Source organism: Notolepis coatsorum (genome assembly GCF_963971535.1).
Source record: "Notolepis coatsorum genome assembly, chromosome: 7".
Lineage (NCBI taxonomy): Eukaryota > Metazoa > Chordata > Actinopteri > Aulopiformes > Paralepididae > Notolepis > Notolepis coatsorum.
In genome coordinates this window covers 53,131,721-53,197,318 of record NC_140171.1, presented here as the reverse complement: position 1 = coordinate 53,197,318, position 65,598 = coordinate 53,131,721, and the positions used below count along the sequence as shown (strand labels likewise).

Sequence of the window (65,598 nt, the reverse complement as noted above, 5' to 3'; positions counted from 1 at the left end):
AACACGGCGTGACCCATAACCAATCGATCAGAACTAAATCGGCAGAGAAAAAGCCCATTTTAAAGCACCGCGAGAATGACGCTCGAATGAATGTGGACTGTTCCATCAGAGGGGGGAGCTTCGATGGTCATGTAAGTGGCTACAGACCGCTGCACTTAAATTATATAAACATTAGTCTACCTGGAGACTCAATGAGGTAATTGTAGATGTCGCCATAAGACGCGTCTGGCCATTTAGTGGGATCATTTATTCATTATCCTGTTCGGCTGGCCACCGAAGCTCCCCCCTCTGATAGAACAGTCCACAGACTCCACATTCATTCGAGCGTCATCGCGCGTCGTCCAGACTCCATGGGCACTCTGCGCATGTCCATGCGGAATATGTGCTTTAAAATGGGCTTTTTCTCTGCCGATTTAGTTCTGATCGATTAGTTATGGGTCACGCCGTGTTCAGGAGAGCGAGGCGCATAAACGTCTATTCGATCATGTCTCTAGCACCCCCACAGCCGTATCGGCAACCACTTCCATCACGGCTCTCGTCCACATCCATTCATTTGACCCCCGCAATCTCCTCCAATGTAACGCGGAAGTGTAGTGGTCTATACGGTCCAGCTGCAGCCCTGGAGATTGTTCCAGATTGAGCAACTTCCGCCCGGTCCCACGACATTTCTCCCGGGACAGGACAATGTGCGCTGAATGGCGGAAAGTACGGAAGTATCTCGAAGTACGTCTGACGTTGAACGTCAAAATGAACGCATGAAATAAACTAAAATGTTAAAACCCATTTAGACTGTTTCTCATTCCTGTACAGTAGAGTACAGCTCAATACATACAATTGTTAAGGGGATGCAGACCAGAGAAAGACTTTCGGCTTGTTTACATCAGGGTGAATGAATGAATGAATGACATTTCATATTGACATTTATGACATACATGACATACAGATAGACAGTACTGCTACATCTATACATTTATGACATACCAGATTTGCAAATACAGTACTGTTTGTGATACAGAAAGAGTCCAGAAGAAAAAGTATATACATTTGACGTAGAAACTGTACATCGGAGGAGGTTGGGTAGGTGGGGGGGGGGGGGACTTATCCCAATCAGAGAGCGTCTGCCAGAAATGCGGCTACCTTTGGTAATCACGCAGGAAGAAGGGGGAATACCCTTAACAATTGTGTGTATTGAGCTGTACTGTATTGTACCCATTCTGCAATCTGTTAATACAATTTTCAATCAATCAATCAATCAATCAAGACCGCGTCGCGGGCACGGCATTCCGTTCTCAGAATGGATTTGACTCGAGAGAGAGAGAGAGAGAGAGAGAGAGAGAGAGAGAGAGAGAGAGAGAGAGAGAGAGAGAGAGAGAGATCATCAGCAGGCTATATATGATATTCAGACTCTAGATCTATTTGTGCGATTGGCTCTTGACAACTAATTTTGCACGTACTGTATACAGTATGTGTGTATGCGCGCACTGCGGGAGCCGGGAGGTGGCCAGAAGCGCGCAACTAGCCAACTACTATTATTACTACTATATTAGTAGTAATAATCCGGGGGATCCGCTCTATACAATGCAGACCCACGGCTCTCGTATTATAATGAGCCCGCGAGGCGTGTTATTTATTAGAGTTAATAATATTGTATATTGTTTACAGACGTCATTCGAGATACGTCAGACGTACTTCGAGATACTTCCGTACTTTCCGCCAATCAGCGCACATTGTCCTGTCCCGGGAGAAATGTCGTGGGACCGGGCGGAAGTTGCTCAATCTGGAACAATCTCCAGGGCTGCAGCTGGAGGCTACTCAAGAAGACACTTATAGATATCTATGGAAGAAGATGCGTTATTTCTTTTCCTAGCCGCATTTCTCGGAGACGCGCTCTGATTGGCCACTGACTGACACTCTCTGATTGGCCACTGACATGTTTGCCCGAATCGCGTGACGCGCTGTGTCTTTGTCCATTTCCGCCTCTAACAGCCTGCAAACCTTGATATCTATAGATATCTATGCTGCAAACTACCTGGCGTTCTATCGCCATGGTACCAAAGCACCTCAAAGGCGCTAAAAACAAAATTACAAACATCTCAAAACAAACTGGTCAGACTACTGCTTGACCTTACTCCTAGAACCCACCTCACCCCTGCCCACTTTGACAACCTAGGATGGCTTAGAGTAGACGACAGAGTACAACAACTTGCAATGGGCCTGGTCTACAAGATACACTACACGACCAAGGTACCCATGTACATGACAAAATACTTCCCAAAGGTCAGTGAATACCACGATCACAACACCAGAGGGAGCTCCACAAATCATGTTAAACCCAGATTCGGCTCAAACAAGGGACTAAACACGTTTCGCAATTATGCCACATCAATGTGGAACGCCCTACCCAAAGCTGTAAAGGAATGTGAATCACTACCCACTTTCAAAAAACACCTAAGGGAGACTGCAACTCGAAACTGGCCCCTGTAAATGTCCGAACACAACCCCCTCCAATGTACAGTAAATTACCAAGTATGGTCTTGTCAATAATCCAATGTACAGTTTTGTTTGTACAGTTGTACAGTGTCCCCCACCCACCCCTCCTACCCAACCCCCCCCCCCCCCCCCCAACCACCTCCAATGTACAGTCCCCCCCCACCCCCACCTACCCAATCCAATGTACAGTTTCTACGTCAAATGTATATACTCTTTTTTTTCTGGACTCTTTTTGTATCACAAACAGTACTGTAATTGCAAATCTGGTATGTCATAAATGTATAGATGTAGCAGTACTGTCTATCTGTATGTCATGTATGTCATATATGTTACGATGAATTGAAAATGGGGGACCCTGATGTAAACAAGACGAAAGTCTTTCTCTGGTCTGCATCCCCTTAACAATTGTATGTATTGAGCTGTACTGTACCCATTCTGCAATCTGTTAATAAAGTTTTCAATCAATCAATCAATCAATCAATGCTCTAAGACAAACTCTAACCTTAAAGTGGAGATGAAGCAGTGAGCAATGTGATCCTAGTTTGTTTGTTGTGTACCTTGTGTAAGACAGGGTTCTATAATCAAATGTGAAATCCATCTTATTTGTCTGAAAAATATAATATAATATCCCTGTTTTCAACATGGGCGCCGCCATTTTGTTGCTGACGTCATGGCTGACGTCATACCGTGGCTTGGGTGTATACACTCTGGTTAGCTGCCTATATTGAATGGGTCGGTCAGCAAATAAAATGTTGCCTACAAAACAACGGGACCGCGGTGGTTCTGTTTGTATTGCTCCTGGCTGTTCAAACTAATTTTACCATGTGAGAGAGAGGAAAGTTGGTTAATTTCCACAAACTACCAGTGAAAAAAACAGTGTTGTTGACATGTTGGCTCGGGCTGCCTGCACCCAGACGGCGCGACCAGCCTGTTGGACAGGGAAGGAGGATCTGCAGCGAACACTTCATTGCCTCGGATTATGTTGTTGGGGTGGGATGTTTGTCCAGAAGACCACTAATCAGCTGAAGCCGGACGCGGTTCCCTCGGTCTTCGACAGACAGACCGGCGCAGGCAGTTCAGCGTCGCGGAGCATTTAGCCTGCTGGCTACCTAGCTCCACTTCAACCAGCATCGGGAGCTCCAGCAGCTTGTCGATGTGCTAATAGCCTCAGCAACCTAACGTTAGCTGGCTCCAGCAGATCGACAAGCTGCTGGAGCCAGCTAACGTTAGCTTGCTGAGGCTATTAGCACATCGACAAGCTGCTGGAGCTCCCGATGCTGGTTGAAGTGGAGCTAGGTAGCCAGCAGCTAACGGTAGCTGGCTCCAGCAGCTTGTCGATCTGCTGGAGCCAGCTAACGTTAGGTTGCTGAGGCTATTAGCACATCGACAAGCTGCTGGATCTCCCGATGCTGGTTGAAGTGGAGCTAGGTAGCCAGCAGGCTAAATGCTCCCCGACGACAACGTGGCTACTCATCCCGGGAGATAACGGCGCTGCCTGGCTGGTTAGCGTTAGTTAGCCAGCAACCAGCCAGGCAGCGCCGTTATCTCCCGGGACGAGTAGCCACGTTAGTTAGCCAACAACCAGCCAGGCAGCGCCGTTATCTCCCGGGACGAGTAGCCACGTTAGTTAGCCAGCAACCAGTCAAGCTAACGTTAGCTGGCTCCAGCAGCTTGTCGATGTCGTCGGGAGCATTTAGCCTGCTGGCTACCTAGCTCCACTTCAACCAGCGTTGGGAGCTCCAGCAGCTTGTCGATGTGCTGGTAGCATCAGCAAGCTAACGTTAGCTGGCTCCAGCAGCTTGTCGATGTGCTGGTAGCATCGGCAAGCTAACGTTGGAGCTCCCAACGCTGGTTGAAGTGGAGCTAGGTAGCCAGCAGGCTAAATGATCCCGACGCTGAACTGCCTGCGTCTGTCTGTCAAAGACAGAGGGAACCGCATCGGGCTTCAGCTGATTAGTGGTCTTCTGGACAAACATCCCACCCCAACAACATAATCCGAGGCAATGAAGTGTTCGCTGCAGATCCTCCTTCCCTGTCCAACAGGCTGGTCGCGCCGTCTGGGTGCAGGCAGCCCGAGCCAACATGTCAACAACACTGTTTTTTTCACTGGTAGTTTGTGGAAATTAACCAACTTTCCTCTCTCTCACATGGTAAAATTAGTTTGAACAGCCAGGAGCAATACAAACAGAACCACCGCGGTCCCGTTGTTTTGTAGGCAACATTTTATTTGCTGACCGACCCATTCAATATAGGCAGCTAACCAGAGTGTATACACCCAAGCCACGGTATGACGTCAGCAACAAAATGGCCGCGCCCATAATGCTAAATGCTTCAGAAATGTACACAACAAATCGTTTTTTCTTAGAAACTGCTTATTTTTATAACGTGACTTCTTCTGTGGCTTATCTAAATACTAATGTGATGCTATGAATATGTATTTATGCTCACTGCTTCATTTCCACTTTAACCAACTTCGAAAGAGTGCCTGATTGATTGATTGAAAACTTTATTAACAGATTGCAGAATGGGTACAATACAGTACGGCTCAATACACACAATTGTTAAGGGGATGCAGACCAGAGAAAGACTTTCGTCTTGTTTACATCAGGGTCCCCCATTTTCAATTCATCAGCCTAAGCCTAAGCTTAACCAGTGTAGAAACAGGCGTCGGCCAATCATGGTAAATGGTAAATGGCTGCTTTTTTATATAGCGCTTTTATCCAAAGCACTTTACAATTTGTTCCTCACATTTTACACATTCACTCACACATCCACACACCGACGGCGGAGGCGACCACGCAAGGTGCCAACCTGCTCATCGGGAGCAATTAGGGGTTAAGTGTCTTGCTCAAGGACACTTCGACACGCTGCCCGGGAGGAGCGGGAATTGAACCGGGAACCTCCGGATTGCCAGACGACTGCTCTACCTCCCGAGCCACTGTCGCCCCAATCAGAGAGCGTCTTGCCAGAAATGCGGCTAGGAAAAAAAATAACGCGAGGCAGCGCTGCTGTAGATCTCACGTACGGAAGCCCTAAGAGGCCATACACTCATACTTATTTACTCCGTTTTCCCGTTATAACGAGTTAATAATTTAATTCGTGTTCTCGTGATAACGGGATAATTTTCACGAGATCTCGAGATAACGAAGTCCGTTTTCTCGTGATAACGGATTAATTTATCTCAAGATACGACTAACGATCAAATCTGAATTAATTAATGTCACGAAGCAGGGCTTTGGAGAAGTGTCCTACGTCATCACGTTACATGCCACACGCAGGTCTTTGGAGAGCGTGTAGCTTATTGCCAGCGGAAGAGTGCAAGAATGCTTCCGCATTCGTCACCGCACGCCAGTACGGTAATGCGCCTTTCCTTTCGCCCCGCTCAGACAAATGCATGTAGTACATTGCAACACAACGCAGCATTTCCGCGTACATTGCAACGAATCACTTGGAGTTTGAAAGTGATATCAGAAGAAACTACTCAACCTCGGCTGTCTTTAACTATGAGTGAACACAACACTCTAACTTACCATGTTTAGATAATGAAGTACTCAACCTCTACTGTATTTAACTATGAGTGAACACAACACTCTAACTTACCATCTTTAGATAATGAAGTACTCAACCTCTACTGTATTTAACTATGAGTGAACACAACACTCTAACTTACCATGTTTAGATAATGAAGTACTCAACCTCTACTGTATTTAACTATGAGTGAACACAACACTCTAACTTACCATGTTTAGATAATGAAGTACTCAACCTCTACTGTATTTAACTATGAGTGAACACAGCACTCTAACGTACCATGTTTAGATAATAAAGTACTCAACCTCTACTGTCTTTAACTATGAATGAACACAACACTCTAACTTACCATCTTTAGATAATAAAGTACTCAACCTCTACTTGTCTACTGTCTGACTGAACACAACACTCTAACTGTAGGAAAATCCAGAACACTGTTTAGTCTGTGACGACGCGTCGCGATAATAATACATGTATTCCATAGTAAAGTACAGTTGACAGCTGCGTTAACGTTACAATGCGTTGTGTTCACTCATAGTTAAAGACAGCCGAGGTTGAGTAGTTTCTTGATTGATTGATTGAAAACTTTATTAACAGATTGCAGAATGGGTACAATACAGTACAGCTCAATACACACAATTGTTAAGGGGATGCAGACCAGAGAAAGACTTTCGTCGTTTACATCAGGGTCCCCCATTTTCAATTCATCAGGACATATATGACATACATGACATACAGATAGTCAGTACTGCTACATCTATACATTTATGACATACCAGATTTGCAAATACAGTACTGTTTGTGATACAGAAGGAGTCAGGAAAAGGGAGTATATACATCTGATATCACTTTCAAACTCCAAGTGATTTAGATCCAAAACATTTTCTAACACAGATTTATAATGGTTCTTCGGTGCTGCAAGGGTTCAATTTACAATCAATAATCCATTGTAGGAAAATCCAGAACACTGTTTAGTCTGTGACGACGCGTCGCGATAATAATACATGTATTCCATAGTAAAGTACAGTTGACAGCTGCGTTAACGTTACAATGCGTTGTGTTCACTCATAGTTAAAGACAGCCGAGGTTGAGTAGTTTCTTCTGATATCACTTTCAAACTCCAAGTGATTCGTTGCAATGTACGCGGAAATGCTGCGTTGTGTTGCAATGTACTACATGCATTTGTCTGAGCGGGGCGAAAGGAAAGGCGCATTACCGTACTGGCGTGCGGTGACGAATGCGGAAGCATTCTTGCTCTCTTCCGCTGGCAATAAGCTACACGCCTTTGGCTTAGTGTCCTACGTCATCTTATCTATGGCTACACGCAGGTCTTTGGATAATAATCTCCTCTCTGGTAAACAAGAATACCCTGAAGACTCTAGCAGGAGCACTCATTCAAGGGTACTACGACTATGCTTGCACCTCATGGTACCAAAGCACCTCAAAGGCACTAAAAAACAAATTACAAACATCTCAAAACAAGCTAGTCAGACTACTACTTGACCTGACTCCTAGAACCCACCTCACCCCTGCCCACTTTGACAACCTAGGATGGCTTAGAGTAGACGACAGAGTACAGCAACTTGCAATGGGCCTGGTCTACAAGATACACTACGCGACCAAGGTACCCATGTACATGTCAAAATACTTCCCAAAGGTCAGTGAATACCACGATCACAACACCAGAGGGAGCTCCACAAATCATGTAAAACCCAGATTCGGCTCAAACAAGGGACTAAACACGTTTCGCAATTATGCCACATCAATGTGGAACGCCCTGCCTAAAGCTGTAAAGGAATGTGAATCACTACCCACCTTCAAAAACACTCTCAAAAAACACCTACGTGAGACTGCAATTCGAAACTGGCCCCTACAAATGTCCTAACCTAGTTGTACAGTAAATGACCAAGTAAGGCTTTGTCAATATTCCAATGTACAGTGTAAAATGTGTGTGTGTCCCATACCCAACCCCCCCCCCCCCTCCCCACCTCCAATGTACAGCCCTCACCCAACCCACCCAACCCCACCCCACCAACCTCCTCCAATGTACAGTTTCTACGCCAAATGTATATACACTCCTTTTCTGGACACTTTTGTATCACAAACAGTACTGTATTTGCAAATCTGATATGTCATAAATGTATAGATGTAGCAGTACTGTCTATCTGTATGTCATGTATGTCATATATGTTATGATGAATTGAAAATGGGGGACCCTGATGTAAACAAGACGAAAGTCTTTCTCTGGTCTGCATCCCCTTAACAATTGTATTGAGATGTACTGTACTGTACCCATTCTGCAATCTGTTAATAAACTTTTCAATCAATCAATCAATCAAGTGTCCTACGTCATCACGTTACATGCCACACGCAGGGCTTTGGAGAAGTGTCCTACGTCATCACGTTACATGCCACACGCAGGGCTTTGGAGAAGTGTACTACGTCATCACGTTACATGCCACACGCAGGGCTTTGGAGAAGTGTCCTACGTCATCACGTTACATGCCACACGCAGGGCTTTGGAGAAGTGTCCTACGTCATCACGTTACATGCCACACGCAGGGCTTTGGAGAAGTGTCCTACGTCATCACGTTACATGCCACACGCAGCTACACGCAGGTCTTTGGAGAAGTGTCCTACGTCATCACGTTACATGCCACACGCAGGGCTTTGGAGAAGTGTCCTACGTCATCACGTTACATGCCACACGCAGGGCTTTGGAGAAGAACAGACTTCAGTCCGAAGTGAGAGGAGCAGTCAGCTGTTGAAGCTCACTGGGCGACTCGGTGGTTAAGAACAACAACAACAACACACACCTCAGCGGCCTTACATTCTATTATAAAATAAATAATAATCAAGAAACAGTCCTCTATCACGGGCTAGAAGATGGATAATAGTAAACGGACAGTGGTCGTAACAGGTTAGTACAGAGTTTACTTGCTGGACGTGATTCTCTCTCTTCCTGTATGTGGACGGACTTACTAGCAGGTCGTCAAGTGTTGAACACCGTGATGTAAACTGTTGCAACAACAACCAGGTAGCTGCGGCCGCACGAGGCACGACGGGCTCGGGTTGTTACTGGCTCCAGTACAGGATGCACGAGCCGGGTCCCTTCTCACTGGGCAGGAGGGGGTCGACATTTGTTTATTCTGGACCCATAGTTCCTCTGTAGCACATTACTACTGATGTTCCTGTCCTCTGCTCTGCGGGACCCAGGGGCTTCAGACACCCCTCTTTATCTAATACAAACATTACACATCTGAAATAAAAAATAAAAAACTTAGCCTGTATTATTTAGCTAAAAACACTCTTTAACTTTTAACATTCAAAACGTTTTTCTGCACCAGACACAAAACAAAAGGCTGATAAAAGATGTGTTAGATAGACAGCCTGGGAACGGGGGGGGGGGGCTCACAATAGAGAGCTGGCTGGCAGGCAGCTGCCGGACCCCCCCCCCCCCATCAGACAGAGTGCTCCCCGGACCCCTCACTCCCCCCCCCCCCCCCCCCCCCCATCAGAGCGCTCCCCCGGACCCCTCACTCCCCCCCCCCCCCCATCAGACAGAGCGCTCCCCCGGACCCCTCACTCTCCCCCCCCCCCCCCCCCATCAGACAGAGTGCTCCCCCGGACCCCTCACTCCCCCCCCCCCCATCAGAGCGCTCCCCCGGACCCCTCACTCCCCCCCCCCCCCATCAGACAGAGTGCTCCCCCGGACCCCTCACTCCCCCCCCCCCCCCATCAGAGCGCTCCCCCGGACCCCTCACCCCCCCCCCCCCATCAGAGCGCTCCCCCGGACCCCTCACTCCCCCCCCCCCCCCCATCAGACAGAGCGCTCCCCCGGACCCCTCACTCCCCCCCCCCCCCCCCATCAGACAGAGCGCTCCCCCGGACCCCTCACTCCCCCCCCCCCCCCCATCAGACAGAGCGCTCCCCCGGACCACTCACTCCCCCCCCCCCCCCATCAGAGCGCTCCCCCGGACCCCTCACTCCCCCCCCCCCCCCCCCCATCAGACAGAGTGCTCCCCCGGACCCCTCACTCCCCCCCCCCCATCAGAGTGCTCCCCCGGACCCCTCACTCCCCCCCCCCCCCCATCAGACAGAGCGTGTTAAACGGAGTGCGTTGCGGTGGCGATTGAATAGAACTCAATGGACTCATTGATCATCTTTAGCCTCTGGCATATTTATTTATCAGGCGGGGCGAGATGCGGTCGTAGTGCCGCTATATATATCAACACCAATCATTGACAAATAATAGACCGGAACAGGAATGGAAAGGAAACGTCAGTGACGTCACATACTGGATTTACTACATCGCCCTCTGTAGAACACAAATGAGCAAGGGCGCACATAATAATAATAATATATTTAACACCCCCACTCGAACTTAGCTTATTGTGGTACAAAACAAATATATATATATATATATATATTCTCCCTCTTTGGCCTTCAATACAAAATAAACAACAACAACAAAAAAAACATATTGGCACATCCATGCTTTTCTTTCACTCTAACTAAGTGCCAAACAAATACTGAGCAAACTTCTTCAGTTGTAGCTTAGTGGCTGGTTTTGTCATCACATCAGCAATCATGTTGTCAAGGACAATATTCCAAACATATCCTCCCACTATTCACAGTTTCTCTTATGAAGTGATATTTTATATCAATATGTTTACATCTTTGCCTGTTTACAGGATTCCTGGCTAGTGCAATAGCTCCTTGGTTATCATCATAGACCTTGGTTTGTGCATACTGACATCCATCAATACTGTAACTGAGGGGTACAATTCCCTGACTGTATTACATAAGTATGGTATCTGTTGTAGCCAATTTAATGATTTTCTGTTTTTATGTTACTGTATGAAGGCACCGTGTCATCATGAAAGTGTTGACCAATTAGCAGGCAGTGGGCTCAGGAGGCGGGGCTCATGTGTGCTCAGGTGCAATCTATATGTATGGGTTCACAGGTGTGCAGCGGCAGGGAATTTGGGTAATATTCACAGGGAAGCCACACTATCTTTTTACCGTGCTCGTTTGTTTGTTTTCAGTTACATTGAGTCAATTTTTGAGTTTATTTTGTATGCTTATATTTGTCCACACCGCAAGTAGTAATAAAACACTCTCAACAGTGACCAAGGAGAAGACATAATTTTATTATCAACAAGCATCACGCATAGGAAAGAGCTTCACCCAGTATTCCCTCACTGGCAACATTTCTTGTTAGGTTGCCCTTACACAAGTAAAAAGATAAGCTTCTAAACAAGATTGTTTTCGAAGACGGACAGATACGGAAGGAGTCAAGGAACAGCGGCCCTTTTCATTGACGTTTTCTGCCGATTCAACCACGATATCAACAACACGGAACAGCACATCAAAGAAATTACGGTGAGACGGATTCATGAATGAATGGAATAAAGTTGTGGAAGGAGTCGCCTCGCGCAGATGGATAAAGGCAAATCCTACCAAGAATTCTATATAAAACCTCCGCCTATTGCTTGACATTGTAAACATGAGTAGCGTGGGGAATCAGGAAATTAACGTTGAAATGGAGGCAGCTGTCAATCAAGATGAAACAGACAATGAACTTGGCAAAAGGCTTTCTAAGCCCACATTTAAAGCTTTGGAAACAAAGATCATGTTGTTACATAAAGAAAGGAACTTTGGACTGAAACAATTGTGTAAAATAGCTAAAGAGTTGGATCAAATGATGTGCTCAAATGAAAATATTTCCGTCATGCAAATTAAGCACAACACACTGTGGAAGTTGGTTGGTGAACCTACCCGGGTACATGAATCACTAAAACCTCTATTACCCGACGACGAAATGTTTAAACAAACAGAATGGTTTCAAGGTCACCTGCACAATGTTAATCAAATCATTGACAAAATGGAGAAATGGGTGTGTGCTAATAGGGAGCAGTGCATGCCCACACAAGTTGATGACAATGATTACGAATTCAATGATGTGCCCAATGCAACTGAGGGTGTGGTTGACACAAAGAACAATGCTGTTTCGAGTACAAATGAGGTTCTGAATAACAACGGTTCAAATAACAATGCTGTGTCCTATACAAACGAGGGTCTTGATAATGATGGTTCAAACGTCAACTTTGTGTCAAATGAAAACGAGGAGGTGAATAGTATTGGGCCAGATGACAGTGTTTCCAATACGGGTAAATCAAGGGTGTCACGTGGTAGTTCTACCCGACACTCAATGTCATCAAACATTTCCGCATCCATATTGGCACAGGCCGAGGTGGCGGCACTCGTGGTATTGGAAATGGCGTTAAAAGAAAGTCATGAAATGGAAGCTCAGGAGGTACAATTAAAAGCACAAATGGAAGCCCGGGAGGCACAAATAAGAAAAAAAAGACAATTGCTTCAAATACAAAGTCAAATTGCTGCTCAGACAGCTAAGGTAAATGTTCTCAGGAACAGAGGGTCTGACATTGAAAGCAGAGTTACAGATGGAATGAACTCTTATGCATCAAAAGAAAAGGCTGTTCTCAACCCCTCTGCTGTACAATTCATTCCATCAATGTCGGATTGTCATGTCAGCTATCCACCAATAAGAGGGAGTGAACCTGCAATGACAATTGATGCACAGCCAGTGGATTCAGCACAGCAATACAGATTTCCGCCAACAGGAGGCAGCAAACCTGCAGGACCAACTCAATCACACCAAAAGCTATATAAGCAGCCCAGCACTGTAGCCACTCGGCACAAGGAAATCAGTTCTCATGGAACCCAAACAAAACCAAGTGCCTTCACTGCAAGCATGCCACAGCGATCTCAACACCTACCTCCTGCTGTGTGTTCACCGCAGCAACCCAGTCAAAGCAGTGAGGATCAAGGCAATATCTTCACGATCATGCAGAAGCAAAATGACATTACAGCATTACTTGTGCAACAGCAAGTTTCCTTATCATTACCCCCCAGGGATATACCAATCTTTGATGGAAACCCTTTTGAATACAACACATTCATTAGAGCCTTTGAACATGGAGTGGAAGGAAAGGTTGTTAATAGTGTGGACTGCTTGTACTACCTGGAGCAGTACACTAGAGGGCAACCTAAAGAGCTGGTAAAGAGCTGTCAACATATGCCATCCGACAGGGGGTATCACAAGGCAAGAACTCTTCTGCATGAACGTTTTGGAAATGAGCAGAAAATAGCCACTGCATATATGGAGAGAGCGTTTGGATGGGTACCTATAAAATCAGAAGATATCAAGGCTTTGCAAGCATTTTCGCTGTTTCTACGCATCTGTTGTAATGCCATGGAAGACATCAGCTATATGTCTGAGATGAACATGCCATCAAACCTACGGGCAATAATTATGAAGCTACCTTACAAACTCAGGGACAGATGGAGAAACATCGCTTTTGAATACCAGGAGAGACACCATCGTCAAGCAGGTTTCAGTGAAGTTGTCACCTTCATTGAAAGACAAGTGTCTATCGCATCTGACCCACTGTACGGGGACATTCTAGACACTGTTGTCTCAATGTCAAAGTTAAAGATTGGAAACAAATCTTCACAAGGACGCCTGCAGGAGAGAGGAAGCAGTTTTGCTACTTTTGTGGCACCCGTTGAGTTTGACAAACCAATAAGAGAATCCTGCCTGCTATGTGAAGAGGGTCACAGTGTGGAAACATGTTTTAAAATGGAGAAGAAGCGGCATTGTGAGAAAATAGACTTTCTAAAAAGAAAGGGTGCCTGCTTTGGATGCTTACATGTCGGGCACATAAGTTCACAGTGCCATAGTAGGTTGTTTTGTAAAATATGTAACCTAAGACATCCTACCATTATCCATATTCATGAAAGGGAATGGCAAGAACTAAGATCACGACAAGATGGCACACGAGATGAAAACGGAATGAGTCAAGTCACCACTCCCAAAACTTGTGGCCACATAGGGGCCGAAGCACAAAATTGCGTCTTGTCTATTGTACCTGTCAAAATCAAGGCAAAGAAAGGCAATACAGTCTTAGAAACCTATGCATTCTTAGACCCCGGCAGTTCATCCACTTTCTGCTCTGAGCAACTCATGAGGAAGCTCAACTTGACAGGAAGGAGCACTAGATTCCTGATGAAAACAATGAACCAAGAAAACTTCGTCAACAGTCAAGTCATTTCAGGACTAGAGGTTGCAGCACTAAACAGTGACACCTACATTGAATTGCCTGATGTGTACACCCAACACAAGATGCCTGTGACTCGCTCTAACATCCCGCGACAGAAGGACTTATATGCTTGGCCATATTTAAACACTGTGGAAATTCCTGCTATTGACGCTGACGTGGAGTTGTTGATAGGAACTAACACTCCAGACGCAATGGAGCCATGGGAAGTGATAAACAGCAGGGGTAAAGGACCTTACGCTGTTAAAACTCTGTTGGGATGGGTTGTTAACGGACCGTTGAGAGAAGGCGGTGACGGTGGGATTGGCTGCCCCACGGTCACAGCCAACCGCATTTCCATTGCTCAGATAGAGGAATTGTTGGTTGAACAATACAACCATGATTTCAATGAGAAATCAACAGCAGACAAGCCAGAAATGTCCATAGAAGACCTCAAGTTCATGCAGATTGTCAATACTTCAGCCGAACTAAAGAATGGACATTACTGCTTGCCATTGCCTTTTAGAGAGGACAACGTTGTTATGCCCAACAACCGCCACCTTGCTGAGCAAAGAGTCCTTGGCCTAAAAAAGAAATTAAATAAAAACCCTATCTTCAAAGAAGAATATACTAACTTTCTCAATAACGTCATAAGCAACGGCTATGCAGAGAGAGTGCCAGAGCACCAGTTGGAAGGAAAAGAGGGAAAGGTGTGGTATATCCCTCACCACGGGGTACACCATCCTAAAAAGAAAGACTTACGAGTGGTTTTCGACTGTACAGCAAGCTACAAGGGAGTGTCACTCAACACCAAGCTATTCCAGGGACCCGACTTGACAAATTCCCTGCTTGGAGTTCTCACAAGGTTTCGCCTAGACTCTGTAGCAATTATGGCTGATGTAAAGGCTATGTACCATCAAGTCCACGTGGCAAAGCGGGACGTGGATTTCCTTCGCTTCCTCTGGTGGCCAGGAGGTGATCTAACACAGCCACTCACTGAGTACAGAATGACTGTCCACCTGTTTGGTGCAGTATCATCACCCAGCTGTGCTAGCTTTGCCCTCAGGAAAACGGCTGAAGACAACAAAGCAGACTTCCCAGTCCACGTAACGGATACCATCCAGCACAACTTCTATGTGGATGACTGCCTGAAATCTGTGTCCTCAGAGGCAGAAGCCATATCCTTGGTTACAGACCTTACCGCCGTATGCCAGTTGGGAGGTTTCCAATTGTTGAAGTGGATGAGCAACAGCAGATCTGTGTTGGAAACCATTGATGTTGAAAAAAGAGCCAAGAACGTAAAGGAACTGGACTTCGACAGGGACAGCCTTCCTGTCGAGAGAACCCTAGGACTGCAATGGTGTGCAGAAACTGACACCTTTAGGTTCAAAATGTCAGTTCAGGACAGACCATTCACAAGGCGAGGTCTTTTGTCTGTCGTCAGCTCAGTCTACGACCCTATTGGGTTTCTAGCACCCTTCACATTACCTGCCAAGATGTTGCTGCAAACTTTATGTAAACTGGACTACAGTTGGGATGAGCGTATTCCTCAAAAGTATCAGTTACAATGGGTGGGGTGGCTAGAGGATTTGAAAAGACTCAGCACCTTTAGTGTGCCAAGATGCTTTCAACCCAAAGATTTTGGACAGCTCACAGGTGCCAGATTACACCACTTCTCTGACGCCAGCGAGAATGGCTATGGCACAGTTTCATACTTGAGGCTGCAAAACAATAATGAGAAGGTTCACCTGTCTTTTGTTCTAGGAAAAGCACGGGTTGCTCCTTTAAAGAGTGTGACAATTCCAAGGATGGAACTGACAGCTGCTGTACTGGCAGCAAGAGTTGACAGGCTCCTGATATCAGAGTTACAACTGGAACTGGAAAACTCGACCTTCTGGACAGACAGCACAACGGTGTTAAAATACATCAGAAATGAAACAAAGCGCTTTCACACCTTTGTTGCTAATCGGATTGCTGCTAGAGAAGCTACAGATATCTCACAGTGGAGGTACGTTGACACAAAACGGAACCCAGCAGACGAGGCCTCCCGCGGGGTGAAAGTTGAACACATTCTCACCTGCAGTAGATGGATCCACGGCCCGGAGTTCCTTTCCAAAAGTGAGGAAGAGTGGCCTGTTAACATTATGGATACAAGTTCCATCAACAGTGATGACCCAGAGGTCAGAGGAGAGGCCTCAGTTAACGCTGTCATCATCAACGACGCACCACAAGCAACAAATCAGCTGATAACTTACTTCTCCTCATGCAACAGACTTAAGACCTCAGTTGCGTGGTTTCTTCAGCTAAGGAAGACGCTGCAGGTGCTGCTTCAAAGGAGAAAAGAACTACAAGCTGCTCTGTGCAGCACCGAGTTTGACATAACTCACAAGAACAAAGTGGAAGAGGACATGAAGAGTTTCAGAGCCACAATGGGTGGTCACACCTTATGTCCTGAAGACATCGACACTGCGGAAAGAGCCATCATTCAATACTGTCAAATGGACAAGTTTAGTGATGAAATCACTGCTTTAAAAGAAGGAACATCTGGAGTAAAGAAAGGCAGCCACATTTGCAGACTTGATCCAGTACTGGATCACAGACTTTTGAGAGTGGGAGGAAGACTTAGCAAAGGAGCAATGCCCGATGATATAAAACATCCAGTCATTCTTGCTAAAGGTCAACACATCACCACCCTCATCTTACGCCACATGCATGAACAGCTGGGACACTGTGGAAGGAACCACCTGCTTTCGGGACTTCGCAGACGGTACTGGATCACCAAAGCAAATGCGGCTGCCAGAAAAGTACTCAACTCCTGCGTTGTCTGTCGACGAAACAGAGGAAAGCTGGGCGAGCAAAAGATGGCAGATTTACCAAAGGAAAGGTTGCAAGCTGACTTTCCACCGTTCACAAATGTCGGCATAGACTATTTTGGACCATTTGAGGTGAAGAGAGGCCGTAGCCTCATCAAACGATACAGAGTTATTTTCACATGTATGGCCAGCCGGGCAGTCCATTTGGAAATGGCCTACTCATTGGACACCAGTTCTTGCATTAACGCCATACGCAGATTCGTTTCTAGAAGAGGCCAAGTGTCACACATTAAGTCCGACAACGGCACCAATTTTGTTGAGGCAGAACGTGAGCTGAGAGAAGCTTTAACTCACCTAAACCAAGAGAAAATATCAAACTCACTACTTCACCTTGGAGTAAAGTGGAGTTTCAACACTCCAGCTGCATCTCATCATGGAGGAGTGTGGGAAAGGGTCATTCGCATGGTCAGGAAGGTGTTGACTTCTGTTCTTCATCAACAACATTTAGACGACGAAGGATTACAAACATTCCTGTGTGAAGTAGAGGCCATATTGAACGACCGTCCCATTACGAACGCCTCAGAGGATCCAAATGACCTTGAACCTTTGACCCCGAATCACATTCTTCTGTTAAAGGGCAAACCTTCCTTACCACCAGGGCTCTTCAGCAAAATTGATTCTTATTCTAAACGTCGATGGAGGCAAGTTCAATTCCTCTCCAACCTCTTTTGGCCCAGGTGGGTTCGAGAATATGTACCACTGTTGCAGGAGAGACAACGATGGACAAAGGACAAGAGGAACTTTGCCACAGGGGACATCATCATGATTGCAGACTCTAATGCCCCTCGTGGATCCTGGCTGTTGGGCAAGGTACTGCAGACCTTTCCTGACAGACATGGACTTGTGCGATCCGTGAAAGTTCAAACCAAATATAACATTCTGGAGCGACCGATCACCAAGATCTGTCTTCTTTTGGAAGCTGATTAGATTAGTAACCATTTTTTCCCTTTGGACATAGGAGAAGTTTCCATGATCATAAAGATCTACTTTCTATTGGACACTGAGTAGACTGAAGCCACTTTTCTATTACTGGGGTTACTACCCTACTGGATTACACGAACTTTATGGACTACATGACTTTTGAACTATTGCCAAGATCTGTCTTCTTTTGGAAGCTAATTATATGATTATCTGTTTTTTCCTTCAGACTGCATGAACTTTGAGCACTACGAGTTAAATATCAACGCGGACTACGCACTTGGCTACAACCACTTGCATGCATTGAATTGTTACATGTTTATATAGTATCAATTGGGGCCCGGAGTGTTGTAGCCAATTTAATGATTTTCTGTTTTTATGTTACTGTATGAAGGCACCGTGTCATCATGAAAGTGTTGACCAATTAGCAGGCAGTGGGCTCAGGAGGCGGGGCTCATGTGTGCTCAGGTGCAATCTATATGTATGGGTTCACAGGTGTGCAGCGGCAGGGAATTTGGGTAATATTCACAGGGAAGCCACACTATCTTTTTACCGTGCTCGTTTGTTTGTTTTCAGTTACATTGAGTAAATTTTTGAGTTTATTTTGTATGCTTATATTTGTCCACACCGCAAGTAGTAATAAAACACTCTCAACAGTGACCAAGGAGAAGACATCATTTTATTATCAACAAGCATCACGCGTAGGAAAGAGCTTCACCCAGTATTCCCTCACTGGCAACATTTCTTGTTAGGTTGCCCTTACAGTATCATTAAACCACTACTGTCTTATGTACATTACTACTGGCCATACAGTACACAGGTATCTTTAGATGAACACTTCCCACAATGACTCGGTTCCACACAAAACTGGGTTTAGGAGTATTTATTAGCAGCAATGATAGTACATAATATACTTTACTTTGGATGCACTTATAAGGCAAAGGAATGTGCGTAGGCAAATCAATAACGTATGTCCATTCTCATATTACGCAGGAGATAATAATAATACAACCTGAATCTTAGGAATTATATCTATGGTACTCTAGTAAGGTAGCGGGATACTGGTAGGGTCCCTCCGGTTGTAAGCCAGCAAGGGGAGAGGAATTTGTCGGTAGTAGAGTCTGGGTCAACGATGACTAGAGAGACTCCAAGTACAGGAGACGGTGCAATAATCTCTTGATCCACAGACGAATACAGCTGTTCTCCGTAGCATGCAGCTCCACATGGAAGAAAGCTAGCCAGCCTCAGGCTTCTGAGAGGCGGGCTCGACGTTGCTCCTCACAGGGTAAATCCCACACAATTGTGGGTGTAGGCGATTCTCCGCTCCATCAATTACAGGACCAAAGCAAATATAATCCAGCCGAAAAGGGCTATGCAGTCGTCGGTAGGTTATCCAGTGTACATGATCCACACGGTCCTCGTCTAGGGCTCCTCGGGTGAAAGCGCCAGGGTAAGCAGCCCAGCCTGGATAAGCACACTAGCTGGTACGAGGAAACGTTGGTGATGCTGGTCACTGTAGAACGGTAGCCGCACGATACACTATACATAAATAGACTATTACTGAATTAATAGAATAGGTCGAACTCGACGGTACAGCGTTAAACTCTGATACTTCAGTTATTAATTCGCACGCGGTCTCAATGCTCTATTTGGGGCCAAACAGGCCATACTTCACCGCACGTTGTATCGTGGGTGAGGCTTCAACTTATTGGGTAACTTTTCTTCTGTATTCACCTGCGCCGTATTTATACGTCTAGGTGAACAAACTAGTACCAGCCCTATTCCTGTCTCGTATTCTTGCGCAGAGCCGTTCATGTCCAGGCAAGTCTTTGGCGGTGACTTTGAACCAGACCTTGGAGGTATGGCAATGGCGCCTAAGGGAACGCTGTCCAATAGGAGAGCGAAATATTATGGTCTGTACTAGGTTAAAGGGATATTCCGTGTATATGTACAAGGAATACACAAGGGATATCAAACGATATACAAATATTATGCAATATATATCAATCAATAAATATATATATTCGGTTTAATCTGATCCTTCGTAACAGCCGCCTCCTAATTAGTCCCACCTAATTAGATAAGCAGAGACAGATTAACCGCACTGTCCACTACTCAATGTCTGTTGTGAGGGTAGGGCAGTTCACAAAGTCAGGGGGTCATGGTCGTCATCAATAGTGTCGGGGAGCCTTGGCAACTCTATTAGCCTCGCCACGGGCCGGGTGTATATCCGCCCTTGGACGAGCACTTCTGCCGCTCTGACCTTTCCGTCGGCACCGGTGATCACTTTGCTTACGCGGCCGGCCGGCCACATAGCTTGGGGTAGTGACTGGTCGATAATCATGACGACTGTTCCTTCTGTCAAATTGTCTCTTTCTTTCACCCATTTCTGGCGGGTCTGTAGAGACGGTAGATAGTGGAGTAGGAAACTGTTCCAAAACTTGTCAGCCAATACTTGACTGTACCTCCACATTCTTCGGCCGTTCGCTTCTTCAGGCCTGTACACTGTCTGTGGTAGCGCGGGGTCCAGCCGCCCCATCAAGAGAGTGTTGGGGGTGACTGGGTCGACATCTGCTACATCACTTGAGACGTAACCGAGGGGCTTTGAGTTCAATACTCCCTCGATCTCCGTGAGGACTGTCGTTAGGACTTCCTCCGCCACGGTCTGGGCCCCAAGCACGGCGTACAGGGCTGTCTTTATTGAACGTACTTCTCGTTCCCAAGTTCCACCGAAGTGAGGTGCATTCGGGGGATTAACACTTTGAGTGCCGGGACACGTCTTTTCACGTCTTTGCTGGCCATGCTAAAGTTGCCGGGGGACGCTGTACAGCGTCCTTATATCAATATTTCAAAAATCTGCGATCGGATTCATAATGTCCCTCCGCTGGCCTGAGATCCACCAGCAGGACCCACTGAGCTCTCTGGCGGTTCAGGAGCGCCATCTGGTGGCCGATCGGCGCAATCGCCAAAACAGGATGTTGAATAGAGGTTGTCATGACGACCGTAGTACTTCCGGGCGCTCGCTATGTTTCATGTGACTCTGGCTTGTCACGCTACATGGTGATCGATTGCCAATAACTCGATAAACAACATGATTTGGACGTATATACCATTATACAAGCTGGAGATGGACCGGGTAAAAATATATCCCATAATGATAAAATTTCTACTCGACGATGATCGCCCAACGGCGCGCGGAGACTGGGGTGAGTTTCAGCGTGTAACGTTACCTTCTTCGATAATAACTGATATTATCAACATTTGACCCACATTAGATGATTGGTATAACGCTGCCCACGGAATTATAAACGCCCCCTCGCCCATCCGGTCAACATCAGATGACGTCTAGTAACTTCTAGAAGTACGTCTAGTTGGAATTTTTTATATCGCGCTGATTGCCATCAAACTGTATTTCATCATCAATATAATGCATTTGGGGCTATATATCACGTTCTGGAGAAAGCTGCAGAAAGAGATGAAAACATACTTATACATTAGACCATACTTTACTATGAATATGTGAATGAAAAAGTTTAACGTTGCTACACAATGAACAATACATATAGGACTTTGAATGGGCCCTAATAATGGCAATGTAGCAATAGAATTTAAAAAGTTATAGCCCTGCAAAGAAGGGGACTTTCTCCATAGACAAATAGCGCTGGCAATCTATGGTATATCATTAATTTAACCTTAGGCAACCAAAGTGTTAAACTGGAAATCAATCTGATATGGAGCGAGGTGGGTCTTAAGTTCTGGGCCCATAGCTTGGAAGCTCTCTCTCAGCTCTCTTTCTCCGCCTTTGAAGTTTGTCCCGTGATCAGACAATAATATAGACGGTTTCCCTTTCCGCGATGTGAATCTTCGGAAGGCCATAAGGAATGAGTCTGTGCTCATGGTTGGAAGGAGTTCTATGTGTATCGCTCGGGTGGTCATGCATTTGAATACAATACCCCACCGCTTCTCAGTCCCTCTTCCTTTCTTTACATACAGCGGGCCGAAACAGTCCATACCGGTGGAGTGAAAAGGCTTGTCGCCGAGTCGGAGGCGACAGGGGGGTAGGTCAGCCATCCGGGGTATACTGGGCTGTGCTCGCCATTTACGACAGTCTAGACAAGTCCGCTGGAAGCGTCGTACTGCTTCTCTCCCTTGCAGTATCCAATACCGACGTCTGATCTCCGCGAAGACTCTCTCTGCCCCGGCATGGTGCACGTCCTCGTCGTATTTCTTTATGATAAGCTCTGTGACCTTGTGTCGGCTGTTTAAGACTATCGGGTACTTGACGTCATCCGGTAAGTCTGGGGCTCTCCTCAGAAGGAGTTCTGCTTCTTCGTAGTTAGCTGCTGTAATGTCAGTAGTGGGCTGAACCTCTGGGTGGTGCCACAGGAATGTCTTTAGCTGCGCACTCTCAAGGGTGAGGCAGTCGTCTATGTTGGGGTCTGTGGGGACGAGTGTGTGTGTCAACCCACAGAACATAGATTTCTTGTTCTCTGCCTCCTCTTCACTCGCCTCCCGTGGGGTGGGTGTAGGCCACTCTTCTTCCGGGAGCTTGAGGAACTCGGGCCCGTCACTATATAGATTGTGACGGGTGAGGTCATCCAGGGACATTCCCCGGGTGATGGCGTCAGCTGGGTTGTGTTTTGTGTCCACATACCTCCAGCTTGCTGCTTCTGTTAAATCTTGGATCTCTGTGATTCTGACTCCCACGAAGACCTTGTATCTACACGAATCAGACTGGATCCATGTGAGTACGGTCATGGAGTCTGACCACAGGATTGTTCTTTGCACCGGAATGGTGAGTTCACGTTGGATTAACGTGGCGAGTTGTGCTCCTGCTAGGGCTGCGCAGAGCTCTAGACGCGGGATAGATTGTTGCTTGCGGGGGGCTATTCTTGAGCGAGCCAGGATGAAGGCAGTATGTATTTCTCCTCCCTCCTCTCGGGCACGCAAGTAGGCCACCGAACCGTAGGCTACTTCGGAGGCGTTGCTGAAGACGTGCAGGTCCATCTGGCACGTCTCCGGCCTCACTGTGGGTGGGAAGTAGCTGCGGCGTATGTTGACACCTGGGAGTGAGCTGAGTTCTGTCTCCCACTCTCTCCATGTGGAGGCAAGGTGTTCGGGTATGGGGTCGTCCCAGCCCTGGTCCTTGTCCCATAACGCTCTTACAATCATCTTTGCCCTGGTGGTGTAAGGTAGAATACATCCCAACGGGTCATATTGTCTGGCGAGTGTTCTGTATACACTCCGTCTTGTGGTTGGTAGTGCAGTCGACCTTCCCTGCTCCTTGGTCAGGGGTGTGTGTTTATAATGGAGCGAGTCTGTTTTGAAGCGCCAGACTAGTCCTAATGTCATTTCTTGGGCTTCTCCTGGGATGGTCGCCATCCAGGTCTCGCTGCTTGCTGCCTTGTCCTCGGGGGAGAGGCTGCGCAATACTTGAGGGTCGCTGCTGGCCCACTGCCGGAGATCAAAGCCGCCTTTGATCAGGGAGGCGCGGAGCTTGAGTAGGAGGGCCTCGGCTTCTTCTGGCGTCGAGACGCTTTGCAGACAGTTATCCACGTAGAAACTATTTCCTACACTTTGTCGGACCTCTTCATCAGCTGCTGGGTCCTCTGCGACGTGTTTTTGCAGTGCAAACGTAGCACAGCATGGGCTGCATGTGGTTCCGAAAGGGAGAACTTCCCATTGATAGATGGATGGTTGCTCGTCCCCGATCCTCTCTCTCCATAAGAACCGCAGCAGGGGCTTGTCCTCCTCCACTAGTCGCACCTGCAGGAACATCCCTTTGATGTCGCCGCTGATGGCCACCTTGTCTTGGCGGAAACGTAGTAACACGCCCAGTAGAGAGGGGCCGAGTGTTGGGCCGGGCAAGAGCTCTTTATTCAGATTTTGTGATCCGATCTGGTAGCTGCAGTTGAACACAATACGATCCTTGCCGTTGTGGTGGACTTTGTGGTGCGGCACGTACCATGATTCGGTCGTCTGATCGGCCTCTTTAATGTCAATTTTCTTTGTGTCCCGCTGAGATTAGCTTGTCAATCTCAGCGCGGTACACAGTCTCTTGAGCGGGGTCTCTGGCTAGGCGCCGCTCTGTGTTCAATAGATACCGCTCCGTCGCTTCTTTTGGGGCGTGGAAGGTAGGCATACCCTCTCGCCTCAGGAGTGGAGTTGCGTATCTCATCACTCCGTTGACTTTGACTCTCTTTGTCCCCCGCTCGAGGAGGGCTATAGCGTAAATGTCTTCCTTGGAACGAATGTCTTTCTTTTCGTTCTTAAAGGGCATTGTCTCTAGTGTCCATAGCCTCTCGACATGCTGTAGGAGGGTGGTGTCTTCTTCTGTCACTCTGGAGTGGAGGCAGCTAGTGGCTGCTGTTCGGTTAGGAGACCTAGAGAGGGGGCCTTGTAGTGTCCATCCTAGGCGGGTCTCGACTGCTGCAGGACAGCCTCTGGGCCCAGTGTGGACCCGGTCCATCGGGACGATGAGGTGTGCATGGACGGATCCTATCAGCAGGGTCGGGGTGGCACCGTCTATGAGCGGTATCGGTAGTTGACGCAGGTGCACGTATTTATCCATCAGCTTGGCGATGGGGTAGGTGTACTGCGACAGGCCTATGTCTTGGCTGGTGAAAGCGTTAGTGATCCTATACCGTCTCTCTGGCTACCCGCTTGCTGCGATAGTGAAGGAGACATTCTCGCCCTTTATCGTCTTTAGGTCTCTTCTTATTGTCCGAATCGTCATCGTTTCTTCGCTCCCCCGCAGCCCCAGCTGGGCCGCAGCGGACGCGAGGAGAAGGGTCTTCTCTGACCCGTCGTCAAGGACGGCGTAGGTGTCCATGACCTTGTCTTGGTAACTCAATGTTACGCGGACCACCTTCAAGAGCACCCGGGCGCCCCCGCTGCTGGCGGGGTCAATGTACATAACACTTGCCTTTGTGCTGCTTGAGGGTGCAGGCTTTCTTCTGTTACTGTCATGTAGGACGTCCAAGTGGGCTCCGTCACACCGACTACACCTCTTCTTTAAGCGCCAATCGGCTGCCATGTGACTGCGCGCACATCGGTAACAGCGTCGGTTGGACTTTATCCATTGACTCACCTCGTCGGCGGTCATCTTCTTGAACGTGTCACATTGTGACAGCCAGTGTTCCTTTTCGCAGTACGGGCACACCATCTTCCACTTCGCTTTCATCGAGGGGGTACTGTGGTTCTTGTTGCTCGGTACTGATTCTGCTTGGTGCATGACGGTCACCAGTCTGCGGCCATCGTTTGCTCTCCTAGGTCCCTCTCTGGAGCTTGGTGTGCTCCGCACGAACGTATCCAACCGTAGGCTGTTGACTTCTCTCGCCAGGAAGTCGGCTAGGTCTAGGAGGGATGGCTCGGGACCGTTAGGATCACGGTGGTCTCTTTGCCGCCTGAAGCGCTCTTGTCGGGCGGGCGGAAGCTTCTCTAAAATCCTCTCGACATTAGAGTTTGCGTGCAGTTCGTACATACCCTTTTCCTTTTGCGCCCCCAGCATCCCTACCAGGGATTGTACCTTGATAGACAGGTCATCTAGTGAGCGATTGTCTGTGGCTGGGGGTAGACGGTCAATATTCCTTATCTCTTGTATTACGTAGTCCCATATGCGTCCATATCTTTGGTCGAGTGCTGCTAGAGCCGCGGTGTATGGGGTAGTAGAGGTGGAATATGCCAGCGCTATATTGTGCGCTCGGGGCACCTTGAGGTGCTTGAGTAGGATAGCATATTTGTACGGTTCATCAGCTACATCGGACATCATTGTCTCTAAGCACATTCGTAGCTCTGTGTACTGTGCTCTGTTCTCATGTGTGAAGTCCGGGAACGTCGGTGTGCCAAGGTACGATGCCATGGATGGCTGGCACATCGGTGAGCGTTGGAGGAGAGGCCTCCTAGGCGAGTCTCCTCTTACGTGTCGTGGTGGGCTGGTACCTGCTGGGTACCAAGGCCCGCGTACCCAGGTGCTGTTCCTCGGGGCTGGTCGTGCGTCAAGCTCACCCGTGAATTGAGTCGGGGGTCTGTAGCGCAGAGCCGCGGGGGTAAAGTCTGGGCTGTACTGGACCTCCTGGTCCTGTGGAGTACTGTGATGCTGTTGGGCTTGACTCTCCTCCTCTCCCTCTTCTTCTTCCTCGGGCAGGTCATCTAGATCCTGTAGTCGTCTATTTAGCCTCTCCGCGGTATAGACCGGTTCTTCCCTGTAGCTGGGTCTCGCTTGGACCGGTCGGGGAAGGGGTTCGGAGAGGGGTATAGGCTCTCTCTGGTGGTCGGGCTCAGGGTCGCTTGATCGGGTAGGGGAGGGTGCCCTTGACCCTTGTCTTGACGAGGCCCTGGAGCCCCGTGCGGAGGGAGGGGGGGTTGCCCTGGTAATCAGCTGCTCCATTATCTGCGCTTGTAATCGGTCGCGCTCGGCTTTGCGCTTGGTGAGAGCGAGGTCGCGCTCTGCTTCTCGTTGGGCACCGGCGGCGGCGCGCTGGGCGGCGGCGCGCTGGGCTTCGGCGGCGGCGCGCTGGGCTTCGGCGCGGTCTCTTCCCATATTCTCTTCCGTCTGGAGGCGTCTAATCTCTAGGCGTATGCGGTCTTCGTCACTCCGTTGCTGCGCTTGAAGGCGTTCTCTTTCCATGGAAGAATGTTCGCGCTCGCTAAGCGTCTGTGCTTGGAGTCGATCGCGCTCGGTTGAGGCTGCCAGGCTGGCGATGAAGGCCTGCGCCAGCATCTTGTCCGCCTCGCTGGGGGAAGACGCTGGTTGAGGTGATCTGCTCCTGGTAGTACTCGTTGGAGATCCGTTCTCCTGTGGCGTATCGAGGAGATCCATCTCCCGGGTGCGCGTCCCTTCTTGTGGTGGGTCGGGTTCCATCCCTGGAGGGCTTTCTTTATCCTGGAGCTCTCCGGGGACTACTTCTTCAGACTTGGCGGGGGGTAAAGTCATGTCAGGTCCCTCCTGGTCCCCACCGTGAGCTTGGTCAGTTACGTTAGAACCCACTAGGGTCTCTACTGGCGGGGTAGCCTGGTCGGTAGGGTCAGACATAATTTTACTATCTACTTTTTCCGGTTGTAAGCCAGCAAGGGGAGAGGAATTTGTCGGTAGTAGAGTCTGGGTCAACGATGACTAGAGAGACTCCAAGTACAGGAGACGGTGCAATAATCTCTTGATCCACAGACGAATACAGCTGTTCTCCGTAGCATGCAGCTCCGCATGGAAGAAAGCTAGCCAGCCTCAGGCTTCTGAGAGGCGGGCTCGACGTTGCTCCTCACAGGGTAAATCCCACACAATTGTGGGTGTAGGCGATTCTCCGCTCCATCAATTACAGGACCAAAGCAAATATAATCCAGCCGAAAAGGGCTATGCAGGGAACGCTGTCCAATAGGAGAGCGAAATATTATGGTCTGTACTAGGTTAAAGGGATATTCCGTGTATATGTACAAGGAATACACAAGGGATATCAAACGATATACAAATATTATGCAATATATATCAATCAATAAATATATATATTCGGTTTAATCTGATCCTTCGTAACAAATACCCTTGAGTAGCTGTTGCAAATACATACACTCCTGTATGGCTGATGCTAAGGCCATGTATTCTGCCTCGCAGGTAGAAAGTGCAACTGTTGGTTGTCTTCTACTCTTCCATGAAATGAGAGAGCTTCTCTCACTTAGACTGGCACAGTACCCTGTGGTACTACATCCGTCTACAACATCTGATGCCCAGTCAGCATCACTGTGGACTATTAGGCCTAGTTCACCTGTATCATTCTTTTTAAAACATAAGCCACGGTCTGTTGTACCCTTAAGATACCTGAACACATGTTTTACAGTGTTCCAATGCTCTTCACTTGGTTCAGAAAGATGCTGGGAAAGTTTACTGACTACAAAACTTAAATCTGGTCTAGTGCATGTAGCCAAATAGATCAAACTTCCCACTGCCTCTCTATACATCCTCGGGTCTCCAAATTTTTCTGCATTTTCTGTGTATTCAAGTTTTGATTCACATGGGGTCTCTCTGGACCTACACTCTTGCATTCCAAATCTGGAGAGGATTTTGTTCACATACCTCTGTTGTAGAGCCATATGGAATCCGCGATCACGGAATCGCGGACGGAATCGCGGAATTGAGCAATAAAAATGGAATCGACTATAATTTTTTTTTTTTTTTTTTTTTTGTGGGACTTGTACAGCACTTTGTTCAACTTTGTCAGTGCTGTAAAGTTTAAACCTTTTTAAATCTTAGACAAACAAAACACTTTGCTTTCATGAAATATTGTAAGCCGTCATTTGAGGGTTTATAAAAGCAGCACAATGAACACAAATCTGTCGGTGCCGAGTCCGACCTCATCTTAAATAACAAACAGCATTGCTTGTTGTAGTTAACAAAGAGAGGCAGAGTTGATTTAGCAAAAATATTTTTTTTTATTTTTTTTTAATAATCGAATTTTATTTTCATATTCGAATCCCATGCCCATCGAACGAAGCTTCGAAGTATTTAAGACAGCCCTATTAAATGGACTGTTATATCTTATTAAATTGTGGACATTTATTCATTCCCACTTATTAGACACTATTTCTGATGGTAAAATGAGCGTACAAAGCAAAATACAGAATTCTGAAATATTAAAACGGAAAAAATGGAATTTGGAAAAAAATTTAATGGAATTTGGGAAAAAATAAAACGGATTTCATATGGCTCTACTCTGTTGTGACATTGTGACTTGACCCTCTGACTGGTTAAAATCTATCCCTAGAAAATGTTTTAATTTTCCCAGATCCTTCATTTTAAACCTCTCAGCAAGCATCATTTTGACACCTTTCACAACCTCCTCATTGTTACCAGCAATGATTAAATCATCAACAAATACAATTAGAATCACTTTTTCATTTTGTTTTTCCCTTGTGTATTGGCAGTTATCAGCAGGATTTTGTTCAAAACCATTCTCAGTGAGATATGCATGTAACAGAGCATTCCAGTTTCTGCCTGACTGCTTTAGACCGTATAGGGATTTCTGTAATTTGCATACTAGCTTTTCTCCTGTTTCTGACTCTATCTCATAACCTTCAGGTTGTTCCACATAGACCTCACGATCAATTGGTGCATGCAGGTATGCAGTTTTGACATCCAATTGATGTAAAAATAAATCTTCCTGCACTGCCTTTTGCATGACCACTCTAACCGTTGTCATGTCAACTGTAGGTGAGAATGTTTCCGCGTAGTCAATACCTTGCTTTTGGCTGTAACCTTTTGCCACAAATCTTGCTTTACATTTGTCTGATCCATCAGTATCACTCTTGAGAGCATAGACCCACCTCGCCCCCACTGCCTTTTTGCCTGGTGGCAACTGGGTGATCTTGAATGTGTCATTCTCTTTCAGTGACTGTATTTCATCATTCATTGCGTCTACCCACAGTCCACAGATGTGACTTGGTTGAGCTTATGGCATCCTGGTAATTTTGTGGTATGTCACAAACTGCTCTATAACAAGAGTCTACACATGTTACTAGTCTGTCTGCTGTATCCTCAGTCACATAATCCTGAAGGTACACTGGCTTTCTCCTAACTCTAGGTGGGTACCTTCTACCCTGACACTCAGTGCTAGGCTGTTCACATTTAGTCTCAGAAACATCACTTTGAACACTTTGACCTGATGCATTTTCCATTTCTTCATCATCATTTCCCTCATTTTCAAGGATCCTGGGGTGTAACTGTGCATCTCTGTCCTGATATTCAATGTGTGATCCATGTGTCTGTGTTTCTTTTTCTTTGGCTGTCTCATTTGTGAACTTCACTAACCTGTGTTTTCTGACCTTCTCTGTGTCTGGATAGTACACAAGATAAGCTGGGCTGTTTTTGTCATAGCCAATAAAAAGACCCTGCTCACATCTGGGATCTAACTTCCCTTTCTCTTGTGTGTAGGCAAAACATACAGATCCGAATTTCTGAAGTTTGGACATGTTTGGTTTCTTGCCTGTGAGCATCTCATATGGTGTCTTCTTTGTGCGTCTACCGTAGCACCTGTTTCTCACATAGGCTGCCGTCTGTACAGCATAACTCCACAGCTTGTCTGGCAACTTACTGTCTAACAGCATACACCTGCCCATTTCATAGAGGGTTCGCCAACCTCTCTCTGCTGTGCCATTTTGGTGAGGTGAATAGGGCGCAGATGTCTCATGCTTAATCCTATTTTTGGTTAACAGTGCTTTGAATTCCTTGCTTGTAAATTCACCTCCATTATCAGATCGTAAACATTTAACTTTTCCATAAGGGGCTGAGTCTGCCAAGTACCTCTCTGTGGCGTGTACTGCATCACTTTTGGATTTGAGAAAATACACAGTCATGGCACCTGAGTAGTCGTCTGTAAAAGACTGTGCATACTTATGACCTTCTAAGCTTGGGGTTCTCATGGGACCGGCTAAATCAGTGTGGACCATCTGTAAAGGTTCTGTAGCCTTTCTGTCCGGCTCCCTATTCCGTGTCTGGGTGAATTTACCTTTTGTACATATTTCACACAGCTGTGCTGGCCTGACTGCACTGCCTCTTATCTCCATACCTTTTACCACACCCAGTAACTTTTGTACATCCTCATAATTGCAATGACCCAATATTTCATGCCAAGTTTGCATGTCATGACATATATTGCATGTATCAAATTTTTTCTGAACAGTTGGCAAATAAAACAGATTACCACTTTCATGGAGGTCAAACCTGTTGCCCTTCTTGGCGATCATGTGGCTGTCCCCCTTTTTGAAAGTCACCGTTGCTCCTGCATTGGTTGCTCTTGCCACTGAGAAGATGTCGTGTGGATACGTCGGCATATACAGTGCATCCTGTAGCTGTGCTCTTTGTTGCCGTCCCTCGTTGTCTAGTAGGTAGATCAGCGCCGTTCCTCTGCGTTGTGCCAACCCGCTGCACTTGGTCCCATCTGCCAGCTCCATTGAGTGGGTGTCAGGCTGGAATGTGTTGTCAAAGCTCTTGAACTTGGCAATATCATTCACGATGTGGGATGTCGCTCCGGCGTCCACCATGATCCCCTTTTTCTTTACGTTGGCTGGCGGCCTCTCGTTGTTTGCATGCTTGGCCATGAAGCATTGATCGTCGTCGTCGGTGTCCACCTCTGCGACCTTTCTTGCTCCTTCTTTTACCTTTTTCCTGCACAGGGACTCTGTGTGTGTGTTGCTCTTGCAGTGACTGCACCACACTTTTCGGGTGCACCTGTTTCGGGGGTGTCCTCTTTCTCCACACCTGTAACATATCAGAGTGGCTTCCCCATCCTTCCTATATGTCTTGGTGCCTTGTTTGCTTTAACTTGTGCTAGTCTTCATCACACTGTCCGTATATGCAGTGCCAGTTGTCCTCATTTTCTCAGACTCTTCATAGACTCTCAGTCTTCTCTTGAAGTCTTTGAATGTAACATTGTCCTCATTCTGTGTTACATGGACAGTTAGTGGCCTAAATGAGTCTGGTAATCCATTCAGAATAGTGGCTACAAGCAGCCCATCACTCATGTTCTCTCCTGCATCACGAAGAGCTGAAATTATATTCTCAGCCCTTATCATGTAATCAGTCACAGTCTCATTGTCTTCCATTTGTATGGTGGTCAATGATTTGTACAGGTTTAGAATCCTGGGCTTGCTTTTTCCCGAATAATGCTCCCTCAATAATTGCAGGGCTTTCCTCCCATCATCGGCCGCATCATGTCTTATCAATGAAAGGCTCTTATCGTCTAGCGCATTCACTAATTGGGCGTAACAGTCTGCATTCCTCGCTGCGTCTGCAGCTAATGCATCTTCACCAATGGGCGCTCGCAAAATCGTGTCTTTTAGCTTCAGAATGTGTAAACGGCTAAGGAATCTCGTCTCCCACAGATCATATCTATCTTCTTTTCCATCGAATATAATCTGCTGGTGTATTGTTCCTGCTACAGCCATTTTCACGTTTCTTCAGAGTTTACTATATCCAAACGTTCGGTTGCGGCTTGTAGAAACTCCGTGACGTGTCTTCACTGTTAACGGAAATCTCCCGGTACTGTCTTCATTCCCGGTTTAGTTAGTATATTATTCTATTCACCTTGTCGCTCTAGACTGGCATTCCTGGGCCCATAACCTGTTAAACGGAGTGCGTTGCGGTGGCGATTGAATAGAACTCAATGGACTCATTGATCATCTTTAGCCTCTGGCATATTTATTTCTCAGGCGGGGCGAGATGCGGTCGTAGTGCCGCTATATATATCAACACCAATCATTGACAAATAATAGACCGGAACAGGAATGGAAAGGAAACGTCAGTGACGTCACATACTGGATTTACTACATCGCCCTCTGTAGAACACAAATGAGCAAGGGCGCACATAATAATAATATATTTAACAGAGCGCTCCCCCGGACCCCTCCCCCCCCCCCCCCATCAGACAGAGCGCTCCCCCGGACCCCTCACTCCCCCCCCCCCCCCCCCCCCCATCAGACAGAGCGCTCCCCCGGACCCCTCCCCCCCCCCATCAGACAGAGCGCTCCGCCGGACCCCTCACTCCCCCCCCCCCCATCAGACAGAGCGCTCCGCCGGACCCCTCACTCCCCCCCCCCCCCCATCAGACAGAGCGCTCCGCCGGACCCCTCACTCCCCCCCCCCCCCCCCCATCAGACAGAGCGCTCCGCCGGACCCCTCACTCCCCCCCCCCCCCCCAGACAGAGCGCTCCGCCGGACCCCTCACTCCCCCCCCATCAGACAGAGCGCTCCGCCGGACCCCTCACTCCCCCCCCCCCCCCATCAGACAGAGCGCTCCCCCGGACCCCTCACTCCCCCCCCCCCCCCCCCCCCCCATCAGACAGAGCGCTCCCCCGGACCCCTCCCCCCCCCCATCAGACAGAGCGCCCCGGCGGACCCCTCACTCCCCCCCCCCCCCCCCCCATCAGACAGAGCGCTCCGCCGGACCCCTCACCCCCCCCCCCCCCCCATCAGACAGAGCGCTCCGCCGGACCCCTCACTCCCCCCCCCCCCCACATCAGACAGAGCGCTCCCCCGGACCCCTCACTCCCCCCCCCCCCCCCCCATCAGACAGAGCGCTCCCCCGGACCCCCCCCCCCCATCAGACAGAGCGCTCCGCCGGACCCCTCACTACCCCCCCCCCCCCCCCATCAGACAGAGCGCTCCGCCGGACCCCTCACTCCCCCCCCCCCCCCCATCAGACAGAGCGCTCCGCCGGACCCCTCACTCCCCCCCCCCCCCCCCCCATCAGACAGAGCGCTCCGCCGGACCCCTCACTCCCCCCCCCCCCCCATCAGACAGAGCGCTCCGCCGGACCCCTCACTCCCCCCCCCCCCCCCATCAGACAGAGCGCTCCGCCGGACCCCTCACTCCCCCCCCCCCCCCCCCCATCAGACAGAGCGCTCCGCCGGACCCCTCACTCCCCCCCCCCCCCCCCCATCAGAGCGCTCCCCCGGACCCCTCACTCCCCCCCCCCCCCCCATCAGACAGAGCGCTCCCCCGGACCCCTCACTCCCCCCCCCCCCCCCCATCAGACAGAGCGCTCCCCCGGACCCCTCACTCCCCCCCCCCCCCCCATCAGAGCGCTCCCCCGGACCCCTCACCCCCCCCCCCCCCATCAGACAGAGCGCTCCCCCGGACCCCTCACTCCCCCCCCCCCCCATCAGAGCGCTCCCCCGGACCCCTCACCCCCCCCCCCCCCATCAGACAGAGCGCTCCCCCGGACCCCTCACTCCCCCCCCCCCCCATCAGACAGAGCGCTCCCCCGGACCCCTCACTCCCCCCCCCCCCCCATCAGACAGAGCGCTCCCCCGGACCCCTCACTCGCCCCCCCCCCCCCCATCAGACAGAGCGCTCCCCCGGACCCCTCACTCCCCCCCCCCCATCAGACAGAGCGCTCCCCCGGACCCCTCACTCTCCCCCCCCTCACCCCCCCCCCCCCCCCCAGGGGACTGGAGCCCCCCATTAATACCAAAAGGGCACGATGCAGAATGACGACTTTTCAACATCTAGGCCTAACCAGTTATACTTCAGTAAACTGACCAATATCAATTTTCATACAATTGAGAGAGTTATAGAATGTGGCGAGGCAGGTGACGCCAAAATGCAGTTAAAGAAAATAAATAAAATTGCAGTTGTGACATTCTGTGCACTGTGTCCTGTTGTCTTGGAATAGCAAATGTTTTATTTTGATACCACCCAATTCGGATATTTCCAATATCGATCAAGCCTATATTTTGCAGCATGTTGAAAAGTCAGCAAATTAAAGAACAGTGTTTTCCAGGTTTCGGACCATTTGGAGAGCACGTGGTCAACGCTAGCTGGGTAGCAGTACAGGTAAGAGAGCACGTGGTCAACGCTAGCTGGGTAGCAGTACAGGTAAGAGAGCACGTGGTCAACGCTAGTTGGGTAGCAGTACAGGTAAGAGAGCACGTGGTCAACGCTAGTTGGGTAGCAGTACAGGTAAGGGTTACCATTTGGAGAGCACGTGGTCAACGCTAGCTGGGTAGCAGTACAGGTAAGGTAGAGCACGTGGTCAACGCTAGCTGGGTAGCAGTACAGGTAAGGTAGAGCACGTGGTCAACGCTAGCTGGGTAGCAGTACAGGTAAGGGTTACCATTTGGAGAGCACGTGGTCAACGCTAGCTGGGTAGCAGTACAGGTAAGGGTTACCATTTGGAGAGCACCTGGTCAACGCTAGCTGGGTAGCAGTACAGGTAAGGTAGAGCACGTGGTCAACGCTAGCTGGGTAGCAGTACAGGTAAGGGTTATTGGAGAGCACGTGGTCAACGCTAGCTGGGTAGCAGTACAGGTAAGGGTTACCATTTGGAGAGCACGTGGTCAACGCTAGTTGGGTAGCAGTACAGGTAAGGTAGAGCACGTGGTCAACGCTAGCTGGGTAGCAGTACAGGTAAGGGTTATTGGAGAGCACGTGGTCAACGCTAGTTGGGTAGCAGTACAGGTAAGGTAGAGCACGTGGTCAACGCTAGTTGGGTAGCAGTACAGGTAAGGGTTACCATTTGGAGAGCACGTGGTCAACGCTAGTTGGGTAGCAGTACAGGTAAGGGTTAACGCTAGTTGGGTAGCAGTACAGGTAAGGGTTATTTTTTGTATTAGAGCTTCATCAGGTTTGCTACTTATTTTGTTGATATGTGAACCTGAACAACCACTTATCAGTTTATCCTTTTTTTTCTTTTTCTTTTCTGCCCGTCAAATCCATCAGCCAGCTATTTACACTCGGGACGTCACAACATTCATAAGATGAGACGAAAACGAGATATGGGGGCTACCCTGGGCCTGGCGGTCAGCCAGTAGGCCTGTATGGAGGCTACCCTGGGCCTGGCGGTCAGCCAGTAGGCCTGTATGGAGGCTACCCTGGGCCTGGCGGTCAGCCAGTAGGCCTGTATGGAGGCTACCCTGGGCCTGGCGGTCAGCCAGTAGGCCTGTATGGAGGCTACCCTGGGCCTGGCGGTCAGCCAGTAGGCCTGTATGGAGGCTACCCTGGGCCTGGCGGTCAGCCAGTAGGCCTGTATGGAGGCTACCCTGGGCCTGGCGGTCAGCCAGTAGGCCTGTATGGAGGCTACCCTGGGCCTGGCGGTCAGCCAGTAGGCCTGTATGGAGGCTACCCTGGGCCTGGCGGTCAGCCAGTAGGCCTGTATGGGGGCTACCCTGGGCCTGGCGGTCAGCCAGTAGGCCTGTATGGGGGCTACCCTGGGCCTGGCGGTCAGCCAGTAGGCCTGTATGGGGGCTACCCTGGGCCTGGCGGTCAGCCAGTAGGCCTGTATGGAGGCTACCCTGGGCCTGGCGGTCAGCCAGTAGGCCTGTATGGAGGCTACCCTGGGCCTGGCGGTCAGCCAGTAGGCCTGTATGGAGGCTACCCTGGGCCTGGCGGTCAGCCAGTAGGCCTGTATGGAGGCTACCCTGGGCCTGGCGGTCAGCCAGTAGGCCTGTATGGGGGCTACCCTGGGCCTGGCGGTCAGCCAGTAGTCCTGTATGGAGGCTACCCTGGGCCTGGCGGTCAGCCAGTAGGCCTGTATGGAGAAGGCCAGACGTGGTGGTTCAGAGCCCTATTGGGGATATTGGATGGGGGACAATGGTTGTCAGGGTGTCTAGACGGACTTGATAAGGATATTATAAGCAAACAAAAGGCAGCTTTGTGGCGGGGTCAGGGATGTGGTCAAACGAGCCCCTTTTCAATATTTATGGGGGGCTTTGCAGCCGTGACCAGTTGTCCTGCGGAGCGGGGCTTTTAATCGGCCACAGATTTGTCTCAGCCACACCCAGTCTTGATGTTTACGTCTTCTTCTTCTTGTTCTTCTAATATCTTTTTATGCATTATATAAAGGAGCTCAAGTTACCTTTGTTACCTTTGTCGGGGCGCCAGTGCAAAATATGAGTATTATTTATATTGTGACGACTGTGGTTTGAATTTCTACATTTGAGGCGACAGTGGCTCGGGAGGTCGAGCCGCCGTCTGGTGATCCAGAGGTTCCCGGTTAGATTCCCAGGCAGCGTGTCGATTCGAAGTGTCCTTGAACAAGACACTTAACCTCTAATTGCTCCCGATTCCGATTCACTGCCGTCGGTGTGTGAGTGTATGGGTGAATGTGAGGAATAAAAGCTGCTATGTAAATGCACCGTTTACCCTTTATTTGTAGCATTTCCATGTGGGTTATTGTTTGCTCTGATAGGAGCTGGAGAAGCTGGGCCTGGGTGACGAGGTGGCCCTGCATGTGTATGAAGTGCCTGTGGAGTACCAGGCAGTCCAGAGTTTGGTTCCTTCATTATGGAAGCAGTATCATCCACTGGTAAGAGGAAAACATTTACATTTTTAACATTTAGTCATTTAGTTGAACGCTTTTATCCAAAGCGACTTACTTACAGCGAAGTGACTGCATGACAACTCTTTCAGCCAAGTAACAATGTTCATCAAACAGTGTTGAAACTTGGGTGCTGCAGTGTTGAGTGTATAGTAGTAAAGACATATTAGTACAGTAGGTAGTAGGGGTGTAACGGTACACAAAAACAAAGGTTATCCTATAACCCTAGTTATATGAATACTGAGTCTCGCTCTGCCTACTGAGATATCATCTCTCCAGCATAGGGCTGGGCGATAAAACGATAACGATAACTATCGCGATAAATTATTTCCTCGAAATAAACATGAAACGTGGTCGCAAAGTTTCGATATATCGATTTTCCAAGCTTGGATATGAGCACACGCACTAACAACCAATCAGTGAAGGAGATGGCCGATAGCGGAAGGAGACCCGGAAGGAGACCCAGAGGTAGGACTCGGTAAACAAGGCTGGCTAGGCTAATTAGCTTGCACGGCGCTATTTTATATATTTACGTGCTGAGTATGTGTGTGGCGTGAATTCTGATGCCACGGTTATAGTAGTGTGTGGTATACGGTGGACGTTGTTGCAATGTATTGGGGCGGAACAGAGTATTTTAGGGATATTTAGTACTTTGGCAATATGGCTCGCTAGGATAATTAGCTTGCACAGCCAGGGGAGGAAACTAACTTTTTGGCTTACCAGCCAACTGGCGAGTAGATGATTTTATTTACCAGCCAAACTGATTTCTTTACCAGCCAAAAATAAAATCGCTAATTGTGATAATTACTTCTTTGTATGTCTTCGTCCAAATTGATTTTCAATTATAGTAATAATCACACCGTGTCTCTACTCGTTAAAATATTTATTAGCATAAAACATGAATAAGTGTCTCTACTCTCCACAATATTAGCATACAACATGTATTAATCACACTGTCTCTACTCTTCAAAATATTAGGATATCACATATTAACATGAAAGAGGGAACTATTCTGGACTGGGTTGGGCTGAACTGGGCAGTGAAAGATGCTGGGTTGGGCTGGTCTAGGTTATACTGGGTTGGGCTGGTTTAGGTTGGACTGAGTTGGGCAGTGAAAGAACCAAGCATTTCACTGTAATGTAATAGCTAAATAAAACAACTTGAACTTGACTTGTTACATTTGCACTCTGGTTGTATGCCAAATGTATTCTGGTTGTACTGTACTTGTGCTGTATGATGACAATACATTGGAACCGAATCGACAACGCTAGGGGTTCAGCAGGTGTATTCTGAATGCCAAGTATGAGTGGTGATATGGGGGGAAACCCGGTAATAATAAAATGTCACTCGGCTGCATTTAAGCAAAGCCGCTCAGTATAGTCCACTATGTTGAACGCGCGTTATGGTAGCTTGTTACATGCTAGGTAGCTAGCCGGCTAATGCTGGTTGACTTGTCATTCTCATCCGACTCGAAGGAGACACGTCGCATGCTGTTGTTCGCCCCCATGTCAGACCGCACTGATATCCGAAAGCGACGACTCTACATGCAATTATTTTCATCCACTGATGTGTTATTGTCTAAGTTTGTCATGTTGTCAAGCCGGTGGCAGGAGTCTGTAGGTCCGCGCGCAGTGGTCTGTCCACTTCCCCTAGATGGGCGGCATCTTCTAGAAAATGAGTGTTCATTGGAGGAGCTTAGAGCGCATCTGTACAACGATGATGTTCATTGGTTATGGTTGGATTATTATGAGGCGCAAATGGGAGGAATCAAGGGGGGAGTCAGAGTTCGGCTTGTGCCAGTGAGCGAATCAGCAGATTGCAGAATGATTTTTTTGTTTTGTTTTGTAATTACTAGTACTCGCCAGACTGGCGAGTGCTCTTCATGAATTACTCGCCAAACGTAAAAAATACTCGCAATTGGCGAGTAAAGTGGCCTAATTTCCTCCCCTGTGCACAGTGCAATTGTATCGTTTGGCTCGCTAGGATAATTAGCTTGCACGGCGCTATTTTATATATTTACGTGCCGAGTATGTGTGTGGCGTGAATTCTGATGCCACGGTTATAGTAGTGTGTGGTATACGGTGGACGTCGTTGCAATGTATTGGGGCGGAACAGAGTATTTTAGGGATATTTAGTACTTTGGCAATATGGCTCGCTAGGATAATTAGCTTGCACGGCGCAATTGTATCGTTTGGCTCGCTAGGATAATTAGCTTGCACGGCGCTATTTTATATATTTACGTGCCGAGTATGTGTGTGGCGTGAATTCTGATGCCACGGTTATAGTAGTGTGTGGTATACGGTGGACGTCGTTGCAATGTATTGGGGCGGAACAGAGTATTTTAGGGATATTTAGTACTTTGTCATGGGATACACTGCTCGCTCTGGCTAACTGCTAACGTGCGCGGACTGATGACGACATCAACTCGAGACATTTGCAGCAGAAAAACAAGTCTATTAATAGCCCGTCCATCGGCGCTGGGCATAATAAGTTAATTAAAGGGGAACTATTTTACTATTTCTTTCACTATTTGGGCACTTTTACACAATTCCTGTGAGTTTATGGAACACCTCTGTAATTATATATATTTTTTAATTCATTGTTTTGTATTTCTAATCAAGTCCTCAAAAACAGCATTTTTCTACCTCAAGATCTTAAAGGGGAACTCCAACATTTTGGGAAATTAGCTTATTTAACATCTTCCCTGGAGTTAGACAAGAAGATACATACCTTTTTTGTCTCTGTGCGTGCATTTTAGCTTTGGGAATAGACGCTCCGTTAGCATAGCTTAGCTTCATCACTGGAAGTGAGGCAGGACAGTAGCCTTACAGTGCCTTACAGTGTATTGCAAGGTCTGACATTGACCAAATTTGATATGCATGACCTTGGTGGGCTCTAGGTCAACTCCTGAAAAGGGGGTCAATGTCAGACCTTGCAATCAAAAGTTAGGGGGCGCACTGAAATTATGGCAAGGGTTATTAGCCCCCTAACTTTTGATTGCAAAGTCTGACATTGACCCCCTTTTCAGGAGTTGACCTAGAGCCCACCAAGGTCATGCATATCAAGTTTGGTCAATGTCAGACCTTGCAATACACTGTAAGGCACTGTAAGGCTACTGTCCTGCCTCACTTCCAGTGATGAAGCTAAGCTATGCTAACGGAGCGTCTATTCCCAAAGCTAAAATGCATGCACAGAGACAAAAAAAGGTATGTATCTTCTTGTCTAACTCCAGGGAAGATGTTAAATAAGCTAATTTCCCAAAATGTTGGAGTTCCCCTTTAAGCCGTTTTGAGCCTGGGCACCTAAACCACTGCGCCGCCTGAACATTATCATGCAGCGGTGTCTCTCTGACATCACAAATCATCACATTTTCAGATGACTCAGTTCAGTGAGGGTGAATATTGTGAGAGGAGAATTGGAAGAATGCGCCAATATGAGAATTAGAGACATAGATCATATTAATATAAGTCCACATAGCTAGGAAACAATGCTAAACACTGAAAAAGGCCATTTATAAGATAGTTCCCCTTTAAACTTGACAGACATTATATCGACGATAATTATCGATATCGAGTTATATGAAAATAATTTTATAATTTTATCGCAATAATGTTTTTGGCCATATCGCCCAGCCCTACTCCAGCACCTACTGTGCTCGTGGAAAACTTCACATACACCTCACTTGCACGTGACCACGCCTACTCACGAGCGTGCCTCTACACATGCATTAAAGCGTTCCGTCTCCAGACGGATTTCAGTCTTTTTTATTAAATTTTTTTGTCAATTTGATTTGGAGTCTGACGGAATTGGCTACCTGGTATAATATGATTTGTATTCTAATCAATCAAACGTGAGCTTGACGCACACACACACTGCTCGCAGTGCCCTCCCCCTCACAGACCCGTATCATTTGCACCGAAGATAGCAAGCGTGCAGGTCCTCTTTTAACACCACTGAAGCATTAAACAATGGCCCAGTAAACTATTCACTTTAGTTTACTACACGAGGCGTTGTCTAACGTTATCTAGCTGGCTAGCTGATAGCTCATAACATAATTGAAATTTGTTTTTGAAGCTGTGGCTAACGTTAGCTAGCTACTGATCTTCGGGTGGCTAACGTTAGCTACCTAGCAACTGTAGCTTGCTAATACGGGCTGTCCTGGCTGGCTAACTTTTAATTCGCAATGGAGTGGAGCTAACTAACTGTACAAATCGATGTGATTGGCTGAGACTGTATTTTGTACGGTTGGCTGCCTGGATGTTGTGGATTCGGGGAGCCAGCTAGCAGCTAACATCAACTCAACATCAACACTCTGTTGACACTCTGAGCGAGTTTGCCGACAGCAATGTAACAAACAATATGGTCCGTGCGGAACCATTATCTCCAACACATAGTTCCGTGTGTGAATAATGTTGAGCCACCACAAAAGATGAATCCAAAGTTTAATATAGTAAGAATTAGGGCTGTCAGTTTATCGCGTTAATTAGATGAATTAATTACACAGCAAATTATCGCGTTATGAAAATTAACTCAAAATTAATTAACTCAATTTTTTTTTTTTATATAATTTTTTTTTATCATTCATTCCATAAGAATGTAGAATACACATTTACAGACTTTTTTTTTATATGGTCCATTTGCATGTTCTTGGTATCTGATTCTAGGGACATCTATGAATCTCAGGGAATGTATTCCCAGTATCAGAAATACTGTGGGCTAGATCCACAAAGAATGGATTGCACGGTGCAAGTTGCACCCTTACTTACAATTCATTATGAATTGAAAATGGGGGACCCTGATGTAAACAAGACGAAAGTCTTTCTCTGGTCTGCATCCCCATAACAATTGTGTGTATTGAGCCGTACTGTATTGTACCCATTCTGCAATCTGTTAATAACATTTTCATTCAATCAATCAATCTGCGTGGTGATTGATTGAATGAAGATTTTATTTTGAGTAAATTGTAATGAACCAAATGAGAATATCAATACATTTTTTTTTTATCTTTGACTGTGAATAACACCATGCTCAAATTGACCAGACCTGAAAAATCTAAGCAAATTAATAGATGGAAGATGATTAAACAGAAGGTTTTGTAGATACAGTACTGAATTCTGCCATCCGGACACATGCAATTTGAAATATGATTATAGAATATAGAATATCAGGCATAAAATGGTTATGCGATTAAAATGCGATTAATTAGATTAATTAATTACAAATCCTGTAATTAATTAGATACATTTTTTTAATCGCCTGACAGCACTAGTAAGAATAGTACTAGGCTATATTCACATTAGATCACATTAGATGTACTCTGCAAAACTGTCTCAGAATGTAACTCCTCCACCTCAGACATTGACCCTATACCTACAGCTTTCTTCAAACGGGTATTTAATAGTGTTTCAAGCCCTGTGCTAGATATCATAAACACTTCCCTTAGGACTGGTATTTTCCCGGATGCCTTTAAAACAGCAGTTGTAAAGCCATTACTAAAAAAACCTAACTTGGATAGTAATGAAATGGCAAATTATCGTCCAATATCCAACCTACCATTCATTAGTAAAGTACTTGAAAAGATAGTTTCAGTTCAAATAAATTCCTTTCTTGAAGAAAACAACATCTTAGAAGAATTTCAGTCAGGATTCAGAAAATATCATAGCACTGAAACTGCCCTCACCAAAATAATCAGTGACCTCAGACTAAACTCTGACGAGAATAAGATCTCCATCCTTATCCTGTTAGATCTCAGTGCAGCATTTGATACAATCGATCACGATATTCTAATCGATCGTCTTGAAAACCATGTCGGTTTCTCAGACCATGTGCTAGGCTGGTTTAAAACATACATCAGAGGGAGGAAATTCTATGTTAAACTAGGAGATCACATGTCTGATATATACGACAACAACTATGGAGTTGCACAAGGGAATTGCTTAGGTCCTTTACTCTTCTTCCTTTACATGTTACCGCTGGGTGATATCATCAGAGAACATAATGTAGATTTCCATAGCTATGCGGATGATATACAACTGTACATATCTGCTGAACCAAATGATACAGCGATTAGCTCCATTACAGACTGCTTACTGGCAATAAATAAATGGATGAGTAAGAACTTCCTGAAACTAAACGAGAACAAAACTGAAATTCTAATTATCGGCTCCAAAACTAAAAAAGAAACATTAATAAAGAACCTGGGGGGACTAACCCCTTGGATCAAATCTGAGGTCACTAGTCTTGGGGTTGTCATAGATTCAGAACTGAACTTCAATTCTCATATTAGCAAAGTGACGAAAACATCGTTCTTCCATCTCAGAAATATAGCAAAAGTATGACCATTTATTAATCAGAACGATGCTGAGAAGCTAATTCATGCATTCATATCTAGCCGGTTAGACTACTGTAATGCACTTTTCACAGGTCTCCATAAGAAAACCACAGAGAGGCTTCAGCTAATCCAAAACTCTGCAGCCCGACTGCTAACTAGAACCAAAAGGAGAGAGCACATTAGTCCAGTCTTAGCCGCTTTACACTGGCTTCCTGTAACATTTAGAATTGACTTTAAGGTCCTTCTCCTTACATACAAAGCTCTAAATGGACAGGGACCTAGCTACATCGCCAACACTCTAATAAATTACACACCAGCAAGAACACTGCGATCATCAGCTGCTGGACTACTAGAGGCTCCCAGAAGCAGTCAAAAGAGGATCGGTAATGCAGCCTTTATCAACTATGCCCCAAAACTATGGAACAAACTACCCCAAAACATCAGGGAAGCCAACTCGCTAGACATCTTTAAAAGACAGCTTAAAACCTATCTCTTTGCTCAGGCATTTCACTGATAGATATCTGCTACCACCTAGTGGCAAGAGGAAACATCAGGGATATCCTGACACAACTTGTATTTATTCTTACCCTGCCTACTCTTTTACACTGCCTATCAAATTCATGTGTCGGTTATTGCACTTTTTACTTCTTACTGATGACTATTTTTAAATTGAATCATTTTAAACTATTCTTATTATTTGCCTATTAGGATGCTAGATCCTAATGTGAAACACTGTGATTTGCCATATCTTGCTATGCTCGCTCATGCCTGTATTTTTTATGTCCGTTCTATTTTATAATTTTTTTTTTTATTTAATTTTTTTTTACTATTTTTAAACTGAATCATTTTAAACTATTTTTACTATTTGTGTTACTGAAAACTGTAAGCGGTGAGCCTTTTGGGATGCTAGATCCTAATGTGAAACACTGTGATTCTACCTGTCTATCTTTTTATGCTCGCTTATGCCTGTATTTTTTACTGTTGTGAAGCACTTTGAACTGCAACCTCTGTATGAAAAGTGCTATACAAATAAAGTTATTATTATTATTATTATTATTATTATTATTATTATTATTATTATTATTATTATTATTATTATTATTATTATTATTATTATTATTATTATTATTATTATTATTATATTATAACACATTTTTGCAAGTAGATTACATTAGCAAAATGCCCTTTTGGCATGTAGCCTACATATTCATAATCATGAAAGTTTATTTGGAAGTATTTTATATTCTGTATGTAACTGAGGGGTTACAAAACCCTGACTGTATTAAAGATTGTGATAGATTAAACCACTACTACATATTATTATTATTATTATTACTTGCCAGACAGTACAGTTAATTATGGCAGACACTCAGAATAGACGACACGGTGACAAGGAGATATCATTTACAGTATTTATTATTATGCAGAAGATACAACTGTCAATTACTGGGTCGCTCTTTTATGGCGAATGATATTAGAAAGTCAGAGAGTAGCAAAGTCAGTGGGAATGAATAATTCCTAGGCTAGGTATACTAGACCAGACGCCGCCTGGCGTGGGATGGCAATATAGGGGGGCAAAACGAGGGTACAGCTGGAGACTGGTGATATCCTCCCAGAGTTGTAAGCTCCAGAGGAAGGAAGAATGTACGGATACTCAGGCTGTTCACTTGAAGAAAAGGGGTTCTCATACGGATCCGGTCTTTATAATCCAAGTGCTCGGCAGCAAGGTAATAGCTGTAATCCAATGCCCGATAGCAATGATGATAGCCAGCCAGCTTCGTCCACGAAGCTAGCCCGATGTAGAATCCTCAGGGTAGTTAAATCCAAACGACGAGGGTATTAACGATGCTCTTCTCCACGGTACTACGTTTCCACAAGCACTATAATCCAACCAATGATGGTTCTACAATATCGCCGCGGTAGGTTCCAATGTGCACATGTCCAATAGTTCTGCTACTAGGCCCACCTCGTGTGCTGGCACTAATTACTTTAAGTCCACACACACTTGCTAAGGTTCACGCTAGTTACTAAACGAACGAACTGCTTGTTAATGCTGCACACCGAACGAACTGCTGTAATACGATTCACACTAAATGACGACTCTTTACTTCACATTAAGTTAGGTCGAACTTGACTCTGCTATACGCTAGGTTCAACTACTGCTGTTGCATTACTCCGGACGAACTTCACGTTACTGCATTAGGTTGAACTTCACCGTTGTACTGACGAACGAACCAACCACTGTTTGCTTGCTAGACGAACTGCTACTGTTCGTGCCTTCCACGATATATATACTTAGAGGGCTTTCTAGTGCGCAGCCGAAGCTCTTGTCTGGGATCAATGCGCTGGCCCCAGGCATGTCCCAACAAGTCCAGACTCGTCTTTGAACTTGTCTCAGGGGTGTGATTCTAGGCGCCGCCGACGTCAAGGGCATTATCCAATGAGGAAAGCGAATAATGCTATGATTCAAACGGAGGCTTAAAGGGATATAGCTTATATATATAAATAATATACAAGTTATATAAAACAATAAAACGTAGATTCTCAATGTTAATCTGGCCCTTCAGAACACTGTACTTAGTTTTAAAGTGGTCAGACAGTTCCCTCTGTGTGTAATACAGACAGTCTTCACACATTCATAAATAACACTTACAGAAAAGCTTATTGTGCACTGTAATACGTTTTGTTCAATGGGGGATTTTTTTAATGTACAGAATACCGTGAAACCGTGGTATTTTTGCCCAAGGTTATCGTACCCTCAAAATGTCATACCGGCACATGCCTAGTTACACTATAGGCTACACTACTAGGTCTACACTGTACTATAGTTCAAGGCTACTTTCACTGTTTTACTGCATTACAGTACTGTTATATTGTAATTTTTTTTATCAATACAAAAAATATATTACATATATATTGTTGGTGCTCCTTACATTTAGGTGGGTGCTCCTAAATTTTTGCTGGTGCTCCCAATTTTTTTTTTTTTTATCTACTTTTTCTGCCATTTTCAATTTTTCTCCCATCCCAATTTCGTATCGTCCAATTCTACCCTCCCCTGTCTCGAACGCTGTTTCATGCCTCCCACAAGCCGACTGTAATGTGGACGAAGCCATACATTGCACGAGTCCCCTCCGGTACTCGAGGTAGCAGCCGTCGCATCTTTTCACCTGCACAGCGTGATCTTTCAGCGTCGGGGGTCTGCGCTTTGGAGGGACGCCGCCCCTGTCGCTTCCTGATTCTACTGCGCAGGCACACCAACCAACCTGTAGGAGTCGCTGTCCACAACGTCCGATCCCCACCCATCAGCTTCCCACCCCCTAATAGTGTAACGACCAGCAAAGCTGAATGCAATGCGGAGAGCTGGGCTCGAGCCGTGCTCCCAACTTTTTGAAGTTGGGAGCACCAGTGCTACCAAGTAAAAATGTTAATTTCGAGCCCTGCATAATTTGAACTATACACAATACATAATTTGAACTATAGACAATATATAATTTGAACTATACACAATACTGAATTTGAACTATACACAATACTGAATTTGAACTATACACAATACTGAATTTGAACTATAGACAATACTGAATTTGAACTATACACAATACTGAAAGGTTACAGTATGTAGATTTGTTTATTTGTATGACAAAGTCAGTCAACCCTTGCAATCAGTTTCATTTAATGAATTGAAAACAGCATTGATATTACGTAAAAGCAAACTGGCAATAGAAAAGATGTTCAAAATGATCTAGTTCCCTTAAAACGCTAACGCTATTAAATAAAAATATATAGTGGAGGTTAAAATAAGAATATGACTTGGCCTGAAAAAAGTTCAGTCAGGAGATTTCTTTTTGCTTTAATCCCTGCTCTACAAGACGCCGGAAGTGGTCACGTTTACACCCTTCCAAGATCGAATTTCATACGTGGAAAACATCCAAGGGACCTCAGGGCGCTGAAGAGCGAGACGCTCAGCCAGTATTCATATAACTAGGGTTATAGGATAAGGATAACCTTCGTTATATTATCATACTGGCCTACTGAGATCAAAAGGGGCAGAGCGGACGTGTGGCCACGTCAAATGCACCCCCTGAGGGCCTGTAAGCCCCCGCCAGGGAGGAGGGGAGTCCCGTCCACCCGCCCGTCCTAACGAAGGGGGGGAGGCAGTCAACTACAACCAATGTGCGAAAAATGAAACCAGTCACCCAATAACGCACAGTGCACTCGGGACCACGTGTGACACAGCACTCTGCGGTCCACACCCACACACACCTGCTAGCCCACCTGATGGCGGGACGCAGGAGAGGTCCCGGACCTCAGGACTGCCTGGGAGACAGAAACCCCAGTCATGTCCATGAGGTAAAACCTAACGAAAGGCCCCGGGGAGGACCAGGAGGCCGCAGCGCAGATGTCCTCCACCGAGGCCCCCCCCAACAGGGCAGCGGAGGCCGCCACACCACAAGTGGAGTGTGCCCTGACGCCCCTGGGGGGAACCTCTCCAGCCAACGTGTAGCAAAGGGCAATGCCCTCGCACAACCAGTGTGACAGGCGTTGCTTGGACAGCGCCTTACCCGCGCGAGAGCCACCGTAACAAACAAACAGTTGATAGCCCTGAGATCCTGCATGCGACTAAGGTAAACCCCCAGTGCACAGACAGGACACGACAGGTGAAGGCTCGCCTCCAACTCACTAACGTGAGGAGGAGGGTGAAAAGCCTGAATCACAATATCCCTGGAGCGAAAAGAGCTCAGAATATTCTTTGGCACAAAGACTGGATTAGGCCTCAGAGTCGCCCCGCTATCGGCCTGAATAGACAGGCACTCAGACCGCACAGAGAGAGCACACAGCTCACCCACGCGTTTAGCGTAGGTGATGGCCAAAAGGAACGCGGTCTTAAAGACAGTCGATCCAACGGCGCCTGCTCAAGAGGCTCAAACGGGGCATCCGACAACCATCCTAGGACCAGTTGGAGGTCCCAACTCGGAGACAGAGAACGTTCCACAGGCTTGAGATGCCGTGCGCCAAGCAGGAAACGTTTCACTAGAGGGTGGCTGAACAGCGTTCTGCCCTCAAAGCCCAGATGACAAGAAGATATAGCTGCAGCGTATACCTTCACTGTTGAGGCCGACAGCCTATTCAGGATAGACTGGAGGAAGGAAAGAACCGAGTCCAGGGGGCATGACACCGGGTCCAGGCCCCCAACCTCACACCACTCTTGAAACATACGCCACTTCCCTGCGTAAACCGCGGTAGTGGACGGAGCGCGCACGTTCTGGATGGTGTTAACCACCGTAGGGTTAAGACCCATCCCCTCCAGATTCACCCTTTCAGCAGCCAAGCTATTAGAGGCTTCCCCAGAACAGGAGGCAGAAACAGAGTTCTGCATGCCTGAGATAGGGCCCGCGGTGACCACGGATGCCATCATACCGAGCAGGCGCATCACGGACAGCGCCGTAACCGTCCTGCCAGGACGGAACCTCCCGAGCGCGCCGAGAATATCCTCTCGCCGCCACTCTGAGAGGGTTGCCCTCATAGACCTTGAGCTTAGAACCAAGCCCAAGTACTCCACCTGTTGACTGGGAAGAGGAGTACTCTTCTTCCAGTTCACAGCAAAACCCAGACTGGTGAGGAATTCGACCACCTGCCTGGTATGAGACCTGGCGATCTCCTCTGACCGGCTGAGGAGCAGAATGTCGTCGAGGTAGAATAAAATTCATATCCCATGACGCCGCAGAGGTCCCAGCACGGTCCCCACGCACTTGGTGAATGTGCGAGGAGCCAGAGAGTAGCCGAACGGCAGCCTCTGGTATTCGTACGCTACGCCCTGAAAGAGGAAGCGCAGGAATTTCCTGTGAGGGGGGAAGATCGGGACGTGAAAATACGCATCCTTCAGGTCTATGGAGGTGAACCAGTCTCCCACTCTGACAGGGCTTAACAGATGTTTGACGGTCAACATTCTGAACCTCCTCGTCACAATCAGCCGATTGAACGCAGACAGGTCCAGTATGGGTCTGACACCTCCCGATTTCTTGGGCACCAGAAAATACCGGGAGTAAACGCCATTCATCGCATCCTCCCTTGGGACCACTACGACGGCCTGCTTCGCCACCAGAGAGTGAATCTCCTTGGCCAGGGCTGTCACTGCCGTGGACCTTGACAACAGAGTCTGTACCAAACCCAAAAACGGAGGGTGGGGGTGTGTAAACTGCAACACAAGCCCCACCCTCAGCGTTCTCTCCATCCACGGCGACATATGGCACTTCCGTAACCATACGTGGTGATAATCCCAAAGCGGCCCGCAGCCAACTGGCGCTCGTCCGCCAGGAACCGTAGATAGGAGGCCCGGTCCCACCCGCTGTGCGTTGTCAACCCTGGACTCGCCAACCGCGCGAGCAGGGTGTCTCGCGGAGCTGGGATATCGCACCCTGACTCTACCAACGAGGCAATCGCACCCAAGGGAAGGGCCGGCCTGATACGGGGAGAGCGGCCATCATAGGCTCCCCCGCTGAGCATCTTCCCGGCATAGACTGCTGAGGACAGCCTGCTCTGCAGCTGGACATGCAAGGTGTGTGGTCCCCACGCTGCCCGATAGGGTGAGTCCCTACACACCGTAGCCCTGTAGTGATATTACTACCACCAAAATTACGCATGCCTGACTTCCGGCCGGGGGAGGCACTAACGTAATACCCGGCCTGGCAAGGGCGGGGCTGGGGGAACCCATGCTGCGACCTCCTGGGCCTAGGGTTCCCCCTCTGACAAAATGTTTTAGATACAGGGAACCCTGCTCCGTCGACAGATACAACACCAGGCTCACCAAACACAGACGCAGGACGTGTGGTGTGGGAGCCGCCTGACAGCACAGCATTCTCATAGACAGACCCAGGCCTAGCTAGCAACTGGGTGTCAGCCCCTGTCTCCATGAGAAGCGAAATGTGGGGCCGCTTGCGCTTCACTGGAAGACCGCGGCCCGCAGCCAAAGGGGACAAATCAGCCCTGAGTCCTGAGTGTAGCGGGGGGGAGTAACCGGAGAGCGTGCTAGACACAGCTAGATGGCAACGGTTTTTCAGGGCGTGCCCATCTAATATAGCCGATCCCTCGGCCGCCGAGGCTGTCGCCCTCGTGACCACCTGTTCTCTTTGTGTCCAGGTCACAGGCTGTGCCCTCACCTCTGGCTGCGCGGCATGGAGCCCAGGTCAAATACCGCCCGTGCCCCCGCGGACAGACTAAAAAGTCCATCCGCGGAGAGGGGAGCCCTGAGGAGGGGAAGTCTCCTCTCCTCCTCAAGGGGAGACTGCTCCAACCAAAGATGCCTGTGAACAAGCGTTGACAGCATCCTAGCCCTCCCTGCGGTTATAGCCTGCGGCTGGGTCAAAAGCTGAATAACCTCAAAAACCTGTGCGATGTTTTTGACGTCGGCTGGCCCTAAGGCCCCACCGCCCGACACCATTGTGGACAGAAAAGCAGCCAAATGAGCAATGTTACTGGTCGCCGCTAAATTCTGTCCCGCGGCGGTATAAGCTTCATCAGCCCACTCAGCCACCTGCCGGGCCGACTCGCCCTCCGGCGTCGGCTTCCGGGTGGGATACCGTTCAACCATGCCAGGGCAAAGGACCGATGCCACCTGCTCCTCTAAGCACGGCACACCTGTCCTGGGCCCTGTCGTCAGCCCATCCACCCGTGTAAAGGGTAAATAAGCCTCAGCTAAACCCCCAACATTAGACACCAATTGACCGTCAGCAATGAAATGGTTAAGAGGAGGGAAGAGTGGAGACAGCCCCGGTGGGGCACATGGGAACGGCGCCCCAAACACTTTAGCATTAGCATCAGCTGCGCGCGCTAGGATAATTGGAAAAACATTCAACAATGAGTCATGATGACCACGTTTATCCAAATACCCAGCCCCCCGCGCCAATACATCGCCCGGTCGTCTCACGAGACAACGAGCAGTATCGAATATGCCAGTACCAACGCCTGTCGGCGTAGGTCCTACCTGAGCACGGCGTGGCTCGACTGCCAAACGCTGCGCGTAGCCCATCGGCCCGCTGCCAAGCGACCAGGAAAGCACAGAATAGGACAGACATTCCGTCTGGACGTGCCGAGAAGGTTCCGGGGGCCAGTGAACCTCTGGCGAAAGTCCAACATTGCGTAATTTCTCCCTTTTCTTCATAACAACGTTCCACCTGGTTAAAGTGCATATGAGCAGCTCCACGGATGGAAAAGATAATGGAAGGGTGTAAACGTGACCACTTCCGGCGTCTTGTAGAGGCACGCTCGGGAGTAGGCGTGGTCACGTGCAAGTGAGGTGTATGTGAAGTTTTCCACGAGCACAGTAGGTGCTGGAGAGATGATATCTCAGTAGGCAGAGCGAGACGCGATTGGCCAGTATGATAATATAACCATGGTACGGTACGTACCTCGGTTTTGAAGTCAAGGTTCGGTACGGTTTTCGGTACAGTGGGGGAAAGTTTGGCTTTCCATGTTCCACTCAGGGGTGCTGTAGTGTGCAGTAACTAATTGTACTTGTAGGGCTGTCAACGAATATTCTATATTGAAATTAATAATCGACATGTAAAAAAATAAAATAAAAAATTATTATATTAGATTGTGAAAAAAACAGCCCCCGGTGGGCGGTCGTTAGTGGTTAACATACCGTTGTATTCGTTCAGTACACTACACAGCCGTTTGGTACGGTACGGTACACACTGAAACTTGTTTGGTACGGATACGTGTACCTTTACACCCCTAGTAGCTAGTAATATAGGCAAGGAAGATCATTTAGTGGAAGAGTGCATGATAGTAGAAGACGTAAGAAGGTTAGTGTTTTTTGTTTTTTTGTTTTTCCCTTTATTTTCAGATATTGATATGAAGAAGTGTGTTTTTAGTCAACGGCGAAAGATTGGTCGTGCTTCGGCTGTCCTAACTGTGGTGGGAAGTTCGTTCCACCATTTTGGAGCAAGAACTGAGAATAACTGGCTTCTCCTTGATGACCCTCCCGGAGCTCGGATAGGAGTGGGTCTGAGGCGGCCAGAAGATGTAGAGCGGAGGGGTCTTGAGGGTGCCACCTCATGCCACCTCACGCCAACTCAACTGCTATCGTTGACATTGAACCTATGCAAATGATTCCAATTTTAAATCAAACATTATTTCTTAGGCTTACTAACGCTTTGATTGTTCCTGTTTTTCTTTCTGTGGAAAACCAGTTGGTAGTTCACGTTGGAGTCTCGGGTATGGCCACCACCGTCACGTTGGAAAAGTGTGGCCACAACCGTGGCTACAAGGGCCTGGACAACAGCAGCTTCTGTCCAGACTCGCAGTGTTGCATCGTAGGAGGGCCCGATTGCCTCGATTCGGTTATTGACATGGAATCCGTCTGCAAGAGAGTGAAAGCCTCAGAGCTGGGAGTCGCCGTGTCCGTTTCCAAAGACGCCGGAAGGTAACTGTCTTTTTATATTCCATAAGCGAGCACTTTGAAGTGCAATTTCCGAAAGATTTGACACAATAATGAATTGATCTTTATTTATTTGCATTTTCTGTGGACCTGTCTCTAGAGCTGCCGCGATTACCGCATTACCGCGGTATCGCTGTTACATCACGGCCACCGCAGAGTAGGCTGAATACCGCGTCACCGCTGTTTTTTATAATAATAATAATAAATTACCCTCCTCTCGTTGGGCTTGCGGCTCTGCAGATATACCCTACTCCTCTATCGAGGTTCCAAGCGACCCTATTGGGTACCAGAAAAGTCACGTGAAACATTGCAGACCACTGATTGGTCAGAAGAGAGACGCGTCACACGTTGTAGCGTCATGCAGTGTGTTACCACCAATCGGCAAGCGCGTATTCGTTTTTTACGTCCTGAATGTCAGCTCATCACAACACGGCTAATAACGTTAGCTTTAACTCTCCGCCGGAGTGGACTACCATCGCTCCTCAGGAGTACTAAACGAGACATAATGATTTTACTGTCTGCAACGAATGTTATAATAAAAGCCCTTCGTTCTATACACTTGTCTGATTGAAAACTTTATTAACAGACCGCAGAATGGGACAACTCAGCACGCTCTGAGCAAAGAAAGGAACTGAGATATGAATAGAGTATTGCTTGCCTTGCTATGGTCCGGTAAATACGCTGATGTTATTGAACGTATAACTATATAATGTTAATGCCACAAAACGAATGCCTTTATTATAAAGTAGTAACTTTATAGTAATAATAATAAGAAAGGGTCGGGGGGGTTAGGGGTAACCACCCCTGCCCGCGATACCGAGTGAACTGCGCACGACCAGAGGGGAAACTTCGAATCCGTGTTTCACTTTCAATAACTAATGCGTGCTTGCCGAATCCCAAACAATATTCATGCTGCAAAGTCATCCTCTAAAGATAGACATTTAGACTAGAGGCAGGCTATATGCTATAAAGAGTAGACTACTACTAAAAAAAAAAATGCATTCAAACTTTTATTTTTTATTTTTTGTGTGCGTGCGGTAATAACCGCGGCGGTAGGAAATATTTTGCAAATTTGTGCTGTAAGGAAAACATCAATACCGCGGCAGCTCTACCTGTCTCTTTAATCTATTTAAGCTAGGACCCTATCTATTTGATCCAATGCTGTCTCCTTTAACAGATATCTCTGTGACTTCACCTACTATACCTCTCTGTACTTGAGCCACGGGCGCTCTGCATTTGTTCACGTGCCCCCTGTCGGAAAGCCTTACAGCGGGGAAGACCTGGGCCGTGCGCTGCAGGCCATCGTGCAAGAGATGCTGGAGTGTCTGGGCCAAGAAGAAGAGAAGATCCAATGCCAGCATTTGACCTCCAAATGCCAACTAAGCCTATCTGCCCCCTGACACAAGAAAGAAACTGCACTTAACCACAAGTAGCCAAACCTTTTTATTTATTTTATTTTTACTATCTCTATTGGTGCATATTCAAAACTACCATTGGACATTTTCAGTTTTCTCATTTCATTGTTGTCTTTTTTTTCTTTTTTTAAGCTAGTCCTTCTCCTTTGTGTTGGACCTGGATCAGTTATGTATTTCTTCAAATTATGAAGAAACAATGGGATTGCAAAAAGCAAATGTTGCTCAAGTTGTAACTGAAGCTTTTGTCCCACTACTTCGGAACTTGAAACGCTGTGTTCAAGGATATTTTGTGGTCCAGTAACGTGAAATCCATGAAACACAGAAGTGAATAAAAAAAATTATAATAATAATTTCGGGAGCAGGAATACTACTATTGTAGTTCACACACGTTTATATTATCACATTGTGGCAAGTTTATACTGTTGTCATTGCAATCTAATACCCCAAATGTGTCTTCTACCGATGCACCTTATAGGGTTAGGAATAGTAATAGAAGTTACCTTTGGGGCTAACGGTTGATTGTGTTCCACATTATTTAACTTTGTCTTCTTAATTATTCCTCCCTTCGTTTGTTCTCTCAGGTTGATACATACTGACAGTTTGTTCTCTCAGGTTGATACATACTGACAGTTTGTTCTCTCAGGTTGATACATACTGACAGTTTGTTCTCTCAGGTTGATACATACTGACAGTTTGTTCTCTCAGGTTGATACATACTGACAGTTTGTTCTCTCAGGTTGATACATACTGACAGTTTGTTCTCTCAGGTTGATACATACTGACAGTTTGTTCTCTCAGGTTGATACATACTGACAGTTTGTTCTCTCAGGTTGATACATACTGACAGTTTGTTCTCTCAGGTTGATACATACTGACAGTTTGTTCTCTCAGGTTGATACATACTGACAGTGTGTTCTCAGGTTGATACATACTGACAGTTTGTTCTCTCAGGTTGATACATACTGACAGTTTGTTCTCTCAGGTTGATACATACTGACAGTTTGTTCTCTCAGGTTGATACATACTGACAGTTTGTTCTCTCAGGTTGATACATACTGACAGTTTGTTCTCTCAGGTTGATACATACTGACAGTTTGTTCTCTCAGGTTGATACATACTGACAGTTTGTTCTCAGGTTGATACATACTGACAGTTTGTTCTCTCAGGTTGATACATACTGACAGTTTGTTCTGTCAGGTTGATACATACTGACAGTTTGTTCAGCCACTTGTGATACTTTTGTTACCATTTCTTATCCAAGTTTAAAGACATAAACCTTTTTCATTATCACATAAAGACCACAGTAGGCGTCTATTAAAGGTTTATTGAGGTGTTTTGTGGGATTTCCCATTAATTATTAATGTCCCTGAAACATTTTACTCACATAGAAATTTGAAGTTCTATTTGCTCACATTCTCGTTATTCAAAACATAATTTGTTTCGGTTTTCCTTCAAATAGTTTTTCTTTTTTTCCATCTTCCCCAAAAGCTTAGCTTTGCTGTTTTGACTTTGATGTTGAATACGTTTCTTGAGTCTTTTCTTTATAAGAAGTTGTAATTTTGCCTTCTTTTACAAAAGGTTATTTAATCAGGGAACGGGTTGGTTCCAGCTCACATTTCCCCAGTCTGTCGATCCCAACATCCACTCCAATGAGATCTGGCCTTGGGCTGTGCAATGTTTTTTGTTTTTGTTTTACAGATCTCTGTTAGTGACATTACAGGCCTGTCGTACATTGATTCATATTAAAGCTTTATACCATTCACTTCATTGGATCAGATATACTGTAGCTGCTTATTTTATCTGAAAATTTGATTGGATGAAGTGAACAACAAATTGATCAAGTTGGAGTTGGCCCTTCTGGAGCACTTATTGTTCTTTATTACATGGCGTTTTCACATTCGCCCAAATGCTTGCTTGTGATTGGTCAATAGCCCCCGACAGCGGTGAATTATTTTTCGATAATCACCGGTGATTATTGTTTTTCGCAGCTGGAGTAATCAAGCCCCACTGACACACACTGTTTCAGTGCAGCCAATCAGACACACCTGCCGGGCTGCCCGCGATAATAATAATCACTTTATTTGGGCTGACAGAGCCACAGAACAACTGCGATTTGTCAAATGAATTAGGTATATTGTTAGTAAGTTAGCCATGTAATAAGCAGGATAATGTATAGCTATACTCGGTCATCATCGCAAAATAATTGACCTTCACTGACGTTTAAAAGACCTCGCCGAGGCGGCTCGGTATTTTAAACTCCGTGTCGGTCAATTATTTTGCGACAATGACCTCGTAGCTATACATTATCCCTTACTTAACCCCCCCACCCCTTCCACTTTCACATAATTGTCTGTATTTTTTGACATTTTGGTTGAGCCATGCGAATGCTTACATTTTTATTTCATTTTCAGTCGCTTTAACTTATGTAGTTCATTTTTTTATTTTATTTTTTCACACGATGAAGATGAGATGCTTTGTTTGCTATTTGCTTATGCTTTGATTTTTCCTAGCCTGTCTTAACAAACTGGAGTTGGTGCATTCACAATTGCTGTGATGGTGCATTGTTACATCTCTTTTCTATACAGTGCCGTGGCTTTTAAACGGCGTCGCCCACTAGCGGTGTGTCCAACAAAGTAGCATCCTAAAGTTAGCTTAACAAGAGTTTGTTTTCCTCTTGAACCTTATAACATTTTCTGTTTCTTAGGCTACTTGTAACTATCTGGTTATTGTTCCTTTCTTGGTTTCATGTTCTACAAATCCATTAAGGAATTGTTAAAGTAATGATCCGGTTTAACTAAGAAACCTCCCATGATATTAGTTCCTCATGGATACGTGGCATGTAATGTAACTAAATATGCGAGTTGTTGTTCAAATGTTTAATCACAAATGTGAAACCGTCTATACCTCAAGTTTACATGATGATGTGACCAGTTCCCCACACTTAACCTGTGCCTTGCTGATGAAGGGTTTTATTAAAAGGCCTTACAATTTTCCACCTGGTCGATTTATAGAGTATATTACATAACATAAGGCCCAAAAACGCTTTCTACCTGAAATGTGTAGCTACCTCGTAATTATGAGAACATTATGCTGTTTACATTGTTGCCTGGTTCCTCTGTGCAAGGAATGGTGTAAGAGATGTTCTACTGTTATCTGGTTCGGAAACAAGGCATTGTAAAATTGGCTTTGAAATAAAGAAGAATCACTGAAACGCCCATGGTTATTTGTGTTTGCTCTACCAACCCATTGCTTTTTCTTTAAATAGAAACTAGTGCCTATTATTCATTAAAACGTGTGCACTCTTTGATGATCATTTTGATCATTGTATTATAATATTGGTAAATTGCTCAACTATATTATAAAGTAGACATGTCATAAGGCTGTTGCTAGATCACACGGGTCATTGTGTTTTATTTGGGGTTGTCAGTTTGACTAAACCGAAAGAAGCTTTAGCTGTCATGACATAAAGATGCCACACATCCATACATCTGCTTATAGATCTGTTTGATAATGTCTAGCTCAGGAAAGGCTAAAGTAATGTTGTGTGCATTTAACATCCTGCTATCCTCACATTTACAATTTACATTACATTTGGTTTCCTTGAGGTAAATTTCACCCCAGCCATTTAAACCTCTAGAAAAGTATTAAAATTGTAAAGTTTGTGTCTGGGCCCCCCCCACGTCCAACACACTCTGATCAGAACTCTGGCCCCACAGGCCCCCCCCCCCCCCCACGTCCAACACACTCAGATCAGAACTCTGGCCCCACAGCCCCCCCCCACGTCCAACACACTCTGATCAGAACTCTGGCCCCACAGGGCCCCCCCCCCCCCACGTCCAACACACTCAGATCAGAACTCTGGCCCCACAGCCCCCCCCCCCCACGTCCAACACACTCTGATCAGAACTCTGGCCCCACAGGCCCCCCCCCACGTCCAACACACTCTGATCAGAACTCTGGCCCCACAGCCCCCCCCCCCCCACGTCCAACACACTCTGATCAGAACTCTGGCCCCACAGGGCCCCCCCCCACGTCCAACACACTCTGATCAGAACTCTGGCCCCACAGGGCCCCCCCCCCACGTCCAACACACTGAGATCAGAACTCTGGCCCCACAGGGCCCCCCCCCCCACGTCCAACACACTCTGATCAGAACTCTGGCCCCACAGGGCCCCCCCCCACGTCCAACACACTCTGATCAGAACTCTGGCCCCACAGGGCCCCCCCCCCACGTCCAACACACTGAGATCAGAACTCTGGCCCCACAGGCCCCCCCCACGTCCAACACACTCAGATCAGAACTCTGGCCCCACAGGCCCCCCCCCCCCACGTCCAACACACTCAGATCAGAACTCTGGCCCCACAGGGCCCCCCCCCACGTCCAACACACTCAGATCAGAACTCTGATCGAAAGAAGAAGCTTTAGCTGTCATGACATAAAGATGCCACACATCCATACATCTGCTTATAGATCTGTTTGATAATGTCTATCTCAGGAAAGGCTAAAGTAATGTTGTGTGCATTTAACATCCTGCTATCCTCACATTTACAATTTACATTACATTTGGTTTCCTTGAGGTAAATTTCACCCCAGCCATTTAAACCTCTAGAAAAGTATTAAAATTGTAAAGTTTGTGTCTGGGCCCCCCCCCCCCCCCCACGTCCAACACACTCTGATCAGAACTCTGGCCCCACAGGGCCCCCCCCCCCCCCCACGTCCAACACACTCAGATCAGAACTCTGGCCCCACAGCCCCCCCCCACGTCCAACACACTCAGATCAGAACTCTGGCCCCACAGCCCCCCCCCCCACGTCCAACACACTCTGATCAGAACTCTGGCCCCACAGCCCCCCCCCCCACGTCCAACACACTCTGATCAGAACTCTGGCCCCACAGCCCCCCCCCCCCACGTCCAACACACTCAGATCAGAACTCTGGCCCCACAGGGCCCCCCCCCACGTCCAACACACTCAGATCAGAACTCTGGCCCCACAGCCCCCCCCCCCACGTCCAACACACTCTGATCAGAACTCTGGCCCCACAGGGCCCCCCCCCCCACGTCCAACACACTGAGATCAGAACTCTGGCCCCACAGGCCCCCCCCCCCCCCCACGTCCAACACACTCAGATCAGAACTCTGGCCCCACAGGCCCCCCCCCCCCCCCACGTCCAACACACTCAGATCAGAACTCTGGCCCCACAGGCCCCCCCCCCCCCCCACGTCCAACACACTCAGATCAGAACTCTGGCCCCACAGGCCCCCCCCCCCCCCCACGTCCAACACACTCAGATCAGAACTCTGGCCCCACAGCCCCCCCCCCCCCCCACGTCCAACACACTCAGATCAGAACTCTGGCCCCACAGGGCCCCCCCCCCACGTCCAACACACTCGGATCAGAACTCTGGCCCCACAGCCCCCCCCCCCCCACGTCCAACACACTCAGATCAGAACTCCCCCCCCCCACGTCCAACACACTCAGATCAGAACTCTGGCCCCCCCCCCCCCCCCCCCACGTCCAACACACTCAGATCAGAACTCTGGCCCCACAGGCCCCCCCCACGTCCAACACACTCAGATCAGAACTATGGCCCCACAGGCCCCCCTCCCCCCCCACGTCCAACACACTCAGATCAGAACTCTCCCCCCACAGGGCCCCCCCCCCCCCCCACGTCCAACACACTCAGATCAGAACTCTGGTCCCACTGCCCCCCCCCCCCCCCCCCCCCCCCCCCACGTCCAACACACTCAGATCAGAACTCTGGCCCCACAGCCCCCCCCCCCCACGTCCAACACACTCAGATCAGAACTCTGGCCCCACAGGGCCCCCTGCCCCCCCCCCCACGTCCAACACACTCTGATCAGAACTCTGGCCCCACAGGGCCCCCTGCCCCCCCCCCCCACGTCCAACACACTCAGATCAGAACTCTGGCCCCACAGCCCCCCCCCCACGTCCAACACACTGAGATCAGAACTCTGGCCCCACAGGGCCCCCCCCCCCCACGTCCAACACACTCAGATCAGAACTCTGGCCCCACAGCCCCCCCCCCCCCCCCCCCACGTCCAACACACTCAGATCAGAACTCTGGCCCCACAGGGCCCCCCCCCCCCCACGTCCAACACACTCAGATCAGAACTCTGGCCCCACAGCCCCCCCCCCCCCCCACGTCCAACACACTCAGATCAGAACTCTGGCCGATATAACCGCTATATCTCAACCTTTTGGCTGAAAGAATCCTCTGCAGACAAGACGACCAGTGATAAACCGTTTTCTGGTTTTCCTTTTTTCTATGTCTCAGGTCTCTGGCGGCCATCCTGAATAGATACCTTTCACAGCAGACATTTTGACTTGTCATAATTATATGGGTAAACAGAGGTGTAACCATAGATATATGAAATAATATGATACTCTCTATAGAATTATGAATATTCTTATTCTGCTATGAAAATGGTATATTATTGGTTGTTACTGAACAACAGACAATCTGAAAAGCAGTTAAAGGAAATCTGGTCTGTATCCACTTCCATTAATTTGTGCCTAGCTTGCAGACCGATAGCTTAATGCGCAAAATAATAACGAGTTGAGTTCTAACAAAGAACGTATTACATGCTGGTAGGCTGATAGAGTAAACTATGATATGAATATGAATATGATCGATATGATCATATAAATACTGGTCCGTCGCGAGGATATCGAGGACTCGGATAGCCATTAAGCCATTTGAGAATATAGACGGCCTATAGCCTATACATATTATTTAATGTTTTCATAAGCGTAAAGATACAACAGCTAGATTAATGATCAAGTTAGTTTACTGTATGCAGGCTTCGCAGGGCTGTGTGTTATATATGCGCAAGTTACTGTTGCATAATGTAGGCTGGCTGCTATTATATGTAATTCATAGGCTACCTAATACCAACAACAAAATAGATTGTATCATATGCCTCTACACACATTATATTATACACATCATATTATATCTTGGTTCGGCAGCGCCTCTGTGAACAATCTCTCAGAGTTTGCTCCATCAATAAACGCGCATTTTGGCTGATAATGTGCCGGTGGCCGGAGTCTCATTCAGGCCTAATTGTATTTAATTCAATTGTAATGTTATTACTGGGGTATCTAAAACATCACAATGTAGATCAGGGTTATCCACTGAAGCCATAATGACTCTGATCAGAACCACAGGCTCATGACGAGCGCACACAATAGGCATTGTAGAGCGCAGAGTTGGCGTGCTGAAATTGATTTAATTTCAGTCATTACAGTGCTTAATGTCGGGTCATCTCTTGTCATTTATTTCTGTCAATGTGCTGGTTCTGTAGCAGGACTGGGTCAGTCAACATCCTTGGCTCCCGGCGCACCGAAGATTATACGTTCAATTTGTTGGTTGGACCTCGGGGATCAATCTCGCTCCAGTGAAGTCTCTCAGAATTCGCTCGGGTTAGTCCACTTTTCCACATTTCATGGGGGTGTTCCATTACCGTATATGGTTAATCGGGGCGGTTCTGGTATGCAAATACTTAAAACAGTGCACGAGCTCAAACGTAGGATCAAAGTCATATTTATCAAGACAGGTGTGCGTAGGACCTGTGTACGCACGTGTGATAAGTCCCGTTTTTTTTGTGCGTGCACACATTCTAAATTCTGTGCTTAAGTATGGAAATAGAACATTTTCTACGTCACGTTGATGAATGAGGGCCCAGGACCATGCACGCCTACGCCACGACACAAGTTCAGAGACAGATCGCACCATGGTGGATACCCGTGTGGAACTCAACAGACTATTGGAGAATGTTGTTTGCCAGTGACTGTACCAGTGACAGACTCACCAGGAGAGGTGTCTGTGTCCCCAAGAGAAGTTAACACTCAGACAGAGTGACTACAGATATAGCCGTGAGGTATTTCCGTATCCGGTGCCTGAGTTCTTACCTGTATAACTAACGTGCGCTGAGTGTAAGACGCACCTGTTTATTGTATAAACCTTCCATGCTCCCGTTTCCAGTAAACTACCAAACCAAAGGGATCACAAGCGTGTCGTGTGGCTTTATTATCAATAGAGGTTACCACAAAAACTTTATTAACAGATTGCAGAATGTGTATAATACAGTACAGCTCAATACTAACAACTGCTAAGAGGATGAAGACCAGAAAAATACTTTAGTCTTGTTTACATAAGGGTCCTCCATTTTCCATTAATCAGACATTTATGACATACAAGACATACACATATACCGTACTGTGTAAGAAAAAGAGATCATAAAAAAATATATACAAACGTGAGTGAGTGAGACGTGAGTCAAACAAAAGGAAGCATGTGGTTCCTTCAATTTCCAGAATGTTTATTGATCGAATGCATTCATATAAAACAAAAATTGTCATTGTTTGGATACAGTAGAAGTTATGAAATACACATTTGTACAAATTTGGTCAGAGACGTAAAACATTACGAGTCCATCAGTGTCCTGTTTGTTGCCAGAGTCCGTCTGTGTGGTGCTTCCCTCTGTCTGTGTGCTGAGGAACTGTGGTGTTGCTGTCTTCTTCTCCAGGCAACATCTGATGGCAACCACTTTCACCTCCTCAGCAGATGGAGGCTTTGCTGCCTGGATGTGGAGCCTCCCGTCCTGAGCCAGGGAGCAGGTGACGGCCTCAGGATCCACCCCTTCAGGCAGATCAAACTCCTGTCTGAACTCCTGCCGTCTGTAAGAGTAGGAGCTTTTCCCCTCCCCCTGCTTCTCCTCTGTCTTCCCACTGACTCAGCTTCCTGCCCACCTGCTTGACAGACAGCTCCTCTGGGGAGAAGTCTTTAGTGTCCAGGGTCAGGCAGGGTTCACACTCGTCCTGGAAATTCAGACACTAGATTTCCAGTCATGGAAAACCTGGAAAATTACCAAATATCCTGGAAGAAACATGATGTTGTCCTGGAAATGTATTGATTGATTGATTGAATGAAAAGTTTATTAACAGATTGCAGAATGGGTACAGTACAGTACATCTCAATACATACAATTGTTAAGGGGATGCAGACCAGAGAAAGACTTTCGTCTTGTTTCCACCAGGGTCCCCCATTTTCAATTCATCATAACATATATGACATACATGACATACAGATAGACAGTACTGCTACATCTATACATTTATGACATATCAGATTTGCAAATACAGTACTGTTTGTATTTGTATTTGTATTGTATTTTAGCCCCTAGGTGTGCATTTTGATTGAAACTCAACTGTTGGTAGGATGATAGCAGTACTACCGCCCAATGTTGGGCCCTGTTCCCTTTGTTTTGACCTAGCCCCTTTCGTGACTTTCGGTTTGCAAGCCTGTGGCTTTTGTGACCGGAGTCACTTGCCCACCCGCCCCGATCACCCAGTAGCGAAACGACCAAGCGTCGTCAAGGGGCTCGCGGTGTGTCAAGATTAAGAATACATCAGATCTGAATTTCAAAGATACCCAGCGTACAATATGGGTCTAACACAGCTTCACGATGGGGTCTGGAAGCTCGGAGTTGCTAATAAACAGTTTAAAACATTGTTACTCGACGAGTGGTATTTACAGACCGAACGTCCATCTCCGCCGTTGGTGTCACAGCGCATGCGCACCATGCCGCGTTCACGTTACTGGGAAGAAGCGGAAGAACCAGTTTCCGACTGGGAAAAACCATTCACGTCAGCCTCCTAGTGGTAATTCCTACTAGGACATATGGGATTCTTTTATATACCCCATATCTCCCACTTCGCGTCACGAATTGCGGAAGTATGGATGTGGGCGTTTCATCCATAGATATATATAGAGTCAAAGCGTGAAGGCTTCCTAGTTGTAGCAACGAGATGTCCTCTGGTTCTTCCGCTTCTTCCCAGTAACGTGAACGCGGCATGGTGCGCATGCGCTGTGACACCAACGGCGGAGATGGACGTTCGGTCTGTAAATACCACTCGTCGAGTAACAATGTTTTAAACTGTTTATTAGCAACTCCGAGCTTCCAGACCCCATCGTGAAGCTGTGTTAGACCCATATTGTACGCTGGGTATCTTTGAAATTCAGATCTGATGTATTCTTGACACACCGCGAGCCCCTTGACGACGCTTGGTCGTTTCGCTACTGGGTGATCGGGGCGGGTGGGCAAGTGACTCCGGTCACAAAAGCCACAGGCTTGCAAACCGAAAGTCACGAAAGGGGCTAGTTTTGACCCAACATGGTATTTGACAAGCTTATATTCTCCTCTTATTTAAAGTGCTGTAAAATCCTGATGTAATGACTACAAAACATACATTTTATTTGTTACGGGTAGCAGTCACCTGCAATGAACATGAGACACACAAAAGGAGGAATAAAATGTAGTTTAAATGTGTCAATACTAGGCCTACTGGTAAATTATATGACCGTTTGTGAGCAAGTGCTGTCTTGGATTGTCAAGAAAAACTCCTGGAAAACCTTTTCTCAAAAAGAGTAGATTCAAGAGGTTTATTTGTCATATACATACTGTACCAGCTGGGCATACAGTGAAATGCGGATACATGCATACATTCCCCGCAGGGGTAACTTTTAAAGTACTCTAAAACTTTAATACATGTGTACATGGTTTTGGGTCCATCAACAAAATACCAGGCAGTTCTTCCCATATTTAGATTTTATGCCTTGTATTTGCCGTCGTCCATATCGCCATTCAGTGTCTACTGTATATGACCCGTTCAGTTGCTCATATGATTAGTGCTTTGTCCTAACCATGTGCCCTGTTTGAGTTGTGTGGAGTGTGCCGGGGGCAGGGCTGGTGGTCGGGAAGGGGCTGGATAGCCTGGAGGGTCTGGGGTCCGAAGGCAACATATCAACATATATGTCTGTATAATCAAACACTGTGATTTTGTGCATCGGGTGAAGTTAAAATCTGTGTTGGGTTTGCGTGTTGATTGGGATAATCTGCACATACGCAGCCGACCCTCAAAGTCCAAACGCTGTTTGTCAACACGCCAGGCCTCAGCAGTAGATTGGATTGATCAGGTCACGCGGACTGGACAGTTGAGATTGACCATCTCCGTGTGGAATCACTTCCTTAATGCACAGAATACGTGTAATTTGTTCTAAATATATTCTTGTGTCTAAATATATTCCTTCCAATATATTTGTAATTGTGTAATTCACGTAAAGTTGACTATATAAGAAAGAAAAGCCATTTCTCTGCTCTTCTCTCATCTTTCTGTCTTTCCCTGCATCAGTTACACACAAACAATCCGAGATTGGGTAAACCAACACACACACCTGAATATAGTGTGTAGTCTCACATGCAAGCCTGTACATAATCACATAATCAAAGACGCTCACAACATGCACGCACGCACACACACACACACACACACACACACACACAAACCACACACACACACACACACACACACGTATCTCTTACAGAGAGCCCAATCAAGGTCAAGACAGTTACACACACACACACACACACACACAAACCACACACACACACACACACACACACGCGTATCTCTTACAGAGAGCCCAATCAAGGTCGGGGGCATAGAGAGTTCTGGCAAAGCCGATGATGCCATGCAGAATGCTTTATATCTGGCATCATTCACATTCTTAGCTGATGGCTGGCGATACAGGTGGCACACATATTTGCTAAGACCATCAAAGGTAGACTGGTCTAGGGTAATTCAGCTTTCCC

General features: G+C 47.2%; 1 protein-coding gene across 1 annotated transcript; it reads left to right on the top strand.

Moving 5' to 3' along the window:
- The first annotated feature begins 8,846 nt into the window (after window positions 1–8,846).
- LOC311231423 (pyroglutamyl-peptidase 1-like) lies at window positions 8,847–54,573 on the top strand. Its single transcript, XM_084318002.1, has 5 exons — window positions 8,847–8,941; window positions 34,201–34,253; window positions 36,607–36,723; window positions 52,258–52,490; window positions 53,683–54,573. Exons 1-5 carry the CDS (start codon window positions 8,908–8,910, stop codon window positions 53,903–53,905), a joined length of 660 nt encoding a protein of 219 aa, XP_084174128.1. The 5' UTR covers window positions 8,847–8,907; the 3' UTR covers window positions 53,906–54,573.
- The last annotated feature ends 11,025 nt before the right edge of the window (window positions 54,574–65,598 follow it).

Excerpts from the sequence above, each read along its gene's own strand:
- LOC311231423 (XM_084318002.1), top strand. The coding sequence starts at position 8,908 with ATGGATAATAGTAAACGGACAGTGGTCGTAACAG. Across the intron at positions 8,942-34,200 it reads ACGGACAGTGGTCGTAACAG|GTTTCGGACCATTTGGAGAG; the intron begins GTTAGTACAGAG and ends AGTGTTTTCCAG. Across the intron at positions 34,254-36,606 it reads CTAGCTGGGTAGCAGTACAG|GAGCTGGAGAAGCTGGGCCT; the intron begins GTAAGAGAGCAC and ends TTGCTCTGATAG.